Raw genomic sequence first — 70053 nt, forward strand, 5'->3', positions numbered from 1 at the left:
GGTCCCCCCTATCCCGGTTTCCCCAATCCCGTTCCCCCCCCGTCCCGGTGACCCCGGTGCTGCTCCAGCCCCGTTTTTCCCGGGAGATGCTCCAGTCCCGGTCCCCCCTATCCCGGTCGGTCCCCCCCAGTCCCGGTTTCTCTATCCCGGTTACTCCCGGAGATCTTCCTATCCCGATTTCCCCCATATCCCGGTCCCTCCCCTATCCCGGTTTCCCCTATCCTGTTCCCCCCCAGTCCCGGTAACCCCCGGAGCTGCTCCACCCCCATTTTTCCCGGATGATGCTCCAATCCTGGTTTCTCCTATCCCGGTTTCCCCCATATCCCAGTTTCCCCTATCCCGGTCCCCCCTATCCCGGTCCCCCCCAATCCCGGTCCCTCCCATCCCGGTCCCCCCTATCCCGTATTCCCACCGCTGTTCCAGCCCCGTTTCTCCCGGAGAGCGCCCCATCCCCGCCCCCCGCCCCTCTCCCAGTTTCCCCTATCCCGGTATTCCCGGCTCTGCTCCAGCCCCGTTTCTCCCGGGAGATGCTCCAATCCCAGTTCCCCCTATCCTGGTCCCTCCCGGTTTCCCTTATCCCGGCCCCCCCTATCCCGGTATTCCCGGCTCTGCTCCAGCCCCGTTTTTCCCGGGAGATGCTCCAGTCCCAGTTTCCCCTATCCCGGTCCCCCCTATCCCGGTTTCCCCCATCCCGGTCCCCCCTATCCCGGTATTCCCGGCCATGCTCCAGCCCCGTTTCTCCCGGAGCTCGCCCCATCCCCGCCCCCTGCCCCTCTCCCGGTTTCCCCTATCCCGGTCCCCCCTATCCCGGTTTCCCCTATCCCAGTTCCCCCTATCCCGGTCCCCCCTATCCTGGTCCCTCCCCGTTTCCCTTATCTCGGCCCCCCCTATCCCGGTATTCCCGGCTCTGCTCCAGCCCCGTTTTTCCCGGGAGATGCTCCAGTCCCAGTTTCCCCTATCCCGGTCCCCCCTCTCCCGGTTTCCCCTATCCCAGTTCCCCCTATCCCGGTCCCCCCTATCCCGGTCCCTCCCGGTTTCCCCTATCCCGGTTTCCCCCATCCCGGTCCCCCCTATCCCGGTATTCCCGGCGCTGCTCCAGCCCCGTTTCTCCCGGAGCTCGCCCCATCCCCGCCCCCTGCCCCTCTCCCGGTTTCCCCTCTCCCGGTTTCTCCTATCCCTGTTCCCCCTATCCCGGTCCCTCCCGGTTTCCCTTATCCCGGTCCCCCCTATCCCGGTATTCCCGGCGCTGCTCCAGCCCCGTTTCTCCCGGAGCTCGCCCCATCCCCGCCCCTGTCCCGGTTTCCCGGGGCGGGCCCGGTGGGCGGGGGCGGCCCCGGTGGGCGGGGAGGGCGCTCGGGGGGCCCGGCCCGGGCGGGCCCCGCTCGCAGCCCCGGCCCGCACCCATGGGCGCCGGACGGAGCGAAATCCCGGGAAGAGGCCCCGGGAAGATCGGGAAATCCCGGGAAGAGGCGCCGGGAAGCTCGGGAATTCCCGAGGGTGAGCGGGGACGGGAACCGGGGTGGGGGAGCCCCCGAGCCCCGGGCGTGGGCGGGGAGGGAGAGGCTCCGGTTCTCCCGGGAATGTTCCAGTCCCGAATTCCTGTGTCCCGGTTCTCCCGGGAATGTTCCTGTTCCGGTTCTCCCAGGAATGCTCCAGTCCCGAATTCCTGTGTCCCGGTTCTCCCGGGAATGTTCCAGTCCCGAATTTCCGTGTCCCGGGTCTCCCGGGGATGCTCCAGTCCCGGTTCTCCCTGTCCCGGTTCTCCCGGGGATGCTCCAGTCCCGGTTCTCCCTGTCCTGGTTCTCCCGGAGATGCTCCAGTCCCGAATTCCCGTGTCCCGGTTCTCCCGGGGATGCTCCAGTCCCGAATTCCCGTGTCCCGGTTCTCCCGGGAATGTTCCAGTCCCGAATTCCTGTGTCCTGGTTCTCCCGGGGATGCTCCAGTCCCGGTTCTCCCTGTCCTGGTTCTCCCGGAGATGCTCCAGTCCCGAATTCCCGTGTCCCGGTTCTCCCGGGGATGCTCCAGTCCCGAATTCCCGTGTCCCGGTTCTCCCGGGAATGTTCCAGTCCCGAATTCCTGTGTCCTGGTTCTCCCGGGGATGCTCCAGTCCCGGTTCTCCCTGTCCTGGTTCTCCCGGGGATGCTCCAGTCCCGAATTCCCGTGTCCCGGTTCTTGCAGGGATGGTCCAGTCCCGGTGCCCCTGGTTCCTGTCCCGGCTCTCCCTGTCCCGGCTCTCATTCCAGTTTTCCCTATCCCGGTTCCCATCCCAGCTCTCCCAATCCAAGATCTCCCTGTCCCGGTTCCCATCCCAGCTCTCTGTGTCCTGGTTTCCTGGGGGAAATTCCCACCCCAAATCCCTGTGGGATATTCCTGCCCCAGCAGATGCTCCTGTCCCGGTGCCCCAGCAGAATTCCTGGCAGGAATTTTTCCATATCCCGGTTTCCCTGCGATGCTCCTGCCCCTCTTCCCCCCATCCTCGTTCCTGCAGGGGATTTGAGACCCCTCTGGAATTCAGGGATGGAGAGAATCCAGGGATTCTCTGGGAATTCCAGCCAACATCCCACAATCCCCAAATCCCGACCCTCTGGCAGTGGGAGCCGTTCCCTGCCCCGGCATTCCAGCCCCTTTTCCCAAATCCCTCTCCAGCTCTCCTGGACTGGATCCAGCCCCATCCCAGCTCCTCTCCAGGAAGGAATTTTGGGAATTCCCTGGGAACTGGGGACTCCAGGCAGGGTCTCCCTTCCCTTTTCCATCCCCGAATTCCATAAAAACCCCTCGGGATGGATCCTGAGCGTCCTCGATCCCAGAATCCCGGGATGCTTTGGGATGGGATCCATGGACCTCCAATCCCATCCCAGGGACACTTCCCACCATCCCAGGGTGATCCCAATCCACCCTTGAGCACTGCTGGGGATCCAGAGATTCCCTGGGAATTCCAGCCCGGCCGGGAATTCCTTCCCAAGATCCCACCCCAATCCCCCCTTGCCCACTGGGAATTCCATTCCCTGCCTCCTGCCCCTCCAGCCCTTTCCCAAATCCCGGCTCTCCTGGAGCGCCTGGAGGCTCGGGAAGGGGCTCCAAGGATTCCCTGGATCCTCCCTGGATCATTCCCAGCTCTCCCAGCCCTGGGATCAGCTCCAGGGTCCTGCTGGTTTCAGGATCCCGGAGCTGCAGGCAGGATCTGACCTGCTCTGTGCCGGTGCCGGAGCCCAGCAGGATCCACCAGGACCGGGATCCACCAGGACCGGATCCTCCTGGGCTGGGATCCATTCCCGTTTTCCCGCAGGATGGAGAGCAGGGCCCTGTATCTCCGCACCTTCTCGGAGCGGGACAGCGGATCCGGCCCGGAGGAGCCCTGCGAGGGGAGGAGCCTGTCCAAGCTGAACCTCTGCGAGCACGGTGAGCACGGATCCGCCCCGGGATCCGCCCCGGGATCCGCCCCGGGATCCGCCCCGGGATCCAGCCTGGGATCTGCCCTGGGATCCGCCCCGGGATCCGCCCTGGGATCCAGCCCGGGATCCAGCCCGGGATCCAGCCCGGGATCCAGCCCGGGATCCAGCCCGGGATCCGCCCCGGGATCTGGCCTGGGATCTGCCCTGGGATCCACCCTGGGATCTGCCTTGGGATCTGCCCCGGGATCCGCCCCGGGATCCAGCCCGGGATCCGCCTTGGGGTCCGCCTCAGGATCTGCCCTGGGATCTGCCTTGGGATCCACCCTGGGATGCAGGGATGCAGCTTGGGATCTGCCTTAGGATCCAGTTCAGGCTCAACCTTGGGATCTGCCTCTGGATCCACCTCTGGATCCCAGGCTGCTCCAAGCCCTGTCCAACCTTTCCTCGGGATCCACCTCCGGATCCTCCTCTGGATCCACCTCCCGGATCCTCCTCTGGATCCTCCTCCGGATCTTCCTCTGGATCCTCTTCCACATCCTCTGGATCCACCTCTGGATCCCAGGCTGCTCCAAGCCCTGTCCAACCTTTCCTCAGGATCCACCTCCCGGATCCTCCTCTGGATCCACCTCCCGGATCCTCTTCCACATCCTCTGGATTCACCTCTGGATCCACCTCTGAATCTGCCTCCAGATCCTTCTCGAAATCCTCCTCCAGATCCTTTTCTGGATCCTCCTCCGGATCCTCTGGATCCTCCTCCAGATCCTCCTCCAGATCCTCCTCCGGATCCGCCTCCACAGCCGGGATTTCTCTGGAATTAGCTCCGGAAGTGGCTGCACGCGGGCAGAGCTCGGTTCCAGCCGGGATCCGCTGCCCTGGGAAAGGAATCCCTGGAGCAGCACCCGGACGTGTCCTGGGGAGCCCACGGGGTTTTCCAGGGATTCCGTGGCTCCCTCATCCCGGGGAATGTCCAAGGAAAGGTTGGACAGGGCTTGGAGCAGCCTGGGATGGTGGGAAGTGTCCCTGGGATGGGATTGGAGGTCCATGGATCCCATCCCAAAGCATCCCGGGATTCTGGGATCGAGGATGCTCAGGATCCATCCTGAGGGGTTTTTATGGAATTCGGGGATGGGAAAGGGAAGGGAGACCCTGCCTGGAGTCCCCAATTCCCAGGGAATTCCCAAAATTCCTTCCCGCAGAGGAGCCGGGATGGGGCTGGATCCAGTTGCAGGCTGGGAGAGGCGGGAATGTGCAGCTGGATCAGGGCAGGATCCAGGGAATGCCGGGAGCCTTTTCCAGAGGGAAAGGAGAGCCGGGATTTGGGAAAGGGCTGGAGGGGCAGGAGGCAGGGAATGGAATTCCCAGTGGGCAAGGGGAGCTCGGGGTGGGACGTTGGGAAGGAATTCCCAGCCGTGCTGGAATTCCCAGAGAATCCCTGGATCTCTGGGAATGTCCAAGGAAAGGCAGGATGGGAGGGAAGAGCCGGAGCCCCCCGGCACCGACCCCAGCATTCCCAGCAAATCCCGTGCCCTGGGCCAGGCTGGAGGCGCCTCCCGGGCTTTGGGGTTTTTGTGGAGCCCCATGGAATTCCCAGGGCTCATCCCAAGGCTGACCCTCCCATTCCCACGGGAGCGGCCTCTGGAGCGGGATTTCTGGGAAGGGGCAGCAGCAAAGTCACCCCTGAGGGCGGGATTCCGCCCGAATTCATGGAAAACTCCCGGAGGATCCATGGGGAGAGGGATCCAAACCCTTCCCCGGCCCGGGAACAGCATCCCCGGGCCTTTCCCGGCGTTTCGAGGATCCCAAATCCCGGAATCCCGGTTGTTTTCCTCCTCCCTCTCCCTGGAGCCTGGGCAGGGGCAGGAAACGCTCGCTTTTCCTTGGATCCCGGCCCTCTCCAGGGCAGACCCTCCCGGCCGCGCTTCCAAGCGCCGGGAATTGGGAATGGGCGGATCGGGACCGCCGCCAGCGCCTCCCGGAGCCGCTGGAAGCGCGAAATGCCAGGGAAACATCGGGAATTCCGGGCTGGGAGCGGGGCCCGGGATCCAGGCGGAGCATCCCGGATCCCCTCGGGATCGCGCCCCCCATCCCGGAGATCCTTCCCGAGCTCCCGAAGTTTCGGGATCCGCCCACCGTAACCCTTTCCCGGCTGGAGGCTTTTCCCTGCATCCCTGTTTTCCCCGGGATGGGCACACGGGAAAGCTTGGGAAGGACGAGGGCGCCGCGGGAAAGGGTCCCGGGAATGCTGGAATCTCCGTGGGTTCCATCCCTGGAATTCCAAGGAGCAGCGGGATCCCGTGGGATGGGGCAAGATCCCACCTGGACAGTGCCTGGCAGGGATGGGCCAGGCTGGGATGGGAATTCCCATGGGATTAGATTCCCAAATCCCGGCAGGGATGGGCTGGGATAGAGCTGGGAATTCCCACGGGATAAGATCCCAAATCCCAGCAGGGATGGGATGGGAATTCCCATGGGATGAGATTCCCAAATCCCAGCAGGGATGGGCCAGGCTGGAGCTGGGAATCCTCATGGGATGAGATCCCAAATCCCAGCAGGGATGGGCTGGGATGGAGCTGGGAATTCCCACGGGATAAGATCCCAAATCCCAGCAGGGATGGGATGGGAATTCCCATGGGATGAGATCCCAAATCCCAGCAGGGATGGGCCAGGCTGGGATGGGAATTCCTATGGGATGAGACCCAAATCCCAGCAGGGATGGGCCAGGCTGGGATGGGAATTCCCATGGGATGAGATTCCCAAATCCTGGCAGGGATGCTCCAGGCTGGATCCGGCCACGGATCAGGCTTGGATTTGAGATTCCCCCTCTCCTGCGGGATGAGGGGCTCGGGATTGGAGCCTGGGAGATCCAAGGAGCCCCAAACACCGGGAATGAGGCACCCACGGCTCCCGGTGGGAATTCTGGGCTTTGCCTCCATCTTCTGCCAGTGTCTCCCTGGGGAAACAGGGATCTGGGAAAGGGCGAATCCGGGCGGAGCTGCCCAAGCTGGAATGTGAGTGCTGGGAAAAGCTGCTCCCAGAAATCCCGGCATTCCCGCCAGGATCCATCAGGGAATGGTTTGGGTGGGAAGGGACTTCCAGGCTCATCCCATTCCATGGGCAGGGACAAATTTCCCTATCCCAGGCTGCTCCAAGCCCACCCTGCCTTTCCTTGGACATTCCCAGGGATCCAGGGATTCTCTGGGAATTCCAGCCCAGCCGGGAATTCCTTCCCAAGGTCCCACCCCGAGCCCCCCTTGCCCACTGGGAATTCCATTCCCTGCCTCCCGCCCCTCCAGCCCTTTCCCAAATCCCGGCTCTCTTTTCCCTCTGGAAAAGGCTCCCGACATTCCCTGGATCCTCCCCTGATCCAGCTGCACATTCCCGGCTCTCTCAGCCTGGCATTGGATCCAGCCCCATCCCGGCTTCTCTCTGGGAAGGAATTTCGGGAATTCCCTGGGAACTGGGGATTCCAGTCAGGGTCTCCCTTCCCTTTTCCATCCCCCAATTCCATAAAAACCCCTCGGGATGGATCCTGAGCATCCTCGATCCCAGAATCCCGGAATGCTTTGGGATGGGATCCACGGACCTTCAATCCCATCCCATCCCATCCCATCCCATCCCATCCCATCCCATCCCATCCCATCCCATCCCATCCCATCCCATCCCATCCCATCCCATCCCATCCCATCCCATCCCATCCCATCCCATCCCATCCCATCCCATCCCATCCCATCCCATCCCATCCCATCCCATCCCATCCCATCCCATCCCATCCCATCCCATCCCATCCCATCCCATCCCATCCCATCCCATCCCATCCCAGCCTTTCCTTGGACACTCCTGAGGATGGAGCCCCTCCTGCCCCTGCCTGGGACGATTCCCGGCCATTCCTGCAGCATTCCAAGGCCTCTCCTGAGCCTCCTCCCGCTCTCTCCCGCAGATCCCGGCCGCAGGATGAGGATCCCGGGATGCTGCGCCCGGATCCCGCCGGGCTCCGTGGCGGCGCTGAAATATTCCGTGGCCGGGCTTTACCTCCTGGTGCTGCTGCTCCTGGTGGGAATCTTCATCCTGGCAGGTGAGGCTCCTCCCGGAATCCCAGCCCGGGAATTCCGTCCAGGGGAGGGGAAGGTTGGGATTTCCGGCAGAAATCCCGGGAGCCCCGAGCTCCTTGGGATGGGGAGCTCGAGGCCGTTCTGGAATGTCGGGAGCAGAGCAGGTTGGATCCCTGGGATTCCGGCAGGGTTTGAGGATCAGGTGCTGGGAATGCCGAGGCTCGGAGCCGGAATCATTCCCGGCTGGGTTTTCCCGGGATAAGGAGGGCGGGATGTGGGCAGGGCATTATCCTGGCACATTCCAGGGCTCCTGCCTCCCCTTCCCTGAATTTTGTCAGGGGTGGCCAAGCCTCCTTGGGAATGCCTGGAATTCCCACCCATCCCTTGGGAATTGCCCAGTTCATCCCAGCACATTCCGTGGGATCCCTGCTTGTTTCCCCCTTGCCCTCCTGGAAGAAATTTGGGAAATTCCTGGTTTAACCCTGAGTCCTGGGATCTCCCTCGTTCCCACCCCTCCTTCCCGGAGTTTTTTCCATGGAAAAAGGGATGTGAACCCCTCCCCCTTTTTCCATCCCCAAATCCCCCCCGCTGCTCTCCAAGGGCTGGGAAAGGCCGGAGAAGATTTTGCTGGAATTCCGAGGCCTCTCCCGCTGTGCATTTTTGGGATGTTGTTGTTGGCCGGCGCATCCCGGACCGAGGGATCCGGGACGAGCCCCGCTCCAGGAACAACAACAACAACCTCTGGCACTGGGAATCGCTGAATTCCCACCTCCCGGAGCGGCGGGGCTGGCGGGATTCCAGGAAAACCGCAGGAAAACCGCAGGAAAACCGCAGGAAAACCACCCCGCCCCCCGGGTTGTCACCCGGGAATCTTGGAAAAGGGAAGCAAAAGAAAAACAGGGAATTGGAAATCAGGGAATTCAGGGAAATGCTCTCCGTGGTCGTGGCTCTCTGGAGGTTTGGGATTTTTTGGGATCCAAGCCTCTGGATGTGGGCACAGCCAAGTCCCGGAATTTTGAGCCGGGGATGCGCAGAGGGTTCATCCCAGCTGGAAAACCGCCAGCATGGAATGGTGCGGGATACAGGGATCACATCTGGGAAATGCAGGGAGGGCGCCTCAGCTCTGGGTGCTGGTCCTTGGAAAACAGGGAATGCCAGAGGATTTCCCACGGAAAATCCCTTCCCGGGCTCCTGGAGACAGGCCCAGGGCTGGGAATTTCCCTCCTCTCCCACCTGAGGGGAAGGGCCATGGAAAGACGCACGGAATTCCGGGATGGTTCCGGCGGGAAGGGACGTGGAAGGGTCTCTGATTCCACAGGGACGCTTCCCGCCATTCCAGGTTGCTCCGAGCCCCGTCCGACCTGTCCCGGAATGTTTTGGGGCGGGAATTGTTTGGGATCCAGCTGGGGCACGTGACCTTCCATGGAAAAGAGGGTGGGAGAAGGGTCAGTGCCGAAAAATCCCAGGAGCAGCGGGAATGGGATATTTTCCTTCCCGGAGCCGGGGTTTTCCACACGGAATTCCGGCAGTTTGGTGGCCCCTGGGAATTCACATTCCCTAAATCCCTGTCCCTGCTCCTCCCAACCCACTAAGACGCCTCTGAGCCCGCAGCTGGGACTCTGATCTCCAACTTTTTCATGGAATCATGGAACAGCCGAGGTCGGAAAACGCCTTGGACCCCTCGAGCCCGACCATTCCCCTTATCCGTGTTCCTGATTTAAATCCCTGCGGGAATGGGGGTTCCACCCCTGCGCAGCCTCTTCCATGAGGGAATCGCTCCTAATTCCAACCTGAACTTTCCCTGGAAAACTTGAGGCTGTTCCTTCCTGCCATTCACAAACAACAATAAAATCCCAAACATCCCGATGCTTTTCCCAAGGAATGGTTTTCCCTGCGGTTTTCCGTCCTTCCCATGGGATCTGTTCCCTCAGATCCCTCCCAGGGGTGCCGGGGCCAAACTGGGATGAGCAGAGGAGCTGGGAGAAGAATCCCGGCTGGAATTCCAGGACAAATGGTGGGATTCATGAGCAGGGATGGCAAAGATGCCTGGGAGAACCGGATTCCAGCTCGGACAGGGCTTGGAGCAGCCTGGGATAACGGGAGGTGTCGGGGCTGGAATGGGACGGGACTGAAGATCCCTTCCCACCCAAACCATTCCAGGATCCTCAGGAGCTGCTGGGACGGCTCCAGGCTGGAATTCTGTTCCTTGGCAGGCAAATCCCATGGGATGTAGCTCCGAGGGATTTGAGGAAAACCCTGAGCTCCAGGGAATCCTTGGAGCCGCTTCCCGAGCCTCCAGGGGCTCCAGGAGAGCCGGGATTTGGGAAAGGGCTGGAGGGGTGGGGGGTAGGGAATGGAATTCCCAGTGGGAAAGGGGAGCTCGGGGTGGGATCTTGGGAAAGAATTCCTGGCTGGGCTGGAATTCCCTGGGCTGGAATTCCCAGAGAATTCCTGGATCCCCGGCAGTGCCCAAGGGTGGATTGGGATCACCCTGGGATGGTGGGAAGTGTCCCTGGGATGGGATTGGAGGTCCATGGATCCCATCCCAAAGCATTCCGGGATTCTGGGATCGAGGATGCTCAGGATCCATCCCGAGGGGTTTTTCTCCAACCTCCTTCCCCCAGCCTCGGATTCCAGCAGGGGCTGGTGGAGGGAAAACCCTTTGGAGTGGGAATTTCACCTCTGGAGAACGGAGGAGGAACTGGGAATGGGAGGGGGACGGAACCGGGGATGGAACTGGGAACAGAACTGGGAACGGAACCAGGAACGGAACCGGAGTCGGAACCAAGGATGGAACTGGGAACAGAGACGGGAATGAAACTGGGAATGGAACTGGGGATGGAACTGGGAACAGACCCGGGGATGGAGCCGGGGACAGAACTGGGAACGGAACTGGGGATGGAGCCGGGAATGGAACCGGGGATGGAACCAAGGATGAAACCGGGAATGGAACTGGGGATGGAACCAGGAATGGAACCGGGAACAGAACCAGGCATGGAACCGGGGACAGAACCGGGAAGGCCCTTGGGACCACCCCCTCTCCAAGGGCTCTCCCTGACCCCCCTCTCCCTCTCCTCACCCTCCATCCCAGCCTCCCGCCCCCGGCCGTCTCCCGAGGATCTGCAGGCGCTGCTGGGGGACCTCCACCGGCTCAACGAGACCTTCCGGGACCTGCAGCTGCGTCTGCCGCTCCCCGCGCCGCAGGGCGAGCTCCTGGAGCACCTCTGGAGCCTGCAGGACCTGCTGCACAACCACTCGGACTCGCTGCTGCTGCTGCGGGCGTCGCTGCGCGGGCTGCAGGGGCTCCTGCGCGCGCTGCAGGGCCAGGCCGGGCAGACGGAGCGCGCCGTGTCGCGACTCCGCGAGTCGCTGTCGCAGCAGGGCGAGGCGGCGCAGCTGGAGCTGTCGCGGCTCTGGGTGGAGGCCAACGGCAGCCGGCTGCTCCTGGAGCACCACCAGCGCCTGCTGGGCCGCCTGGGCGGGCGGCTGGAGGCGCTGGGCGAGCAGGCGGCGGCGCTGGGCGGCGCGCTGGGCGCGGTGAACCGCAGCCTGTCCTACGACGTGCGGCTGCACCACGCGCGGCTGCGGGACCTGCAGGCCCTCGTGGGCAACGCCAGCGCCGACGCCCGGCGGGCGCGGCAGGAGAGGGCGGACACGGAGAGGGAGCTGAGGATGGAGATGGCCCTGCTCAACAACGTCACCGAGGAGCTGCGGCTCCGGGATTGGGAGCACGCGGCGGCGCTCCGGAACGTCTCCGTGATCCGCGGTGAGAACGGGGATGGGGAAAGGGGGGACGGGGTGATCGTGGGGGCTGTGGGTGGTGAATCCATCGGGAATTGGGATGACCAAGTGGGATGTGGCTGTGGTGGTCAATCCATGGGGAATGGGAGCGGGATGTGACTGTGGTGGTCAATCCATGGGAATTGGAGCGGGATGTGCCTGTGGTGGTCACTCCATGGGAATTGGAGCGGGATGTGCCTGTGGTGGTCACTCCATATGGAATTGGAGTGGGATGTGCCTGTGGTGGTCACTCCGTATGGAATTGGAGCGGGATGTGCCTGTGGTGGTCACTCCATGGGAATTGGAGCGGGATGTGCCTGTGGTGGTCACTCCATGGGAATTGGAGCGGGATGTGCCTGTGGTGGTCACTCCGTATGGAATTGGAGCGGGATGTGCCTGTGGTGGTCACTCCGTATGGAATTGGAGCGGGATGTGCCTGTGGTGGTCACTCCATGGGAATTGGAGCGGGATGTGCCTGTGGTGGTCAATCCATGGGAATTGGAGCGGGATGTGCCTGTGGTGGTCACTCCGTATGGAATTGGAGCGGGATGTGCCTGTGGTGGTCACTCCGTATGGAATTGGAGCGGGATGTGCCTGTGGTGGTCAATCCATGGGAATTGTAGCGGGATGTGCCTGTGGTGGTCACGCCAATGGGAATTGGAGCGGGATGTGCCTGTGGTGGTCACTCCATGGGAATTGGAGCGGGATGTGCCTGTGGTGGTCACTCCGTATGGAATTGGAGCGGGATGTGCCTGTGGTGGTCACTCCATGGGAATTGGAGCGGGATGTGCCTGTGGTGGTCACTCCGTCGGGAATTGGAGCGGGATGTGCCTGTGGTGGTCACTCCGTATGGAATTGGAGCGGGATGTGCCTGTGGTGGTCACTCCATGGGGAATTGGAGCCGGATGTGCCTGTGGTGGTCACTCCGTATGGAATTGGAGCGGGATGTGCCTGTGGTGGTCACTCCGTATGGAATTGGAGCGGGATGTGCCTGTGGTGGTCAATCCATGGGGAATTGGAGCGGGATGTGCCTGTGGTGGTCAATCCATGGGGAATTGGAGCGGGATGTGCCTGTGGTGGTCACTCCATGGGAATTGGAGCGGGATGTGCCTGTGGTGGTCACTCCGTTGGGAATTGGAGCGGGATGTGCCTGTGGTGGTCACTCCGTATGGAATTGGAGCGGGATGTGCCTGTGGTGGTCACTCCGTATGGAATTGGAGCGGGATGTGCCTGTGGTGGTCACTCCGTATGGAATTGGAGCGGGATGTGCCTGTGGTGGTCACTCCATGGGGAATTGGAGCGGGATGTGCCTGTGGTGGTCACTCCGTCAGGAACTGGAGCGGGATGTGCCTGTGGTGGTCAATCCATGGGAATTGGAGCAGGATGTGCCTGTGGTGGTCACTCTGACGGGAATTGGAGCGGGATGTGCCTGTGGTGGTCAATCCATGGGGAATTGGAGCGGGATGTGCCTGTGGTGGTCAATCCATGGGGAATTGGAGCAGCTCCCATCCCATGTCCTGTTTCCCACCTGCGGAAACCCCGTGGGCTGCGGCTCCTTCCTGGTGCTTACAGCTGGAATTCCAGCTGGAAGTTGGAATTCATTCCAGCTGGAGATCTGGAGTTCACTCCCTGGGACCTGGAGTTCATTCCCTGGGATCTGGGATCCATTCCCAGGGTCTGGAGGTAATTTCCAGGGTTTGGGGTTCATTCCCAGGGTCTGGAGTCCATTCCCAGGGTCCAGGGCTCATTCCCAGGGCCTGGAGTTCATCCTGATGGTCTGGAGTCTGTTCCCAGGTTCTGGAGTCTGTTCCCAGGGTCTGGAGTCCATTTCAGGGCTCTGGAATTTTTTGGCTGGAATTCCAGCCGGTGCCCAGGCCCTCGTTCCCCTTTCCCTGCTGCCGAGCCGGAGGGGACGGACGTGGCTGATCCCCAGGATCTCCGTCCCCCCGGAATCCCGGGGGCTCCTTCCCCCCATCCCGGGGGATGCTGGGGCTCCCTATCCCTGTTTTTGGGGTGCTGGGATCACCCTGCCCCGGCTGCTCTGGCTTTTCCCCATTTCCCGCTCCTCGGATCCCGCTTTTCCCTCCCCATCCCGGGGGTGACACCACCCTGGGCTGAGGCTGCCGAGGGCGGGATCCGCCGGCCCTGGAACGGCGTTATCCCAAAAAACCAAACCCTTCCCAAGGGCCGGCACCGGACTCATCGGCCCTGACGCATTCCTGGCATCCCGAACTTCCCTCTCCTCCCATCCCGGGGATGATTCCCGGGGCCGTGTGCCCAGCTGGATTCATCCCAGCTCCAGATGTCCTCGGGTGAGCCCCGCGTGTTCCCGGCCGGATTTGGCCGAGCCATTCCCTGCCTGCCTGGGAGGGGGGGCCTTTTCCTTCTCCCCAAATCCTCGGTGATCCCAAGGCCTCTGGATCCTGGATTTGGGCAAGCTTGGGAATGTGCCCGGACTCCTCCCCGGCATCCAGGGATCGCTCCGAGCACCTCCCGTGGCTCGGGAAGGACGAGGTGGGGGAGTTTTGGATCTTGGGAGTCTCCACGAGGGAGAATTCCTGGGATGGCCCGCCCGGATCCCAGCAGGTCCCACAGCCGACAGGAGGGTCCCATCCACTGGGAAATGCCTGATCCTGCTGGGATTGGCAGCAGGAATGGGATCTCCTGGGAGCCTCGGGGTGGGAATGGCCAGGAATGCTCGGGAGCCTCTCCTGGCCGCCCTTCCCAGTTTTCCTGTGGCCCAGCTGTGTCCTGTGTCCTGTCCCAGGAGCTGCTCCTGGAATGGGACCATCCCCGGGAGGATTCCGGAAAACCCACGGCTGCCCCGTCCCTGGAAGTGTCCATTCCCAGGGATCTGGGATCCATTCCCAGGATCTGGAGTTAATTCCCTGTGTTTGGGGTCCATCTCACGGGCCTGGAGTTCATTCCCAGGCTCTGGAGTTCATTCCCAGGATTTAGGGTCTATTCCCTGGGATCTGGAGCTCATTCCCTGGGATCTGGAGTTCATTCCCAGGATCTCTGATCCATCCCCAGGGTCTGGAGTTCATTCCCAGGGTTTGGGGTCCATTCCCAGGGTCTGGGGCTCATTCCCAGGGCCTGGAGTTCATCCTGAGGGTCTGGAGTCTGTTCCCAGGTTCTGGAGTCTGTTCCCAGGGTCTTGAGTCCATTTCAGGGGTCTGGAACTTTTTCCCAGGGTCTGGAGTCCATTCCCAGATCCGGGGTCCATCCCCAGGATCCAGGCTCCATTTCCAGGATCTGGGCTCCATTCCAGGATCCAGGCTCTATTCCAGGATCCGGGCTCCATTCCCAGGTCTAGGATCCATTTCCAGGATCCAGGCTCCATTCCCAGGTCTAGGATCCATTCCCAGGATCCAGGCTCCATTCCCAGGTCTAGGATCCATTCCCAGGATCCAGGCTCCATTCCCAGGATCGGAGCCCATCCCTCCATCCCTCCCTCAGCCCCGGAGCTGTTCATTCCCTGGGGAAGAGCCAGCCAGGCCCAGGAATTCCGTATTTCCCACCGCCCTTTCCTATCCCCAAATCCCGGCCTTGACATGTTGGGATCCCACTCCGGATCCCAGTCCAGATCCCACTCTGGATCCCACTCCAGATCCCACTCTGGATCCCACTCCAGATTCCAGCCCAGATCCCACTCTGGATCCCGCTCCGGATTCCAGTCTAGATCCCACTCTGGATCCTGCTCCGGATTCCAGTCTAGATCCCACTCTGGATCCTGTTCCTGATTCCAGTCCAGATTCCACTCTGGATCTCGCTCCAGATTCCAGTCCAGATCCCAGTCCACATCCCACTCTGGGCCCCGCTCCAGATTCCAGTCCAGATCCCACTCTGGATCCCACCCCAGATCCCACTCTGGAACCCAGTCCGGACCCCAGTCCAGATCCCACTCCAGATCCCGCTCCAGATCTCGCTCCAGATCCTGCTCCAGATCCTGCTCCAGATCCCGCTCCAGATCCTGCCCCAGATCCCGCTCCAGATCCTGCTCTGGCTCCTACAGACCATTCCCAGATCCCACTTCCTGATCCATTAAAGCCACTGCACATCCCTGCTCTTCCTGATCCTTCTCCATGGATCTCAGCTTCCCAACTTCCCGGCTTTCAGGATTTCCAGGAAAACAGTTCCAAATCCTCCCCCTGGATGGGCGGGAATGACCCTTCCCGGCCTCTCCCTGCCCTCTTCTCTCTTATCCCAGGAATATTTTTTCCCCGTTATTTTTCTCTTTGAATTCCTTCTTCCAATTTTCCTGGCTCCCGATTATTTTCCACTTTTGGGATCTGACCCTTTGCAGGATGAGGGATAAAACCCGGGATTGGGATCTGCTGCTCGTTCCCGGGATTTTACCAAAACCCCGCTGTCAATCCTCCCCTAAAGGATCATCTCCAGAATTCCCAGAGGATCATCCCAGCTGCACAGATGGAAAGTGTCCCCTGGAAGATCCTTAAAATCCTTTCCAACCCCCCAGAATTCCAGGGTTCTACGAACATTCCCAAAACGTGTATTTTCCCTGATTTCTTGCCATGATTTCTTTGGGAATGTCCCAGCTTTTGGCCTAAAGGAAAATTCCCGGAGTCGCTTCCAGGTGAATTTTCCTGGCGCTTGGGGCAGGCTGGTGGAATCCGGTTTGGAATTTAACATCTGGAATTTCTGGAAGTTTAAAACCGCGGAAAGCTGCTCCAGCTTCTCCTTTACCCCGGCGTCGTTCCTTGGATCTCCCACCGCACATTCCCAGATCCGGGATGTGATTCCCGCCCTCCCGCTGTGTTCCAGGGCCGCCGGGACCCAAAGGAGACCGAGGCATGGAAGGGATGGAGGGGGAGCCCGGCCTTCCCGGCCTTCCCGGGCTCCGAGGTAAGGACAACATTCCCGGTGTCCCGAAATCCCCCCAAACCCTGGAACAACCCGGCTGATCCAAAGCCAACCCCCAGGTCCAGGTCCAGATCCAGATCCAGATCCAGGTCCAGATCCAGGACCAGGTCCAGGATCAGGTCCAGATCCAGGTCCAGGTCCATATCCAGGACCAGTTCCAGGATCAGGTCCAGGGCCAGGTCCAGATTCAGGTCCAGGTCAAGGTCCAGATCTCAATCCAAGTCCAGATTCAGATTTGGATCTGGATCCAGGTTCAGGTCCACATCCAGGACCAGTTCCAGGACCTGGTCCGGATCTAGATCCTGATCCAGGTCCAGGTCCATATCCAGGACCAGTTCCAGCACCCGGTCTGGATCCAGGTCCAGATCCATATCCATATCCAGGACCAGTTCCAGGACCTGGTCCGGATCCAGATCCAGATCCAGGTCCAGGTCCATATCCAGGACCAGTTCCAGTTCCAGGACCACGTCCAGGTCCATATCCAGGACCAGATTCAGATTTAGATCTGGATCCAGGTCCAGGTCTATATCTAGGACCAGTTCCAATTCCAGGACCAGTTCCAGGTCCAGGACCAGTTCTAGGTCCAGGACCACATCCAGGTCCAGGTCCAGGTCCAGGTCCAGATTCAGGTCCAGGTCCAGGTCCAGGTCCAGGTCCAGGTCCAGGTCCAGGTCCAGGTCCAGGTCCAGGTCCAGGTCCAGATTCACGTCCAGATGAATCCCTGTTATCCCCTGCTCCAAACCTGCCCCACAGGACCCTGGGTGTCAGGTCCAGACCCAGACCCAGACCCAGACCCAGACCCAGATCCAGATCCAGATCCAGATCCAGATCCAGATCCAGATCCAGACCCAGACCCAGATCCAGACCCAGATCCAGACCCAGATCCAGATCCAGACCCAGATCCAGACCCAGACCCAGATCCAGATCCAGATCCAGATCCAGATCCAGATCCAGATCCAGACCCAGACCCAGATCCAGACCCAGATCCAGACCCAGATCCAGATCCAGACCCAGATCCAGACCCAGACCCAGATCCAGATCCAGATCCAGATCCAGATCCAGATCCAGATCCAGATCCAGATCGAGATCCAGGTCCAGATCCAGATCCAGATCCAGACCCAGACCCAGACCCAGACCCAGATCCAGACCCAGACCCAGACCCAGACCCAGACCCAGACCCAGACCCAGACCCAGACCCAGACCCAGATCCAGACCCAGACCCAGACCCAGACCCAGACCCAGACCCAGACCCAGATCCAGACCCAGACCCAGACCCAGACCCAGATCCAGATCCAGATCCAGACCCAGGTCCAGATCCAGACCCAGACCCAGACCCAGACCCAGACCCAGACCCAGATCCAGATCCAGATCCAGATCCAGATCCAGATCCAGGTCCATCCCTGCTCCAAGGATTCTGAGGCACCGTGACCCTGCTGCGATTGCTTTGGGCTCAATCCCTGGGATTTTGGGATCGCTCCCTCCCCGGCCCAGCGAAGCGAAATCCGATCTCCCTCGTCCAGCCCCTCCAGCTGCCCGTGCTCCTTCTCCCTGCAGCTGGAATTCCTGGCGCTGACGGATTCGTGGCTGCTTCTCCTGGGTGTAACAACCCTCGGAATGACATTGGATCTTTTCCTTGGTTTTCCTTTTTTTTTCCAACCCATTTTGTTCTTGTTCAAACAGAAAAACAAAACAATCCCAGGAGGGCTCACCTTTGGGAAGAGCCACGATTTTTAGGTCTTTTCCTGGAGTTTTTCGGGATGTGGGCACGACCCTTTGGATCTGAGTTCTGAGGAGTATCCCTGGAAAATGCCCTTTTCCATGGAAACCCCACCCTGCTGCCCCACAGAAATCCAGGTGCTGATCTGTCCTCGGGATGGACACGGCAGGGAAAGGTTGGAGATCGGGATAATCCCCGCCGGAGCTGGGGCTGGAATTAATTCCTCCTGGAGGGATTTTTTTCCTCATAAACCCGTGGAAAACTGTGACTGGCTCTGGAAAAGCCTGGGAAGGGTGGGAGCAGCGGGGCCAAGGGAATCCCAGGCTCCCTCCCCACGGGTGGAGGATCCCGGTGGAGCTTCGGGCCCGACCCCGGCTCCAGTCTGGGATGAATCCCTGCCCGACCATCCCGGCAGGATCGGCCCCAGCTCCCACCAGATCCCGTCTCCAGCTCAGGGTCCTGCCCTCCGCCCCGATCCAGGCCTGGATCCAGGTCCAAATCCCAGTTGGGGTCCAGGACTGGATGCAGATCCAGGTCCAGGTCCAGATCCAGGTCCAAGTCGAGATCCAGGTCCAGGTCCAGATCCAGGTCCGGGTCTGGGTCTGGGTCTGGGTCTGGGTCTGGGTCTGGGTCTGGGTCCAGGTCAAGATCCAGATCCATATCCAGGTCCAGATCCAAGTTCAGATCCAAGTCCAGATCCAGGTCCAAGTCCAGATCGAAGTCCAGATCCAGTTCCAGATCCAGGTCCAGGTCCAGGTCCAGGTCCAGTTCCAGGTCCAGATCCAAGTCCAGATGCAGATCCAAGTCCAGTTCCAGGTCCAGATCCAAGTCCAGGTCCAGGTCCAAATCCAGGTCCAGTTTCTGGACCAGGACCCGGTCCAGGCCCAGATCCATGACTGGATCCAGGTCCAGGTCAAGGTCCAGGATGAGGATCAGGACCAGATCCAGTTCCAGGACCAGGATCAGGCCCACAGCCAGATCCAGGTCAAAATCCAGTCCCAGAGCCAGGACCAGGACTAGGAGCAGATCCAGATCCAGGTCCAGGCCCCACATGGATGGAGGTCACCTCCAAGGTTTGGATTCTCCTGGGAAAGAATTCCCAGACTCCAGCCCCAATTCCCATCTCCTGGAGGTCGGGAATGCTCACACCAGGGGCTTCCATCCACCTCCTTCTCCAATAAATATCCCACCCCTGGGACAACACGGATTCAGGAGACCTGGGGCTCATGGGGGGAACATCCCGATTCCTTGGGATGGATCCCGGTTTTCCTTCCTTGACCTCCGCCTGTGACCCCAGCCTAGGGCTGCCCAGGAATTCCTCAGCACCCGGACAAACCCGTCCTGGATCCCAGGGAAGAGCAGGAAAAGGATGGGCCGGGGTCTCCCAGCATTCCCAGACTCGCGGCGCGTCGGGATGTCGGAATTCCGCTGGAATTTTGTGTCCTTGTCCCCATTCCAGGGCTCCCCGGGGAGCGCGGAGCCCCCGGCCCGCGCGGACCAAAGGGGGACCAGGGGGAGCTCGGCCCCCGCGGCGCCGCGGGGACGCGCGGACCCAAAGGTACCCGAGGGCGCGGATCCGCCGGGATCCGGGGGCTCCGGAGATCCCGGGATGAGGGGGGATCCTGAGCGGGGATCCTCTGGCTCGGGATCTGCTCCAGGATCTCCCGGAGGGGCGGGAATCGCGGCGGTGGAGAGGGCAGGGCAGGGAGGGCAGGGATGGATTTGGGATTTTGTGCTCCCATCCCATGGATCTGTGATGGGTTTGGGATTTTGTGCTCCCATCCCATGGATCTGTGATGGGTTTGGGATTTTGTGCTCCCATCCCATGGATCTGTGCTCCCACGCCTGGCTCCGGCAGGGATTTGGGAATAATTTGGCGGATTCCTGGGGCATTCCTGGCTCGCTGCATCTTTCCCATCTTCCCACACTTGGGAAAACTGCGGGAGAAGGAGGTCAGGATTTAGCGGGACACTTCGGACAGAAAATTCCCAGCTCCAACCAAAACCGGGATCAACAATCCCAAAAAACGCCCTTTGTGCCTCAAAATTCCCTCTGGGCAAGCAGGAAGGGAAAACAGGCCGGGAAGAGCTGGGATTGTAGGGAATGGAAACCTGGGATTGGGACTGGGATTGGGATTGGGATTGGGATTGGGATTGGGATTGGGATTAGCCGGGAAGGGACCCGAAAGGGCCTGGAATTCCCTGCCCTTCCACACCCTCCTCTATCCCAGGCTGCTCCAGGAGGCTGGAAAACCCCTGGATGCACCCCGGGGACATCGGGGTTTTCTCACTGGCCCAGAACTTCTTAAATCCAGGAAATTATCCCAAAAAATCCCCGGCAGGTTGGGATTCGCCAGCCCGATGATGGATTTGCCTGGTGGGGAATCACGGAATTGCTGAGGCTGGAAAAACTCTCCAAGTCCAGCCCGGATCCGCGCCCCCGAGTGCCACATCCCCACGGATTTCAACCCCTCGGGAATGGGGGCTCCATTGCCGGACTGAGGGCTTTTCCAGCCTCAGCAATTCCATGAATTCCTCAAAGCCGTTCCCAGATCCCGTCCCCATCCCAGGGATCCGTCGTGTCCCACACGGGTGGGGGTCACTCCCGGGGTTCCGATGTGTCGCCCCAAAAATCCATCCCCATTTCCCTCCCCCCGGAGACCGGGAATGTCGGATTCCAGCCCTTTTCCAATGAAAATCCAGCCCCTCTGGCAGCACTCGGGCAGTTTATGGGATTCTCTGGAATTTACGGGAAACAGGCCTGGATCCGGGCCCGGATCCAAAGCCGGGCTTTGCCTTAAATCCCGGATTTCTGCCAGACTTGTCCTACCCTTCTCCAAGGACTTCCTTTGGAGCTCAGGAGCCCCCAGTTCCCTGGGAATTGCATCCCGGGAATCCCGGGATGGGGGTCTGGGGTGTGCTGGAGCCTCCTCACGGAAAATTCCAGGTTGAAGCCTCTCCCAGAGGTTCAGACTCCCGAGCCCTTTCCCTCGTTGGCATTTTCCCATTTTCAGAGGGTTTTCCCTCAAAATGGCCCCAATGGAGGATTTTTTTTTCCCCTCATTTCCAAATGGGAAAAGTTATCCTGGGAAGCGAGGACAGGTCCTGCCACTTTTCCAGGGAAAAGGTCGTGCAGGGAATGCCCCCAGGAGGAAACAGCAGGAAAAATCCGAGGTGGGGGTGGGAATTTAGGGATGATTTCGGGCTGGGGGGTAAAGAGAAGATTCCTTCCGGAAGATCCGGGTTGAATTTTTGGGAATGTTCCTGGAGGCAGAACCCGATTCCACCTGGGATCCATGGGGATCGGTGGATTCCCCCAGGGGCTTTTCCCAAGATTTTGGGATCCATCAATCCCTGCAGATCCATGGGAAGAGCTGAGGGTCTCTGTCGGCGCGTCCAGGCCTAAATTTTGTGCACGATCCCAAAAAAAAAGATGGGAAAACGGCTGGGAATGCTTGGATGGTGGCTGGGGGAAGGCACCAGGCAGGACGGACTGGGAGAGGCTTCTCCCGAATTCCTGGGCTCTGGGATCCCAAATTCTCCAGGCCCTCAGGGAATTCGATCCCATTTTTGTGATGTTCCCAAAACAAACCCCGACCCCTCGGGAGCTGAAGTCACCCAGTTATTCCCACCAGGAAATTCCTGGGAAGAGAGGAGGGTTGGGAAAAGGGGGAGAGGAGGAGGCAGAGGATCCCAGGGAAGCTGTGGCTGCCCCTGGATCCCCGGGAATGTCCCAGGAAAGGCTGGAGCACCCTCGGGATGGCGGGAAGTGTCGGAGCTGGGATAGGACAGGATTGAAGGTCCCTTCCCACCCGGACCATCCCGGGATTCCCGGATCGTCGCTGCTCTCGGAGTGGGGATGGAAACTGGGACAAACTGGGGATTTGGGAATCCTCATCCACGATCCCAGGGTGATCCAGCCTTGCCTTGGACACTGCCAGGGATCCAGGGATTCTCTGGGAATTCCAGCCCAGATGGGAATTCCTTCCCAAGGTCCCACCCCGAGCTCCCCTTGCCCACTGGGAATTCCATTCCCTGCCTCCCGCCCCTCCAGCCCTTTCCCAAATCCCGGCTCTCCTTTCCCTCTGGAAAAGGCTCCCGGCATTGCCTGGATCCTCCCCTGATCCAGCTGCACATTCCCGGCTCTCCCAGCCTGGCATTGGATCCAGCCCCATCCCGGCTCCTCTGCGGGAAGGAATTTTGGGAATTCCCTGGGAAATGGGGACTCCAGGCGGGGTCTCCCTTCCCTTTTCCATCCCCCAATTCCATAAAAACCCCTCGGGATGGATCCTGAGCGTCCCTGATCCCAGAATCCCGGGATGCTTTGGGATGGGATCCATGGACCTCCAATCCCATCCCAGGGACACTTCCCACCATCCCAGGGTGATCCCAATCCACCCTTGGGCACTCCCAGGGATTCTCTGGGAATTCCAGCCTGGCTGGGAATTCCTTCCCAAGGTCCCACCCCGAGCTCCCCTTTCTCACTGGGAATTCCATTCCCTGCCTCCTGTTTTCCCAAATCCCGGCTCTCCTGGAGCCCCTTGAGACTCAGGAAGCTGCTCCCAGTATTCCCTGGATCCTCCCCTGATCCAGCTGCACATTCCCAGCTCTCCCAGCCCTGGATCAGCTCCGTGTCCTCCTCTGGAATTTCTCCCTCTGGAGTCAGGATTCCAGGGCTGGAGCAGCTCTGCTGGTGGGGCCTCACCTGAGCGGGACAATTCCCCTTTTCCCGCTTTTCCTGAACATTGCGATCATCCCAGCACAAGGCCATTCCCAAATGGATCATTCCAGCCTCCCACCCTGTTCCATGGACAAACCCATCAAACTGGGAATCGTCACTTCCCAATCCCGGATGGGAGGAGCAGGGGCTACTCCCGCATCCCGACCCCATCCCAAGGCCGGAGCCGCATCCCTGGCCCCATTCCCGGCATTCCCATCTGGATCCCATCAGCTCCCGGCCGCCTTCCCTCATCCCACGCAGCTCCCCCGGAGCCTCCCGGGGAAAGGGCCGGAATTTCCTGCCCGGCTCTGTTTTTTGGGATTGTTTTTCCTCATCCCGGATTTCGGAGCCGCTCCGGGCGCTGTTTGTTGTTCCTGGAGGCCGGAGCATCCCTTGGGATCGGGCCAGGCTCAGCCAAGCCAGGATCAGCAAATCCCAGCCCCCGGCACCGCTCAGGACCGGGAAAACCTGGGAATGAGGGAGGACGAGGCTGCGGGAGAGCCAAGGAATGACCGAGCTCATTAGTGAGGTCATTAACGAGATCCTGAACCGTGACCGGGACATGGAATCATTCCCGGGATAGCAAAAGGGCGGGAATGTTTATCCAGCTGCTCCCCAGCCCCTGGCATCGCCCTTCTCCAGGGATCCGAGGATTTGGGATTTGGGGAGCCACATCCCCGACCCCCAAACGAGGCGGTTTTAGCCCCAAATGGGGATTTCCCCCCCAAATCGGGAATTTCATCCCAAAATCCAAGGTTTTGTTGCTTTTCATGGGATCTGCAGTCGGGAATTCCAGGAGCACCAGGCCTTCGTCCTCCCTCTGGACGCGTTCCCGAGGGATTTTTGGGATCCGGGATGGGAAATTCCCGGGATTCCGGCTCTTTCTCTCCCCAGGTGACCGCGGCCCCAAGGGGGACAAGGGGGACCGAGGCGCTGCCGCCGGCACCGGTGAGCTCCCGCCGGATCCGCGGTGATCCGGCACGGATTGAGGGGATTTTTGGGAATTAGGAGCCGGGGGGGGGCAGGAAATTCCTGATCCAAAGAGGAAAAACATCCCGGGGTTTTCCTGCCTGGATGAGGAGGGGCTGGGGCAGGTGGGAAGTGGAGGGAAAGGACTGGGAATGGGAAAGGACCCGGAATGGGAAAAGATTGGGAAAGGACCCAAATTGGGAAAGGACCGGGAAGGGGAAAGGACTGGGAATAGAAAAGGACTGGGAAGGGGAAAGGACCGGGAATGGGAAAGGACTGGACAGGGGAAAGGACCGGGAATGGGAAAGGACTGGGAATGGGAAAGGACCAGGAACGGCAGATGGAAGATGCCGGGAATGCCGGTGGTGTCCCCCAGGCTCGCTGCCATCCCAGGGACATCCCTGCCTGGGGACACTCCCCCTGGAATTCCAGGGATTTCACTCCTTGGGGACATCCCAGCTTGGGGACAACCTCTGTTGGACATTCCCGCCCTCTGCTGGACATTCCCAATCTCCGCTGGACATTCCCAACCTCTGCTGGACATTCCCGCCCTCTGCTGGACATTCCCAACTTCTGCTGGACATTCCCGTCCTCTGCTGGACATTCCCAACTTCTGCTGGACATTCCCAAACTCTGCTGGACATTCCCATCCTCTGCTGGACATTTCCAACCTCTGCTGGACATTCCCAAACTCCGCTGGACATTCCCAACCTCTGCTGGATATTCCCGCCCTCTGCTGGACATTCCCAAATTCTGCTGGACATTCCCAAACTCTGCTGGACATTCCCACCCCCTGCTGGACATTCCCGCCCTCTGCTGGACATTCCCAATCTCCGCTGGACATTCCCAACTTCTGCTGGACATTTCCGCCCTCTGCTGGACATTCCCAACCTCTGCTGGACATTCCCACCCCCTGCTGGACATTCCCACCTTCTGCTGGACATTCCCAAATTCTGATGGACATTCCCAAACTCTGCTGGACATTCCCACCTTCTGCTGGACATTCCCAAACTCTGCTGGACATTCCCAAATTCTGTTGGACATTCCCGTCCTCTGCTGGACATTCCCACCCAGGGCTGGACATTCCCAAATTCTGATGGACATTCCCAAATTCTGATGGACATTCCCACCCACGGCTGGACATTCCCAGCCCGGAATGTCCCGGGTCCCCTGGAGACGCCTCCCTGGGTGCTCCTTCCCTACGGAAAAGCCACGGGAGATGCTCCAAGGCGGGCCAGGAGCGTTCCTGGGAGATGGCGCTGGGGATGACGTCATCATCCCGTGGGAATGCCGCCATGGATGGCACCATGGATGATGTCATCACCCCTGGGGATGTCACCATGGATGACATCACCGTGGATGATGTCACCACAGATGATGTCACCATGGCTGATGTCACCATCCCTTTAGATGTCACCATCCTGGAGTTGTCACCATGGATGATGTCACCATGGATGATGTCACCACTGACGATATCACCATGGATGATGTCACCATTGTTGACGTCACCGTCCCTTTGAGATGTCACCATCCCTGGGGTTGACACCACGGATGACATCACCATGGATGATGTCACCATTGATGATGTCACCATGGATGAGGTCACCACTCCTTTCAGATATCACCATCCCTGGCATTGTCACCATGGATGATGTCACCATGGATGATGTCACAGGTTATGTCACCGTGGATGATGTCCCCATGGATGATGTCACCATTGATGACATCACCACCCCTTTGAGATGTAACCATGGATGACGTCACCATGGATGATGTCATTATTGGTGATGTCACAATCCCTGCAATTGTCACTATGGATGACATCACCATGGATGACGTCACCATCCCTTAGAGCTGTCACCATCCATGCAGTTGTCACCGTGGATGACGTCACCATTGATGACATCATTGTCCCTTTGAGATGTCACCATCTGTGGAGCTGTCACCATGGACAATGTCACCACAGATGACGCCCCCATGGATGACATCACCATTGATGACGTCACCACAGGTGCCGCCCCCGTGGATGACATCACCATTGATGACATCACCATCCCTTTGAGATGTCACCATCCTGGAGCTGTTACCATGGATGATGTCACCATTGATGATGTCACCATCCCTTTGAGATGTCACCGTCCCTGGGGTTGTCACATGGATGACGTCCCCATGTTTGATGTCACCATGGATGACATCCCCATGGCTGATGTCACCATGGATGACATCACCATGGATGATGTCACTATGGATGACATCACCATGGATGATGTCACCATGGATGATGTCACCATGGATGATGTCACTATGGATGTGGTCACCATGGATGATGTCACCATGGATGATGCCCCCATCACTGATGCCCCCATCAATGATGTCACCCCATGGATGACGTCACAGTGGATGACATCACTGTGGATGACGTCATCACAGGTGCTGCCCCTATGGATGACGCCACCATGAATGATGTCACCACAAATGATGTCACCATGGATGACATCACCACAAATGATGTCACCATGGATGACATCACCATGGATGATGTCACCATGGATGATGTCACTATGGATGATGTCACTATGGATGACATCACCATGGATGACATCACCATGGATGATGTCACCATGGATGATGTCACTATGGATGACATCACCATGGATGACATCACCATGGATGATGTCACTATGGATGATGTCACCATGGATGATGTCACCATGGATGATGCCCCCATCAATGATGCCCCCATCAATGATGTCACCCCATGGATGACGTCACAGTGGATGACATCACAGTGGATGACATCACTGTGGATGACGTCACCACGGGTGCTGCCCCCATGGATGACGCCACCACGGATGATGTCCCCGTGGATGATGTCCCCACGGATGATGCCCCCACGGATGACGTCACCATGAATGATGTCACCATGAATGATGCCCCCATGGATGACGCCACCGTGGATGACGTCCCCACGGGTGCCGCCCCCGGTGACGTCCCCGCGGTGGCGCTGTCCCCGCAGCGCCGGCGGAGGGCGCGGTGCGGCTGGTGAACGGCTCCGGCGCGCACGAGGGGCGCCTGGAGATCTTCCACGAGCGCCGCTGGGGCTCCGTCTGCGACGACGGCTGGGACGGCCGCGACGGCGACGTGGCGTGCCGCATGCTGGGCTACCCCGGCGCCGCCGACGTCTTCCGCATGGCGCGCTTCGGACAAGGTGGGAGAGGGGCCCCGGGGTGGGGAACGGACACGGGATTGGGAATGGAAAAGGTGGGATTGGGAACGGGCAGGGTGGGATTGGGAATGGGATTGGGAACGGGCAGGGTGGGATTGGGAACGGGCAGGGTGGGAGAGACACGGGATTGGGAATGGGATTGGGAATGGGATTGGGAATGGGATTTGGAATGGGATTGGGAATGGGATTGGGAATGGGATCGGGAATGGGATTGGGAATGGGAATGGGATTGGGAATGGGCAGGGTGGGATTGGGAATGGGCAGGGTGGGAGAGAAACGGGATTGGGAATGGGATTGGGAACGGGCAGGGTGGGATTGGGAATGGGATTGGGAACGGGCAGGGTGGGAGAGACCCGGGATTGGGAATGGGATTGGGAATGGGATTGGGAATGGGCAGGGTGGGATTTGGAATGGGATTGGGAATGGCCAAGGTGGAATTGGGAATGGGCACAGTGGGACAGTCCATGGGATTGGGAATGGGATTGGGAATGGGATTGGGAATGGGATCGGGAATGGGATTGGGAATGGGAATGGGATTGGGAACGGGCAGGGTGGGATTGGGAACGGGCAGGGTGGGAGAGAAACGGGACTGGGAATGGCCAAAGTAGGATTGGGAATGGGCAGGGTGGGATTGGGAATGAAATTGGGAATGGCCAAGGTGGGATTGGGAATGGGCAGGGTGGGAGAGCCCTGGATTTGGGAATGGGCAGGATGGGATTGGGAATGGGCAGGGTGGGAGAGACACAGGATTTGGGAATGGACAAGGTGGGACAGCCCATGGGATTGGGAATGGCCAAGGTGGGATTGGGAATGGGTGGGACAGGCAGGGTGGGATTAGGAACAGGCAGGGTGGGACAGACATGGGATTGGGAATGGCCAGAGTGGGATTGGGAATGGGCAGGGTGGGATTGGGAATGGCCAAGGTGGGAAAGGAGCTGTGGGATTGGGATTGGCCAAGGTGGGACAGAAACAGGATTGGGAACAGGCAGGGTGGGATTGGGAATGGGATTGGGAATGGGCAAGGCAGGATTGGGAATGGGTAAAGTGGGACAACCACGGGACTGGGAATGGCCAAGGTGGGAGAGCCACAGGATTTGGGAATGGGTAGGGTGGGATTGGGAATGGGCAGGGTGGGAATGGGAATGGCCAAGTGGGACAGCCCTGGATTTGGGAATGGGCAGGGTGGGACAGCCCTGGATTTGGGAATGGGCAGGGTGGGACAGCCCTGGATTTGGGAATGGCCAAGTGGGACAGCCCCGGATTTGGGAATGGCCGCCATCCGGAGGGTGCCGGGGAATGGGGACATCCCTGACCCCGCCAGAGCTCCGGGAGTGTTCGGAAAACCTTCCCTGGGGCAGGGGGGGATTTTGGGGGATCGGGTTCGGATCGGTGATCCCGGGGGATCCCTTCCCAGCCTGGGAATTCCGGGATTCCTTTGAACTCCTCGGGTTCGCCTCTCGGCGCTCCCAGCCCAGCTCCCGCCTCCAGGGTCTCTCCGGGGCCGGGTGGGTCCATGGCGATTCCAGACCCCCGGAATTCCCGGAATTCCCATGATTCCCGTGTCCGCAGGCTCCGGGAAGATCTGGATGGACGACGTGTCCTGCACGGGCAGCGAGGAGTCCCTGGAGCTCTGCAGCTTCTCGGGCTGGGGCCGCACCAACTGCGGCCACGCCGAGGACGCCGGCGTGCGGTGCCGGACGGACTGACCCCAGAGAGACCCCAAAGGGGGACCCCAAACCCACCCCAAAGAGACCAGGACTGACCCCAGAGAGACCCCAAAGGGGGACCCCAAAGAGGGAAACCCCAAATCCACCCCAAAGAGACCAGGACTGACCCCAGAGAGACCCCAAAGGGGGACCCCAAATCCTCCCCAAAGAGACCAGGACTGACCCCAGAGAGACCCCGGAAAGGGGAACCCCAAATCCATCCCGAACAGGGAAACCCCAAAACCGCCCCAAAGAGACCAGGACTGACCCCAGAGAGACCCCAAAGGGGGACCCCAAATCCACCCCAAAGAGACCAGGACTGACCCCAGAGAGACCCCAAAGGGGAACCCCAAATCCGCCCCAAAGAAACCAGGACTGACCCCAGAGAGACCCCAAAGGGGGACCCCAAAGAGACCAGGACTGACCCCAGAGAGACCCCAAAGGGGGACCCCAAATCCACCCCAAAGAGACCAGGACTGACCCCAGAGAGACCCCAAAGGGGGACCCCAAATCCACCCAGAACAGGGAAACCCCAAATCCTTCCAGAACAGGGAAACCCCAAATCCATCCCGAACAGGGAAACCCCAAACCCGCCCCAAAGAAACCAGGACTGACCCCAGAGAGACCCCGAAAGGGGAACCCCAAACCCGCCCCAAAGGGGGAACCCCAAATCCATCCTGAACAGGGGAACCCCAAATCCATCCTGAAAGGGGAAACCCCAAACCCGCCCCAAAGTGGGAAACCCCAAACCCATCCCGAACAGGGAAACCCCAAATCCGCCCCAGACCAGGACTGACCCCAAAGAGACCCCGAAAGGGGAACCCCAAAGAGACCCCGAAAGGGGAAACCCCAAATCCATCCCGAACAGGGAAACCCCAAATCTGCCCCAAAGGGGGAACCCCAAATCCATCCCGAACGGGGAAACCCCAAATCCATCCTGAACGGAGGAACCCCAAACCCACCCCAAAGAGACCAGGACTGACCCCAGAGAGACCCTGGAAGGGAAACCCCAAACCCACCCCAAAGGGGGAACCCCAAACCCACCCCAAAGGGGGAACCCCAAACCCATCCCGAACAGGGAAACCCCAAATCCGCCCCAGACCAGGACTGACCCCAAAGAGACCCCGAAAGGGGAAACCCCAAATCCGCCCCAAGAGACCAGGACTGACCCGAAACCCGCCCCGAAAGGGGGAACCCCAAATCCATCCCAAAGGGGAAACCCCCAAATTCATCCCAAGGGGGCTGGGGATGACCCCAAATCCTTCCCAAAGAGACCAGGGGGAAAGCCCCAAACCCATCCCAAAGGGGGAAACCCCAAATCCATCCCAAAGCAACCAGGAAAAACCCCAAACCCAGCCCACAGAGACCAGGGATGACCCTAAACCCACCTGGAAAGGGGAACCCCAAATCCTTCCAGAACAGGGAAACCTCAAATCCATCCCGAACAGGGAAACCCCAACCCCACCCCAAAGAGACCAGGACTGACCCCAGAGAGACCCCGAACAGGGGAACCCCAAATCCACCCCAAAGAGACCAGGACTGACCCCAAAGAGACCCCGGAAAGGGGAACCCCAAATCCATCCTGAACGGGGGAACCCCAAACCCATCCCAAACAGGGAAACCCCAAATCCGCCCCAGACCAGGATTGACCCCAAACCTGCCCCAAAGGGGGAACCCCAAATCCATCCAGAAGAGGGAAACTCCAAATCCATCCTGAACGGGGAAACCCCAAATCCGTCCCCCAAAAAACAGGACTGACCCCAAACCCACCCCAAAGGGGGAACCCCAAATCCACCCTGAAAGGGGAAACCCCAAATCCACCCCAAAGAGACCAGGACTGACCCCAAATCCATCCCAAAGGGGGACCCCAAATCCACCCCAAAGGGAAACCCCAAACTCATCCCAAAGGGGCCAAGGGGAAAATCCCAAACCCATCCCAAAGCAGCCGGGGCGATTGGCCCCAAACCCATCCCAAAGGGGCCCCAAAGGATGACCCCAAATCCATCCCAAAGGAATCAGGGAAAACCCCAAATCCATCCCAAAGGAATCAGGGAAAACCCCAAATCCATCCCAAAGGGAAACCCCAAACTCACCCCAAAGAGACCGGGAGGATGATCCTAAAGCCATCCCAAAGGGAAACCCCAAACCCATCCCAAAAGGGAAACCCCAAACCCATCCCAAAAGGGAAACCCCAAACCCATCCCCAGGATCCCGGCCGGGATTGGGATTATTCCCGGAGAAATAAAGGATTTGGTTCTTCCTGGGCGGGGCAGGGAGCGACGGCGTTTGTGGGGTTTTATAGGGTTTGTGGGATTTTGGGGGGATTTATGGGGTTTATGGGGTTTCAAGGAGTTTATGGGGGTTTATGGGGTTTGTGGGGTTTATGGGAGTTTATGGGGTTTTGGAGGTTATGGGGTTTATGGGGTTTATGGGGTTTTCAGGGTTATGGGATTCATGGAGTTTATGGGGTTTGTGGGGTTTGTGGGGGTTTTATGGGTTCTGTGGGGCTTGTGGAATTTTCTAGGGTTTATGGGGTTTATGGGGTTTCATGGGGTTTGGGGGTTTCGGGGGTTTATGGGTTTTGGGGGGTTTCTGGGTTTCTGGGGGGTTTTGGGGTTTTGGGGGGTTCTGAGGGGTTTTGGGGGTTTCCGGGCTCTATGGGGTTTCTGGGGTTTTATGGAGTTTATCGGGTTTATGGGGTTTTATGGAATTTTATGGGCATTTATGAGATTTATGACGTTTTTGGGGTTTATGGAGTTTTGGGGGTTTATAGGATTTATGGGGTTCGTGTGAGTTTATGGGGTTTATCGGGTTTATGGGGTTTGGGGGGTTTATGGGAGTTTATAGGTTTTATGGGGTTTTACGGGGTTTATAGGGGGATTTGGGGTTTTGGGGGGGTTTATGGGGTCTGGCGGTCTCGAAGGGTGATGGGGTTTATGGAGTCTGGGCTGTCAAGGACCAGTCGGGGTTTATGGGGTTGCAGGGATGGGGGTTTAGGGTGATTTATGGGTTTTGGGGCGATTTATGGGTTTTGGGGTGATTTATGGGTTTTGGGGTGATTTATGGGGTTCCACGGACCCCACACCCCCCCCCCCCCACATTGCTGCCGCCCCTCCCATCCTCCCTAAGCCCCTCCCAGCCCCACAGAGCCCCCAGGGCGCCCCAAATCCCAAATCCCAAATCCCCCCTTGAATTTGGGGCCGCCCCAAACCCCCCCGGACTCCCCAGGCCACGCCCACTCCGCGCCGGCCACGCCCCCACGCTGGGCACGCCGCTGACGTCACGCACCCACGTTTGGCCACGCCCCCTAGGTTTAACCACGCCCCTCCTCTGGCCACGCCCCCGCAGTCGTTTTTCATTGGCCACGCCCCTCGAAGGGGCGGGGCCTGCCTGAGAGCGCGCGCGGGATTCGAACGCGATAACGGCCGGAAAAGGCGGGAAAAGGATCCGGGAATTCCCGGGATCGGCACCGGGAGCGGGGAAAGGATCCCGGAGCTCCCCGGGATCGGCACCGGGAGCGGGGAAAGGATCCCGGAGTTCCCCGGGATCGGCACCGGGAGCGGGGAAAGGATCCCGGAGTTCCCCGGGATCGGCACCGGGAGCGGGGAAAGGACCCCGGAGTTCCCCGGGATCGGCACCGGGAGCGGGGAAAGGATCCCGGAGTTCCCCGGGATCGGCACCGGGAGCGGGGAAAGGATCCCGGAGTTCCCCGGGATCGGCACCGGGAGCGGGGAAAGGATCCCGGAGTTCCCCGGGATCGGCACCGGGAGCGGGGAAAGGATCCCGGAGTTCCCCGGCGCCCACCGACAGCGAAGCAGAACCGAGGTGAGAGCGGGGGGCTCTTCCCGGGAACCGCCCGGCGCTGGGAATTCCCGCCCAAACACTGGGATCCCCCCCAGTCCGAAATCCGGGATCCCCCCAACCTCGGATCCCCCCTCCCAGGGCTGGGATCCTCCCCCAGCCCGCAATTCCCGCTCCGCAATTCCCAAATCAGGGATTCCTCCCCCGCAAGCTGGGCCACCCCAATTCCCCGATCCGGGATCCCCCTGAATTCCCAGATTTGGGATTTCCTCCCCGCTCCCAGCCCCAGTCTGGGATCCCCTGGGATCCGCTCCGTCCTCCAGTTCGGGACCCCTCCGATCCGGAACCCCCCAGTTCCCAAATTCGGGACCCCCAATTCCCAAATTCGGGATTTCCCCATTTCCCAAATCCTGGACTTCCCCAATTCTCAAATCTGAGACCCCCTCAATTCCCAAATCACGGGACCTCCCAATTCCCAAGTCCAGGATTTGTGCAATTCCCAAATCCAGGATCACCCCAGTTCCCAAACCCTGCACTTCCCCGGTTCCCAAGTCCAGGATTTCCTCAATTCCCAAATCATGGGACCCCCAATTCCCAAATGTGGGACCTCCCCAATTTCCAAACCCTAGATTTCCCCAATTCCCAAATCCAGGATCCCCCCCAATTCCCAATCCTGCACTTCTCCAATTCCCAAATCTAGGACCCCTCAATTCCCAAATCCTGGACTTCCCCAATTCCCAAATCACAGGACCTCCCCAATTTCTGAATCCAGGACTCCCCAGTTCCCAAATCCGGGCTCCCCCCAATTCCCAAACCCTGCACTTCCCCAGTTCTCAAACCCCGGGCTTCCCCAGTTCCCAAATCCAGGACTCTCCAGTTCCCAAATCTGGGATTTCCCCAGTTCCCAAGTCTAGGACTCCCCAATTTCCAAATCCATGATTTCCTCAATTCCCAAATCCAGGATTCCCCCTATTCGCAAATCCAGAACTTCCTCAATCCCCGTCCCTGGTGCCCCACAGGACCGGGATCAGATCGGGATCGGGATCAGATCGGGATCGGGATCAGATCGGGATCGGGATCGGGATCAGGATCGGATCAGGACCGGCTCCATGGATTCCTTCCAGTCCCCGCCGCCCCGGGCCCGCAGGGACAAGGGTGAGGAGCCGCGGGATCGCCCCGGGACATTCCCACCAGGAATCGGGACATTCCCACCAGGAACCGCAGGAAATCCCAGCGGCTTTTCCAGGGAAACGCCCTCGGCCCATCCCGGAACCCCGGGATGGGAACAGCCCCGGGAGCGTCCCCGGGATCAGTCCCAGGGGCTGCTCCCAGCCCGTCCGGCCTTTCCCGGGAGAATTCCGCAGATTCCCTGAAAAATCTGCCGGCCCCCCTTCCTCCTCCTCCTCCTCCTCCTCCTCCCAGTTTTATCCCTGAGCACATCTGGGTGGAAAATCCCTGGGATTGGCTGGGAGCAGCTTCTCAGCCCTGGGTTTGATCCCTGTTCCCATCCCAGTTTTCCATCCCAGTTTCCCACCCCTCTTCCCATCCCTGTTTTCCCATCCTTGTTCCCATCCCTTTTTCCATCTGTTTCCAATCCCAGATTCTCATCCCTGATTTCCATCCCTTTTTCCATCCCCATTTCTCATCCTTAATTCCCATCTCTGTTTTCCATCCCAGTTTCCCATCCCTGATTTCTCTCTGTTTCCCATCCCCATTTCCCATCCCAGTTTCCCATCCCAGTTTTCCATCCCTTCTTCCATCCCAGTTTACCATCCCTCATTTCCATCCCAGTTTACCATCCCTCATTTCCATCCCAGTTTTCCATCCCTGATTTCCCATCCATTTTCCATCTCTGTTTCCCATCTCTGTTTCCCATCCCTGATTCCCATCCCTTTTTCCATCTGTTTCCCATCCATTTCCATCTCTGTTTTCCATCCCAGGTTCCCATCCCAGTTTCCATCCCTATTTTCCATTCCAGTTTCCCACCCCTCTTCCCATCCCTGTTTTCCCATCCCAGTTTCCCATCCCTGTTCCCATCCCAGCTCCTTGTTCTTCCCGACATTCCTCTCTGGAATTGGGCGTGGGATCCGCGGGAGCTCCGTTTTTTAGGGAACAAACCCACCCAGGGAACGGAGCTGGAATTCCGGGAAACCCTGGGAGGGTTGGAAGGAGCTTTCCCAAAAATCCAGGAATGGGATCAGAACAGGGGCTGGGAATCCCGGGATGCTTTGGGAGGAGCTCCAAGGCCGGGAATTCCGACCCTTCCCAGATCCGCATCCCCGAAATCCCCAGGGATTCCAATCCCACCAGGATTCCAGGGGGAGGCTCTGGGGCTGGAGAACCTTTCCAGGCAGGAATTGTTCCCAAGATCCCGCTGAGCTTTCCCTGGAAGTTGGTGGCCGTTCCCCCCACCCCGCCCGTGATTCCCGCCGGGATCTTCCCGGGGATCACCGGAATTCTCCCGGCAGATCCCGTGTCCGTCACCATCCCGGCCTCTCCCTTCATGCAGAAGTTGGGATTCGGCACCGGCGTCAGCGTCTACCTGATGAAAAGGTCGGGAATTGTTATCCTGGGAAATCCCGGGAAAAGGGGGTGGGAGAGGAGCCCTGGGCTTGGGATGATCCCGCTTTTCCTCCTGTGGGTTTGCAGAGCCGGGAAGGAGCGCGGTGATTCGGGATAACGCTGCCCTGGCTGGAATTCCGGGATTTGGGCTCTGTTATTTTGGGATATCCCTTTCCCAGCTGGAATTCCGGGATTTGGGCTCCATTCTGGAGAACTGTGGGATTTGGGCTCTGTTATTTTGGGAAAACCCCATTGGTTTTTCCTTGGATGGAATTCAGGGATTTGGGGCCATTCCAGGGATAAACTCTGGCTGGAATTCAGGGGTTTGGGCTCTGTTCCTGGGAATTCTGGGATTTGAGCTGTGTTATTTTGGGATATCCCTTTCCCAGCTTGAATTCTGGGATCTGGGCTCTGTTATTTTGGGATATCCCTTTCCCAGCTGGAATTCTGGGATTTTGGCTCCATAATTTTGGGATATCCCTTTCCCAGGGGTTTGGGCTCCGTTCCAAGCCCAGCTCTCTCTGGAAACGGGAATGGATAAAAATTTCCCTTTCCATGGAAATTCCCGGGGGAATTTGGAGCCTCCCCTGGCGCGTTCCTTTGGGATCCCATTCCCGATTCCCTCCGGAATTCCCCCGACCCTGGGGGCCGTTCTGTGGAGCATTCCCAGCTCTCCCCGGCATTCCCGGGCTCTCCCGGCTCTCCCCGGCATTCCTGGCTCTCCCCAGCATTTCCGGGCATTCCCAGCTCTCCCGGAGTTCCCGGTTCTCCCTGAATTCCCGGTTCTCCTGGCTCTCCCGGCATTCCCGGTTCTCCTGGCTCTCCTGGGCATTCCCAGCTCTCCTGACTCTCCCGGGTGTTCCTGGCTCTCCCGGCATTCCCAGCTCGCATTCCCGGCTCTCCTGGGCGTTCCCGGCTCTCCCCAGCATTCTCAGCTCTCCCCGGCATTCCCAGGCATTCCCAGCTCTCCCGGGAGTTCCTGCTTCTCCCTGCATTCCCAGTTCTCCTGGCTCTCCCCGCATTCCCAGCTCTCCCGACTCTCCCGGGTGTTCCTGGCTCTCCCGGCATTCCCATTTCGCATTCCCGGCTCTCCCGGCATTCCCAGCTCTCCTGGGCTCTCCCGTTATTCCCATCATTCCCGCTGTTCCAGGTCCCCGCGGGGGCTGCCGCGCTCGCCGTGGGCGGTGAAGAAAATCAACACCGGCTGCTCCCGGAGCCAGCGCGGGCTCTTCCAGAGGCGGCTGCGCCAGGAGGCGCAAACGCTGCGGAACCTGCAGCACCCCAACATCGTCGGTGAGGGAACAACGGGAATAACGGGAATGGGATCCATGGGAACGGGGCACAAACGCTGCGGAACCTGCAGCACCCCAACATCGTCGGTGAGGGAACAACGGGAATAACGGGAATAACGGGAATGGGATCCATGGGAACGGGGCGGGATCTGCGGGAATGGGGCGCAAACGCTGCGGAACCTGCAGCACCCCAACATCGTCGGTGAGGGAACAACGGGAATAACGGGAATAACGGGAATAACGGGAATGGGATCCATGGGAACGAGGCACAAACGCTGCGGAACCTGCAGCACCCCAACATCGTCGGTGAGGGAACAACGGGAATAACGGGAATGGGGCAGGAATAATGGGAATGGGATCCACGGGAATGGGGCGCAAACGCTGCGGGACCTGCAGCACCCCAACATCGTCGGTGAGGGAACAACGGGAATAACGGGAATAACGGGAATGGGATCCGCGGGAATGGGGCGCAAACGCTGCGGAACCTGCAGCACCCCAACATCGTCGGTAATGGCGGGAATAACGGGAATAACGGGAATGGGGGGATCCATGGGAATGGGGCGCAAACGCTGCGGAACCTGCAGCACCCCAACATCATCAGTGAGGGAACGGGGCGGGAATAACGGGAATGGGATCCATGGGAACGGGGCGGGATCTGCGGGAATGGGGCGCAAACGCTGCAGAACCTGCAGCACCCCAACGTCGTCGGTAACGGCGGGAATAACGGGAATAATGGGAATGGGATCCATGGGAACGGGGCGGGATCTGGGGGAATGGGGCGCAAACGCTGCGGAACCTGCGGCACCCCAACATCGTCAGTAATGGCGGGAATAACGGGAATAACGGGAATGGGGGGATCCATGGGAATGGGGTGCAAACGCTGCGGAACCTGCAGCACCCCAACATCGTCAGTGAGGGAACGGGGCGGGAATAACGGGAATGGGATCCATGGGAATGGGGTGCAAACGCTGCGGAACCTGCAGCACCCCAACATCGTCAGTGAGGGAACGGGGCGGGAATAACGGGAATGGGATCCATGGGAATGGGGCGCAAACGCTGCGGAACCTGCAGCACCCCAACATCGTTGGTAACGGCGGGAATAACGGGAACAGAGTGGGAACGGTGGGAATGGGGCGGGATCCGCGGGAATGGGATCCATGGGAACGCGGCGGGATCCGCGGGAATGGGGTGCAAACGCTGCGGAACCTGCGGCACCCCAACATCGTCGGTAATGGCGGGAATAACAGGAATAATGGGAATGGGGGGATCCATGGGAATGGGGCGCAAATGCTGCGGAACCTGCAGCACTCCAACATCGTCGGTAATGGCGGGAATAACGGGAATGGGGCGGGAATAACGGGAATGGGATCCACGGGAATGGGGCGCAAACGCTGCGCAACCTGCAGCACCCCAACATCGTCGGTAATGGCGGGAATAACGGGAATAACGGGAATAACGGGAATGGGATCCACGGGAATGGGGCGCAAACGCTGCGGAACCTGCAGCACCCCAACATCGTCGGTAATGGCGGGAATAACGGGAATAACGGGAATGGGGGGATCCATGGGAATGGGGTGCAAACGCTGCGGAACCTGCAGCACCCCAACATCGTCGGTGAGGGAACAACGGGAATAACGGGAATAACGGGAATGGGATCCATGGGAACGGGGCGCAAACGCTGCGGAACCTGCAGCACCCCAACATCGTCGGTGAGGGAACAACGGGAATAACGGGAATAACGGGAATAACGGGAATGGGATCCATGGGAACGGGGCACAAACGCTGCGGAACCTGCAGCACCCCAACATCGTCGGTAACGGCGGGAATAACGGGAATGGGGGGATCCACGGGAATGGGGCGCAAACGCTGCGGAACCTGCAGCACCCCAACATCGTCGGTGACGGCGGGAATAACGGGAATAACGGGAATGGGATCCATGGGAATGGGGCGCAAACGCTGCGCAACCTGCAGCACCCCAACATCGTCGGTGAGGGAACAACGGGAATAACGGGAATAACGGGAATGGGATCCACGGGAACGGGGCACAAACGCTGCGGAACCTGCAGCACCCCAACATCGTCGGTAATGGCGGGAATAACGGGAATAACGGGAATGGGATCCATGGGAATGGGGCGGGATCTGCGGGAATGGGGCACAAACGCTGCGGAACCTGCAGCACCCCAACATCGTCGGTGAGGGAACAACGGGAATAACGGGAATAACGGGAATGGGATCCACGGGAACGGGGCACAAACGCTGCGGAACCTGCAGCACCCCAACATCGTCAGTGAGGGAACAACGGGAATAACGGGAATAACGGGAATAACGGGAATAACGGGAATGGGATCCATGGGAACGGGGCACAAACGCTGCGGAACCTGCGGCACCCCAACATCGTCGGTAACGGCGGGAATAACGGGAATAACGGGAATGGGATCCATGGGAACAGGGCGCAAACGCTGCGGAACCTGCAGCACCCCAACATCATCGGTGAGGGAATAATGGGAATAACGGGAATGGGGGGATCCATGGGAATGGGGCGGGATCTGCGGGAATGGGGCACAAACGCTGCGGAACCTGCAGCACCCCAACATCGTCGGTGAGGGAATAACAGGAATAACGGGAATGGGATCCATGGGAATGGGGCACAAACGCTGCGGAACCTGCAGCACCCCAACATCATCGGTGAGGGAATAACGGGAATGGGGCGGGATCCATGGAAATGGGGGGTGGGATCCATGGGAATGGCAGGATTGGATCCGTGGGAATGGGGGGATTGGATCCGGGGTAATGGGGCAGGATCCATGGGAATGGCAGGGCAGGATCAGATCTGTGGGAATAGCGGGGTTGGATCCATTGGAATGGGAGGATTGGATCCGTGGGAATGGGGGTGGGATCCATGGGAATGGGATTCCCACGGATCCCATTCCCACAGATCCATTCCCATGATCCCATGGATCCCCCAGATCCCGTTCCCGCTCCCACAGCCCCATTCCCACGGCTCCCACAGATCCCATTCCCATGGATCTCCTGGCCCCGTTCCCATGGATCCCACGGCTCCCACAGATCCATTCCCGTTCCCATGGCCCCGTTCCCACAGATCCATTCCCATCCCCATGAATCCCATGGATTCCATTCCCATTCCCACGGATCCCATTCCCACAGACCCATTCCCATGGATCCCACAGATCCCATTCCCACTCATCTATTCCCACGGCCTCATTCCTGTTCCCATGAATCCCATTCCCAAGGATCCCATCCTCATCTCCTGTTCCCATTCCCATCCCATTCCCACAGATCCCATTCTCATGGATCCATTCCCATTCTCATGGATCCATTCCCATGGATCCCACAATCCCATTCCCATGTGTCCATTCTCATTCCCACAGATCCCATTTCCATTCATCCCATTCCCATGAATCCCATTCCCATGGATCCCGGTCCTATTTCCATTCATCCCATCCCCTGTTCCCATTCCCACGGATCCCATTCCCACAAATCCCATGGACCCCCATTCCCACAGATCCCCTAGATCCCATTCCCACTGATCCTGTTTCCATGAATCCCATGGATCCATTCCTACGGATCCCTTGGATCCCATTCCCATGAATCCCATGGACCCCCATTCCCACAGATCCCCTAGATCCCATTCCCACTGATCCCGTTTCCATGAATCCCATGGATCCATCCCTACGGATCCCTTGGATCCCATTCCCATGAATCCCATGGATCCATTCCCATTCCCACAGATCCATTCCCACGGATCCCATTCCCACAAATCCCATGGATCCCATTCCCACGGATCCCTGGATCCCGTTCCAGGGTACCGGGCGCTGACGGAGGCGGCTGACGGGAGCCTGTGCCTGGCCATGGAATTCGGGGGGGAGAAATCCCTGCACGAGCTGATCGAGGAGCGCCGGGAGCAGGGATTGGGAATGTTCCCCGCCCCCACCATCCTCAGCGTGGCGCGGAGCGTGGCCAGCGGCCTCCAGGTACCGGGAAAATCCGGGAAAATTCCAGGAATAACAGGGAAAAGGGGGAGCCGGGGCGGCTTCACAGCTGCTGAAGGGGTGTGGAAACGACTGGGAGGGATCTTGGGAAGGAATTCCCGGCTGGGCTGGAATTCCCAGAGAATCCCTGGATCCCCGGCAGTGCCCAAGGGTGGATTGGGATCACCCTGGGATGGTGGGAAGTGTCCCTGGGATGGGATTGGAGGTCCGTGGATCCCATCCCAAAGCATTCCGGGATTCTGGGACTGAGGACGCTCAGGATCCATCCCGAGGGGTTTTTATGGAATTCGGGGATGGAAAAGGGAAGGGAGACCCTGCCTGGAGTCCCCAATTCCCAGGGAATTCCCAAAATTCCTTCCCGGAGAGGAGCCAGGATGGGGCTGGATCCAACCCCAGGTTGGGAGAGCCGGGAATGTGCAGCTGGATCAGGGGAGGATCCAGGGAATGCCGGGAGCCTTTTCCAGAGGGAAAGGAGAGCCGGGATTTGGGAAAGGGCTGGAGGGGCGGGAGGCAGGGAATGGAATTCCCAGTGGGAAAGGGGGGATTGGGGTGGAATCTTGGGAAGGAATTCCCAGAGAACCCAAGGAACAGAGCCGGATCTGCTGGGATCAGAACCCATCGACTCCCGCGGAGCAGATCCGGGGTTTCCCCCGATCCCGCGGTCTCTTCCCGCTGTTTTCCCGGGATTCCCGCAGTACCTGCACGAGGAGCAGCGGCTGCTCCACGGTGACATCAAATCCCCCAACGTGGTCGTGCGCGGCGCCTTCGCCGCCGTCAAGATCTGCGACGTCGGCGTCTCCCTGCCCCTGGACCAGGACCTGAAGGGTGAGGCGGGATTCCCGGGAATGCCGCCGCTCCGGAATTCCCGGGGTTTGGGGGACGCGGGAATGGGGGCGGGAAGAGCCGGGGGTGGTTCCCAGCCAAAGCCCCAGGAATTCCACGGGGTTTGTGGGGAGTGTTCCCATGAGGGAATGTGGGGGTGGATCCGGATTTATTGGGAATGTGGAGCCAGAGGGTGGGAATGGATCTGGTTTTTTGGGAATGTGGAGCCAGAGGGTGGGAATGGATCAGGTTTTTTGGGAATGTGGAGCCAGAGGGTGGGAATGGATCAGGTTTTTTGGGAATGTGGAGGCAGAGGGTGGGAATGGATCAGGTTTTTTGGGAATGTGGAGCCAGAAGGTGGGAATGGATCTGAATTTGTTAGGAATGTGGAGCCGGAGGACCGGCAGGATCTGGGTTTTGGGAATGTAAGGCCAGAGGGTGGGAATGGATCAGGTTTTTTCGGAATGTGGAGCTGCAGGGTGGGAATGGATTTGATTTTTTCAGAATGTAGAGCCAGAGGATGGGAATGGATCCAGATTTATTGGGAATGTGGAGCTGGAGGGTGGGAACGGATCTAGTTTTTTTGGGAATGTGGAGGCACCAGAATCTCCTGCAGGAATGTGGGAATGGATCCATTTTCTTGGGAATGTGGAGTCAGGGGATGGGAACAGATCTGGTTTTATTGGGAATGTGGAGCCAGAGGGCAGGGATGGATCAGGTTTTATTGGGAATGTGGAGCCAGAGGGTGGGAATGGATCTGGGTTTTGGGAATCTGGAGCCAGAGGGTGGGAATGGATCCGGTTTTTTGGGAATCTGGAGCCTGAGGGTTGGAATGGATCCAGTTTTTTGGGAATCTGGAGCCAGAATATGGTATGGGTCAGGTTTTATTGGGAATTTGGAGCCAGAGGGCAGGGATGGATCCGGATTTTTGAGAATCTGGAGCCAGAAGATGGGGATGGATCTGGTTTTTGGGAATGTGAGGCCAGAGGGTGGGAATGGATCAGGTTTTTTCGGAATGTGGAGCTGCAGGGTGGGAATGGATTTGATTTTTTCGGAATGTAGAGCCAGAGGATGGGAATGGATCCAGATTTATTGGGAATGCGGAGCTGGAGGGTGGGAACAGATCTGGATTTTTGGGAATGTGGAGGCACCGGAATCTCCTGGGGGAGTGTGGGAATGGATCAGTTTTCCCGGGAATCTGGAGCCAGGGCATGGGAACAGATCTGTTTTTATTGGGAATGTGGGGTCAGAGGGAAGGGATGGATCAGGTTTTTTGGGAATGTGGAGGCAGAGGGTGGAAACGGATCCAGTTTCTTGGAAATTTTGGAGCTGGAGGCTCTGGAATCTCCTGGAGGATCCACAGGGCTCTGGAATTCCTCTGGGAATGGAAATCCAGAGGGAAGGCTCTGGAATTCCACCAGGGATCTGCAGGGCTTGGGAATCCACCCAGGAGCAGGAATTTCTCTGGGAAAGGGGTGCAGGAATCCCTGTGGGAATGCGGCTTTTCCTGGGATCCCATTCCGGAATCCAATTCCTGATCCAGGATCTGATTCCTGATCCAGGATCCCATTCCCAATACCAGATCCCATTCCCAATCCTGGATCCCATTCCCCATCCTGGATCCCATTCCTGATGTGAGGTCTGGGATCCCATTCTCGTTCTGTCTTCCATTCCTACTCTGGGATATCCCATTCCCGCTCTGGGATCCCATTCCTGCTCCCATTCCCATTCCTGCTCCCATTCCTGTTCACATTGCAGTGAGCGATCCCAATCCAGTTCCCCATCCTGTTCCTGTTGCAGTGGCCGATCCAATTCCATTCCCGTTTGCATTCCCATTCCTGTTCCCATTCCCGTCCTGCTCCCATTGCAGTGAGCGCTCCTGATCCCATTCCCAATCTCATTCCCTTTCCCGTTGCAGTGCCCGATCCCAACCCCATTCCCTTTCCCGATCCCTTTCCTGTTGCAGTGGCCCATCCCTCTCCCATTCCCAATCCCATTCCTGCTCCCGATCCCGATCGCATTTTTGTTCCCTTTCCCATTGCAGTGGCTGATCCCGCTCCCATTCCCATCCCTGCTCCCATTCCCAATTTCATTCTTGCTCCTATCCCCGCTCTCATTCCCTTTCCTGCTGCAGTGGCCATTCCCAATCCCATTCCCATCCCTTTTCCCATTGCCAATCCCATTCCCGCTCCCGTTCCCGATCCTGTTCCCATCCCCATTCCCATTCCTTTCCCTCCACAGTGGCTGCTCCCATTCCCGTTCCCATTCCCAATCCTATCCCCATTCCTGCTCCCATTCCCATCCCCACTCGCATTCCCATCCCCATTCCTGTTTCCTTTTCCTGTTCCCCTTCCCACCCCTTTCCCCCTGCAGTGGCAGATCCCTTTTCCCATTCCTGTGCCCATTCCCTTTTCCCGTTCCCATTCCCATCCCCATTCCCGTTCCCCATTCCCGTTCCCATTCCCCGTTCCCATTCCCCATTCCTGTTCCCATTCCCCGTTCCCATTCCCCATTCCCGTTCCCATTCCCCGTTCCCATTCCCCATTCCCGTTCCCATTCCCGTTCCCATTCCCCATTCCCTGTTCCCATTCCCCATTCCCCATTCCCGTTCCCCGTTCCCCATTCCCGTTCCCATTTCCCATTCCCGTTCCCCGTTCTCCGTTGCCCGTTCCCCATTCCCCATTCCCATCCCGTTCTCCGTTCCCCATTCCCATTTCCCATTCCCCGTTCCCATTCCTGTTCCCTGTTCCCATTCCCGTTCCCATTCCCCATTCCCTGTTCCCATTCCCCTTTCCACCTCCCATTCCCTTTTCCCATTCCCCATTCTCCATTCCCCATTCTCTGTTCCCATTCTCCGTTCCCCATTCCCCGTTCCCCATTCCCCATTCCTGTTCCCATTCCCCTTTCCACCTCCCATTCCCTTTTCCCATTCCCCATTCCCGTTCCCATTCCCCATTCCCGTTCCCATTCCCCATTCCCGTTCCCATTCCCCATTCCCCATTCCTGTTCCCATTCCCCATTCCCCGTTCCCCGTTCCCGTTCCCATTCCCCATTCCCTGTTCCCATTCCTCATCCCTGTTCCCATTCCCCGTTCTCCGTTCCCATTCCTGTTCCCATTCCCCATTCCCGTTCCCATTCCCCATCCCCATTCCCCATTCCCGTTCCCATTCCCCATTCCCGTTCCCATCCCCATTCCCCATTCCCGTTCCCCATTCCTCATCCCCATTCCCATTCCCCATTCCCCATTCCCTTTTCCCATTCCCCATTCTCCATTCCCATTCCCCGTTCCCGTTCCCATTCCCCATTCCCATTCCCCGTTCCCATTCCCTGTTCCCCGTTCCCCGTTCCCGTTCCCATTCCCCATTCCCTGTTCCCATTCCCCGTTCCCGTTCCCATTCCCCATTCCCCATTCCCCGTTCCCATTCCCCGTTCCTGTTCCCATTCCCCATTCCCTGTTCCCATTCCCCGTCCCCATTCCCCATTCCCGTTCCCCATTCCCCATTCCCATTCCCGTCCCCATTCCCCATTCCCCGTTCCCATTCCCCATTCCCCGTTCCCATTCCCCATTCCCTGTTCCCCATTCCCCATTCCCGTTCCCATTCCCCATTCCCCGTTCCCCATTCCCGTTCCCGTTCCCCATTCCCCATTCCCGTTCCCATCCCCATTCCCCATTCCTCATCCCCATTCCCATCCCCATTCCCCATTTCCCTTTTTCCCATTCCCGTTTTTCCCCGGCAGTGTCGGACCCGTCTCTCCAGTACGTGGGCACGGAGCCGTGGCTGCCCCCGGAGGCGCTGGAGCCGGGCGGGGCCATCTCCGACCGCTCCGACATCTTCGCCTTCGGCCTCACGCTCTGGGAGATGCTGGCGCTGAGCGTGCCCCACATGGCCGAGCCCGGCTCCGACGGTACGGAACAACACCGGGATTTGGGAAAACAGGAGGCAGGGAATGGAATTCCCAGTGGGAAAGGGGAGCTCGGGGTGGGAGCTTGGGAAGGAATTCCCGGCCGGGCTGGAATTCCCAGAGAATCCCTGGATCCCCGGCAGTGCCCAAGGGTGGATTGGGATCACCCTGGGATGGTGGGAAGTGTCCCCGGGATGGGATTGGAGGTCCGTGGATCCCATTCCAAAGCATCCTGGGATTCTGGGATCGAGGACGCTCAGGATCCATCCCGAGGGGTTTTTATGGAATTGGGGGATGGGAAAGGGAAGGGAGACCCTGCCTGGAGTCCCCAATTCCCAGGGAATTCCTGAAATTCCTTCCCGGAGAGGAGCCGGGATGGCGCTGGATCCAATCCAGGAGAGCTGGAGAGGGATTTGGGAAAAGGGGCTGGAATGCCGGGGCAGGGAACAGCTCCCACTGCCAGAGGGTCGGGATTTGGGGACTTTTGGGATTTGGGGATTTTAGGATTTGGGGATTCTGGGATTTTGGGATTCCCAGAGAAGCCGTGGCGGCTCCCTGGGGATGCCCCAGGCCGGGATCGGGGTCTGGCCGGGATTCCCGGTACCCGCCCCCGACGTTCTCACGCTGCCGCCCTTCCAGAGGATCCCGAGGATTCCGAGGATTCCCAGTGCGAGGATTCCGAGGATTCCCGGTGCGAGGATCCCGAGGATTCCCGGAGCGAGGATTCCCAGTCCGAGTATTCCCAGTCGGAGGATTCCTGGGATGAGGCCTCGTACCTGGCGGCGCTGGGCTCGCGGCCGCCGCTGCCGCCCGCGGCGCTGGGCCCGGCGCAGGCCCCGGTGCGGGAGCTGTTCCTGGTGTGCACGGCCCGGGAGCCGCCGGAGCGGCCGTCGGCAGCGCGGATCCTGCAGGCGCTGCCCGAGCCCGAGCCCTGAGCGCCGAATTCCCGGAGCGCGGCGTTCCCAGAGTGCCGAATTCCCGGAGCGCGGCGTTCCCGGAGTGCCGCATTCCCGGAGCCTGGTGTTCCCGGAGTGCCGGAGTGCCGGAGTGCGGCGTTCCCGGAGTGCCGGAGTGCCGGAGCGCGGCGTTCCCGGAGTGCCGCATTCCCGGAGCCCGGCGTTCCCGGAGTGCTGGAGTGCCAGAGCCCGGCGTTCCCGGAGTGCCGCATTCCCGGAGCCCGGCGTTCCCGGAGTGCCAGAGTGCCGGAGCGCGGCGTTCCCAGAGCCCGGCATTCCTGGAGCCCTGAGCGCCGCCCAGCACAGCGTTCCCGGAGTGCCGGATTCCCGGAGCCCGGCGTTCCCGGAGTGCCGCATTCCTGGAGCCTGGCATTCCCGGAGTGCCACATTCCTGGAGCACCGCCTTCCTGGAGCCCAGCATTCCTGGATTCCCGGAGGGCCGGATTCCTGGAGCGCCGCCTTCCTGGAGCCTGGCATTCCCGGAGCTCTGGCATTCCCAGAGCCCAGCGTTCCTGGATTCCCAGAGCCTGGCATTCCTGGAGCCTGGCATTCCCAGAGCGCCACGTTCCCGGAGCCCGGCGTTCCCGGAGTGCCGGAGTGCCGGAGCGCGGCGTTCCCGGAGTGCGGCATTCCCGGAGCCCGGCGTTCCCGGAGTGCCGGAGCGCGGAGTTCCCAGAGCGCCACGTTCCCGGAGTGCCGGATTCCCAGAGCCCAGCATTCCCAGAGCCTGGCATTCCCGGAGCTCTGGCATTCCCAGAGCCCAGCGTTCCTGGATTCCCAGAGCCTGGCATTCCTGGAGCCCGGGATTCCTGGAACCCGGCATTCCCGGAGCCCGGCGTTCCCACATTCCTGGAGCCTGGCATTCCCAGAACTCGGCATTCCCAGAGCCTGCCATCCCCAGATTCCCAGAGCCTGGTGTTCCCAGATTCCTGGAGTTCTGGCATTCCCGGATTCCCAGAGCTCTGGCATTCCTGGAGTGCCGCATTCCTGATTCCCAGAGCCTGGCATTCCCAGAGCCCAGCGTTCCCGGAGCACAGCATTCCCAGATTTCCAGAGCCCTGACATGCCAGGAGTGTGGCATTCCCAGATTCCCGGAGTCCTGGCATTCCTGAATTCCTGAAGCCCTGATATTCCCAGAGTCCTGGCAGTCCTGGAGCCCGGCATTCCCAGATTTCCCAAGCCCTGACATTCCCGTATTTCCAGCGGGACACAGCTCTGGAGGCCGGCATTCCCAGATTTCCAGTGGGATGTGGCTCCAGAGCCCCAAAATTCCCAAATTTCCCCAGCCCTGACATTTCCCAAATTTCCAGAGCCCTGACATTCCCAGATTTCTGGATCCCCAATATTCCCAAATTTATGGATCCCAACTATTCCCAGATTTCTGGATCCCAAACATTCCCGAATTCCCGGATCCCCGACATTCCCGAATTCCCACCGGGCCGCGGCTCCGGAGCCAGGGTTGCTTTGGGAGGAGCCGTTCCCGGTTCCGGTGGATTCTGGGAGTTGTGCCCAGCCCATTCCTGGAATTTTGGGATGGATTTTCCCAAATTTGGGGTCGGATTTTCCCAAATTTTTGGGCGGGAATTTCCCACGTTCCGGTCGGATTTTCCTTCATTTCTTAGCTGAACTTTCCTGATTTTCCAGGCTGGATTTTCCCACCTTTTTTTTAGGTCGGATTTCCCCAAATGTGGGGTTGGATTTTCCCTCCTGGGATTGGGAATTTCCATCGGAATCTCCACCTCTTCCCTTGGAATTCCCTTTGGGTTTTTAATTGGATTTTCCCCTCTTTTCCAGGCGGGATTTTCCAGAGTTCAGGGTTGGATTTTTCCAATTTTTTGGGCTGGAATTCCCTGAGTTTTCCCATCGGATTTTCCCGATTTTTTGGTGGATTTCCCGATTTTTTCCCTCTCCTCGGGGTTGGGATTTTCCCTCTTTTTTAGGTCAGGTTTTCCCAGGTTTTCCAGTTGGATTCTCCCAATTTTTTGGGGTTGGATTTTCCCGCTGGGGTTTGGATTTTCCCAAGTTTTTTGTGGGATTCTCCCATTTTTTGGGCTGGATTTCCCCTGGGTTAGGTCAGATTTTCCCTCCTTTTCCCGCTGGATTTTCCCCTTTTTTTGGGCTGGAATTTCCAAGTTTTCCCATGGGATTTTCCCGACTTTTGGAATGTTCCCAATAAACGGATTTGCTCCTCTCCCTGGGATTGGGTTTCCTTTGGGATTTGGTTTTTCCAGAGGGGCGGGAGCTCGGATGGGACCGGGGCGCTCTGAGGGGGGAAATCCTGGAAAAAATGGAAATTTTCCATAAAACCCTGGAAAATCCTCAAAAAACCCTGGAATATTTCCATAAAACCTTGGAATATTTCCATAAAACCTTGGAATATCCTCAAAACCCTGGAATATTTTCATAAATCCTTGGAATATCCTCAAAAAAACCCCAGAAAATTTCCATAAAACCCTGGAATGCTTCCATAAAACCCCGGAACATTTCCATAAATCTTCGGAATATCCTGAAAAAAACACGGAATGTTTCCATAAATCCTTGGAATATCCTGAAAAATCCCTGGAATATTTCCATAAATCCTTGAAATATTTCCATAAAACTTTGGAATATCCTCAAAAAAATGGAATATTTCCATAAAACCTTTGGAATATTTCCATAAACCCTGGAATATTTCCATAAATCTTTGGAATATCTGGAAAAAAAACTGGAATAGTTCCATAAATCCCTGGAATATTTCCATAAATCTTTCCAATATCCTGAAAAAAACCCAGAATATTTCCATAAATCCTTGGAATATCCTCAAAAAAACCCGGAAAATTTCCATAAATCCCAGGAATATTTCCATAAGTCTTTGGAATATTCCGAAAAAACCCGGAATATTCTCAAAAAACCCTGGAATATTTCCATAAAACCTTCGAATATCCTGAAAAAAACCCTGGAATATTTCCAAAAAATCCCAGAACATTTCCAAAAAATCCTTGGAATATCCTCAAAAACCCTGGAATAGTTCCATAAATCCTTGGAATATCCTAAAAAAATCCATAATAATTCTATAAACCCCTGGAATATTGTCAGAAACCTTGGAATATCCTCAGAAAACCCTGGAATATCATCATGAATTCCAGGAATACGATCACAAAACCTTGGAATCTCATCAGAAAACCTGGAAACATTCCCAGAAATCACAGAAAACCTGGGAATATTGTCATAAATTTATGGAATATTGTCACAAATTTACAGAACATTCAGAAAATTATCAGAAATCAGAAAACCTTGGAATATTTCCACAAAACCTCGGAATATCGTCATAAATTTATGGAAAATCAACAGAAAACCTTGGGATTTTCCCACCAAACTTCGGAATATTGTAACAAATTTCGGGAATGTCATCAGAAAACCTTGGAATATTTCTATCAAACCTCAGAATATTCTAATAAATTTACAGAACGTCATCAGAAATCCTTGGAATTTCCCCACGAAACCCTTGGAATTTCCTGCCTGGGAGGGCCCCAGGGGGCTCCAGGTGCAAATCCCGTGGGAAAAACCCCGGGAAGGAATTCCCAGCACAATTCCAAGGGAAAGGGGAAAAGCCAAGGGCTGGTGAGGAACCCCTGAGCCAAGGAGCCGAGATCCCGAAAAACAGCCGGGAAAAGCACAGAATTCCAGAGGGATCCTGGACTGGAATTCCAGAGGGATCCTGGACTGGGATTCCAGAGGGATCCTGGACTGGGATTCCAGAGGGATCCTGGACTGGAATTCCAGGGGAATCCTGGACTGGAATCCCAAAAAATCCTGCCTGGGGAAACCAAGGAATTCCGGGGGAATCCCAGCAGAATTCCTGGATTTCCAGTGGAACGCAGCAACTGCACAGGCAGTGAGCGGGGAGCGATTCCTGAGGGAGATTCCCAACAGAGCAGAGCGGTCCCAAGGGAATGAGGGAAAGATTCCCAAGGGAATGAGGGATTGAGGGAAGGAAGGATTCCCAAGGGATGGGATTTAGGGAAAGATTCCCAAGGAGAAGGATTCCCTCGGGAATGAAGGATTCCCTCAGGAAGGGAAGGGATGAAGGATTCCCAAGGGCAGATTCCAGCAGGGTTCAGAATTCCCGTGGGATCTCAGCAGGACCCCCTGGATGGATCCCGGCCCTTCCAGCACCTCGGGAAACCCGGCCGGGCCTGGGGACACCGAGGATCCCGATCCCAAGGATCCCAGTCCCGATGATCCCAATCCAAAAGATCCCAATGATTGCAATGTTCCCAATCCCAATGGTTCCAATAATCCCACTGATCTTGATAATCCCAATGGTCCCAATCCCAAAGATCCCGATGATCCCGATCCCAATGACCAAATCTTGATAACCCCGATCCCAATCCCGATCATGACAATCCCAATCCCGGTGCTGATGATTCCAATCCCGATCGTGATGATCAAATCTTGATGATCCCAATCCCAATGAGCTTGATCCCGCAGATCCCAATCCTGATGATTCCAATCCTGACCCCAATCCCAATGATCCCGCTGACCCCAATCCCAACCCCGCTGATCCTGATCCCGATGATCCCGATCCCGATGATTCCAATCCCGATCTCGATTCTGATCATGATGGCCCCAATCCCAGTCCTGATGATTCCAATCCCAATCAAATCTCAATGATCCTGATTATTCAAATCCCAATCCCGATGATCCCAATCCCAATGATCCCAATCCCACTCCCAATGATCCCAATCCCAATGATCCCAATCCCAATGATCATCTCGATCATCTCGACGATCCCAATCCCGATCTCGATCCTGATGATCTCGATCATGATGACCCCAATCCCAGTTCTGATGATCCCAATCCCAATCATCAAATCTCGATGATCCCGATGATCCCAATGATCCCGACCACGATGACCCCAATCCCAGTCCTGATGATCCCAATCCCAATGATCCCAATCCCATTCCCAATGATCCCAATCCCGATGATCCCAATCCCAATGATCCCAATCCCAGTCCCGATGATCCCAATCCCAGGCCTGATGATCCCAATCCCAATGATCCCACCTTTAATCTCGATGATCCCAACTCTGATCATCAAATCCTGATGATCCCAATCCCATCCCGATGATTCCAATCCCCATCCCAATCCCAATGATCAAATCTCGATCCTGATGATCCCAATCCTGATGATCCTGATCCCGATGATCATATCTTGATGATCCCAATCCCAATGATCCTGATCCAAATGATCCCAATCCCGATGATCCTGATCCCGATGATCAAATCTCGATCATCCTGACGATTCCAATCCCAATCCCAGTCCTGACGGTTCCAATCCCGATCCTGCTGATCCCAGCAATCCCGATTACAATAATCCCAATCCTGATGATCCCTATGATCCCCATGATCCCAACCCCCCGATCCCAATCCTGATCCCGATGATCAAATCTTGATCATCCCGATGATTCCAATCCCAATCCCAGTCCTGACGGTTCCAATCTTGATCTTGCTGATCCCAATGATCCCGATCCCAATGATCCCGATCCCTATGATCCCTATGATCCCGACCCCCTGATCCCAATCCCGATCCTGATGATCAAATCTCGATCATCCTGATGATCCCAATCCCATCCCGATGATTCCAATCCCCATCCCAATCCCAATGATCAAATCTTGATCCTGATGATCCCAATCCCGATGATCCCGATCCCAATGATCATATCTTGATGATCCCAATGGTCCCAAATCCTGATGATCCCGATGATCCCAATCCCGATGATCCTGATCCAAATGATCCCAATCCTGATGATCCTGATCCCGATGATCAAATCTCGATCATCCTGACGATTCCAATCCCAATCCCAGTCCTGACGGTTCCAATCTCAATCCTGCTGATCCCCATGATCCCCATGATCCCAACCCCCCGATCCCAATCCCGATCCTGATGATCAAATCTTGATCATCCCGACGAGTCCAATCCCAATCCCAGTCCTGACGGTTCCAATCTTGATCTTGCTGATCCCAATGATCCCGATCACAATTATCCCGATCCCTATGATCCCTATGATCCTGACCCCCTGATCCCAATCCTGATCCTGATGATCAAATCTCGATCATCCCAGTGATCCCAATCCCAGTCCTGACGGTTCCAATCTTGATCTTGCTGATCCCAATGATCCCGACCCCCTGATCCCAATCCTGATCCCGATGATCAAATCTTGATCATCCCGACGATTCCAATCCCAATCCCAGTCCTGACGGTTCCAATCCCGATCCCGGTGATCCCGATGATCCCAATGACCCTGATCCCGGTGATCCCGGTGATCCTGATGATCACAATGACAATCCCGGTGCTCCCGGTGTTGATCCTGATGATCCCAATGACCCTGATCCCGGTGATCCCGATGATCCCAATGACCCTGATCCCGCTGATCCCGGTGATCCCGGTGCCGCTCCCGATGATCACAATGACCCCGATCCCGGTGTTCCCGGTGTTCCCGGTGTTCCCGGTGTTCCCGGCGGTGTTCCCGGTGCTCCGGCGGGCTCGGGCAGGCCGCTGTAGACCAGGAAGTCGCTGCGGCCGCAGAACCGCGCGGCCAGAGCGCGCCCGTCCGCCGTGGGGCCCGAGAACGCCACGTCCTGCGGGCTCAGCACCGCTCCGAACAGGAATGTGTGCCTGGAACAACGGGAAAAACGGGAATTCAGTCCCAGATCCCGGGAATTCAAACCCACGTCCTGCGGGCTCAGCACCGCCCCGAACAGGAATGTGTGCCTGGAACAGAGGGAAAACGGGAAAACGGGAATTCAATCCCAAATCCTGCAGGCTCAGCACCGCCCCGAACAGGAATGTGTGCCTGGAACAGCGGGAAAAACGGGAAAATGGGAATTCAATCCCAAATCCTGCGGGCTCAGCACAGCGCCAAACTGGAACGTGTGCCTGGAACAGAGGGAAAAACGGGAAAATGGGATCCAAATCCCGGGAATTCAATCCCACGTCCTGCGGGCTCAGCACCGCCCCGAACACAAACGTGTGCCTGGAACGGAGGGAAAACGGGAAAACGGGAATTCAATCCCAAATCCTGTGGGCTCAGCACCGCCCCGAACAGGAATGTGTGCCTGGAACAGAGGGAAAAATGGGAAAATGGGATCCAAATCCCGGGAATTCAGTCCCAAATCCCAGGAATTCAAACCCATGTCCTGCGGGCTCAGCTCCGCCCCAAACACGAACGTGTGCCTGGAACAATGGGGAAAAACGGGAAAATGGGAATTCAGTCCCAAATCCCAGGAATTCAAACCCACGTCCTGCGGGCTCAGCACCGCCCCGAACACAAACGTGTGCCTGGAACGGAGGGAAAACGGGAAAACGGGATCCAAATCCCGGGAATTCCATCCCAAATCCCGGGAATTCCATCCCAAATCCCGGGAATTCCATCCCAAATCCTGGGAATTCAATCCCAGATCCTGGGGGCTCAGCACCGCCCCAAACATGAATGTGTGCCTGGAATGGAGGGAAAAATGGGAAAATGGGAATTCAATCCCAGATTCCGGGAATTCAATCCCAAATCCTGGGGGCTCAGCACCGCCCCGAACACAAACGTGTGCCTGGAACAGGGGGAAAAATGGGAAAATGGGATCAGATCCCAAATCCTGGGAATTCAATCCCAAATCCTGGGGACTCAGCATCGCCCCAAACACGAACGTGTGCCTGGAACGGGGGAAAACGGGAATTCTATCCCAAATCCCGGGAATTCAATCCCAGATCCCGGGAATTTGATCCCAAATCCCGGGAATTCAATCCCAGATCCTGGGAATTCAATCCCAAATCCCAGGAATTCTATCCCAAATCCCGGGAATTCAATCCCAGATCCCGGGAATTCAATCCCAAATCCCAGGAATTCAATCCCAAATCCCGGGAATTCAATTCCAGATCCCAGGAATTTGATCCCAAATCCCGGGAATTCAATCCCAGATCCCGGGAATTCAATCCCAAATCCCAGGAATTCTATCCCAAATCCCGGGAATTCAATCCCAGATCCCGGGAATTCTTTCCCAAATCCTGGGAATTCAGCCCCGCCCTGACACAAAGCTGTGCCTGGAACAGGGAATACGGGATTTATCCCAAATCCCGGGATCAACAAAACCGGGAGTGGGGTTTAGGGAAACCGGGAATGGTTGGGGAGGAGAATTCCCGATTTTTGGCTGGGATTGGGAATTTTTATCGTTGCAATCCGGGATTTCTGAGTTATTATTTGAATTATTATAATTATTATTTATTCTTTATTGTTGCTTATTAATTATATTTCATTTAACTATTTATTATCAATTATTTATTGGTAATAAATCAATATCATTTATATTTATATAAATGTATAAATGTGTATCATTTATAGTTTCTAATTAATTTCCTTGTTTTTATTATTTTTTATTATTTATTATATATTATTTATTATTTATTATATATTTTATTATTTTTATTATTTTTATTATTTGTTTAATATAATTATTCTTTATTATCTTTTCTTTTATTACTATTTAATATTTATCATTTACTGTTTATAATTTGTTATTTATTTTGTTTCACTATTTATTATTTATAATGTATTTAACATTAATATTTATTTATTGATTGATTTTATAATTATTTATTTACTGTTATATTTATTATATATTATATATTGTATATTGTATATTATATATTATATATTATATATTATATATTATATATTTATTATATTTAGTATTCCTTTTATTTCATTTTATTATTTATAATTTCCTATTAATTGTTTGTTATCTTTATTACTTATCAAGTACTATAATTTATTTTGTTTTATTATTTATGGTTTATTGCTCATTATTTAATATTTACTATTTATTATCATTTATTTTCTTTGATTATTTACTGTTTATTTATTGGTTATTGGTTATTCTTTATTATAATGTCTTTTAATTTATAATTTACAATTTATTATTTACTATTTCTTATTTATTAATTATTATTACCCATTATTTATTACCATTTCTATTATTCTTTATTACATTTATTATTAATTATTATTTATTCTATTTTATTATTCATTACTTTAAAACATCCAGGATGGATTTTATAAATAATATAAATAAATTTATATTTATTTGATAAATAATTGTATTTATTTTATAAATACTGTAAATAATTTTATATTTTTTATATTTTATAAGTAAGTTTATTATTTAAGACTTTTAAAAAAGGATGGGTTTAGGTAAAACCTGGAATAATTTCCATAAAAAACTTGGAATATCCTGAAAAAATCATGGAATATTGAAAAAAATCCATGGAATGCCCTCAGAAAATCATGGAATATTGAAAAAAATCCATGGAATGTCCTCAGAAAATCATGGAATATTGAAAAAAATCCATGGAATGCCCTCAGAAAATCATGGAATATTGTAAAAAATCCATGGAATATCCTCAGAAAATCATGGAATATTGGCACAAATCCATGGAATACCCTCAGGAAATCCCGGGATATTTCCATCCCTTCTTTCCCCGTTAATCCAGGCTGGTTTCAGATGAAATCGGGAATTTTTTGAGGGAAAATTGGGAACATTTCCAGCTCAAACTGGGAAATTGAAATTCCGGAAGATCTCCGGTGAAACCCGGAATGGTTCCGTGGGATCCCGGTTTTCCATGTGCTCCCTCTCCCAATCCCAGTTTTCCCAGTTCTCCTGTCCTCAAATCCCAGTTTCCCATGGTTCTCCCTGCCCAATTCCCACTTTTCCCTGCCCAATTCCCAGTTTTCCCCTTCCCCAGTTCCACTTTTCCTTGTCTATCCTTCCCCAAATCCCAATTTTCCCCTCTCCAGATCCCACTTTTCCAGCTTCCACCTCCCCTAATCCCAGTTTTCCTTGCCTATCCCTCCCCAAATCCCAGATTTCCATCTCCATCCTTCCCAATCCCACATTTCCTTGTCTACCCTTCCCCAAATCCCACTTTTCCCCTTTCCAAATTCCACTTTTCCTTGTCTACACCTCCTCAAATCCCAATTTTCTCCTTCCCCAATCCCGTTTTTCCAGCTCCCAACTCCCTGAATCCTGCTTTTCCCTGTCCATCCCTCCCCCAATCCCACTTTTCCATTTCTATCCTTCCCTATCCTTCCCCAAATCCTGATTTCCCCCTCCCCCAATCCCACTTTTCCAGCTGTATCCCTCCCCCAAATCCCACTTTTCCTTGTCTGTCCCTCCCTAAATCCCACTTTTTCCCTTCCCCAATCCCAGATTTCCATCTCTGTCCTTCCCCAATCCCACTTTTCCATCTCTGTCCTTCCCCACATCCCAGATTTCCATCTCTACCCCTCCTCCAATCCCAGATTTCCATCTCTATCCCTCCCCCAATCCCAGATTTCCATCTCTATCCCTCCCCAATCCCAGATTTCCATCTCTATCCCTCCTCCAATCCCAGATTTCCATCTCTATCCCTCCTCCAATCCCAGATTTCCATCTCTATCCCTCCTCCAATCCCAGATTTCCATCTCTATCCCTCCCCCAATCCCAGATTTCCATCTCTACCCCTTCCCCAATCCCAGATTTCCATCTCTACCCCTTCCCCAATCCCAGATTTCCATCTCTATCCCTCCCCCAATCCCAGATTTCCATCTCTACCCCTTCCCCAATCCCAGATTTCCATCTCTATCCCTCCCCCAATCCCAGATTTCCATCTCTATCCCTCCCCCAATCCCAGATTTCCATCTCTATCCCTCCCCCAATCCCAGATTTCCATCTGTATCCCTCCTCCAATCCCAGATTTCCATCTCTATCCCTCCTCCAATCCCAGATTCCCACATTTCCCCAATCCCAGATTTCCATCTCTACCCCTTCCCCAATCCCAGATTTCCATCTCTACCCATTCCCCAATCCCAGATTTCCATCTCTACCCCTCCTCCAATCCCAGATTTCCATCTCTACCCCTTCCCCAATCCCAGATTTCCTTCTCTACCCCTTCCCCAATCCCAGATTTCCATCTGTATCCCTCTCCCAATCCCAGATTTCCATCTGTACCCCTTCCCCAATCCCAGATTTCCATCTCTACCCCTTCACCAATCCCAGATTTCCATCTCTATCCCTCCTCCAATCCCAGATTTCCATCTCTACCCCTTCCCCATTCCCAGATTTCCATCTCTACCCCTTCCCCAATCCCAGATTTCCATCTCTATCCCTCCTCCAATCCCAGATTTCCATCTCTATCCCTTCCCCAATCCCAGATTTCCATCTCTATCCCTCCCCCAATCCCAGATTTCCATCTCTATCCCTCCAATCCCAGATTTCCATCTCTATCCCTCCTCCAATCCCAGATTTCCATCTGTATCCCTCCTCCAATCCCAGATTTCCATCTCTACCCCTTCCCCAATCCCAGATTTCCATCTGTATCCCACCCCAATCCCAGATTTCCATCTCCACCCCTCCCCATTCCCGGCATTCCCGGCATTCCCGGCGTTATTCCCACCTGAGGGTGTCCAGCATCCTGCTGGCGATGCGGCGGCGCCGGCGCGTCCCCAGCACCCAGACCCGGCTGACGCCGACGGCCGCCGGCTCCGGCACCGCCCCGCAGCGCCAGGCGAGGGACGGGGAATCCCGCCGGGAATCCCGCCGGGAATCACACCGGGAATCACCACCGGAACGGGAATCATCCCGGGAATGGGAATCGCCGGAACGGGAATCGTCCCGGGAATGCCGCGGGGCCGGGAGAGGCGCCGGGTCTGGCTCCGGCAGCACCCGGAACGCCTGCGGGAAAACAGGAGGGAAAAGTGGGAATGGGGAATTGGGAATGGGATAATGGGAATGGGAATGGGGAATGGGAATGGGAATGGAAAAGTGGGGATGGGGAATGGGATGGAAAAGTGGGAACGGGAATTGGGATGGAAAAGTGGGAATGGGGAATGGGGATGGGAATGGGGAATGGGAATGGAAAAGTGGGAATGGGGAATTGGGAATTGGAGATAGAAAAGTGGGAATGGGGAATGGGAATGGGGATGGGAATGGAAAAGTGGGGATGGGGAATGGGATGGAAAAGTGGGAATGGGGAATTAGAGATAGAAAAGTGGGAATGGGGAAGTGGAGATAGAAAAGTGGGAATGGGGAATGGGAATGGGGATGGGAATGGGAATGGAAAAGTGGGAATGGGAATGGGGGATGGGAATGAGCAGCACCTGGAATGCCTGTGGGAAATGGGAGGGAAAAGTGGGAATGGGCATGGAAAAGCGGGAATGGGGAGAGTGGGGATGGGGATGAGAATGGGGAATGGGAATGGGATTGGGAATGGGAATGGGGAATGGGAATGGGAATGGGAATGGGGAATGGGGAATGGGGAATGGGGAATGGGGAATGGGGAGTGGGAATGGGGAGTGGGAATGGGGAGTGGGAATTGGAATGGGAATGGGATTGGGGAATGGGAATGGGGAATGGGAATGGGGAATGGGGAATGGGGAATGGGGAATGGGGAATGGGAATGGGGAATGGGGAATGGGAATGGGGAGTGGGAATGGGGAGTGGGAATGGGAATTGGAATGGGAATGGGATTGGGGAATGGGAATGGGGAATGGGAATGGGGAATGGGGAATGGGGATGGGGATGGGGAATGGGAATGGGGAGTGGGAATGGGGAGTGTGGGAATGGGAATGGGAATGGGAATGGGAATGGGGAATGGGGATGGGGATGGGGAATGGGAATGGGGAGTGGGAATGGGGAGTGTGGGAATGGGAATGGGAATGGGATTGGGGAATGGGATTGGGGAATGGGAATGGGATTGGGGAATGGGAATGGGATTGGGGAATGGGAATGGGGAATGGGAATGGGGAATGGGAATGGGGAATGGGAATGGGGATGGGGAATGGGAATGGGAATGGGGAATGGGAATGGGGAATGGGGAATGGGAATGGGGAATGGGGAATGGGAATGGGGAATGGGAATGGGGAATGGGGAATGGGGAATGGGGAATGGGGAATGGGGAGTGGGAATGGGGAGTGGGAATGGGGAGTGGGAATTGGAATGGGAATGGGATTGGGGAATGGGAATGGGGAATGGGAATGGGGAATGGGGAATGGGGAATGGGGAATGGGGATGGGGATGGGGAATGGGAATGGGGAGTGGGAATGGGGAGTGTGGGAATGGGAATGGGAATGGGAATGGGGAATGGGGATGGGGATGGGGAATGGGAATGGGGAGTGGGAATGGGGAGTGTGGGAATGGGAATGGGAATGGGATTGGGGAATGGGAATGGGATTGGGGAATGGGAATGGGATTGGGGAATGGGAATGGGGAATGGGGAATGGGAATGGGGAATGGGGAATGGGAATGGGGAGTGGGAATGGGGAGTGGGAATGGGAATTGGAATGGGAATGGGATTGGGGAATGGGAATGGGGAATGGGAATGGGGAATGGGGAATGGGGATGGGGATGGGGAATGGGAATGGGGAGTGGGAATGGGGAGTGTGGGAATGGGAATGGGAATGGGAATGGGGAATGGGGATGGGGATGGGGAATGGGAATGGGGAGTGGGAATGGGGAGTGTGGGAATGGGAATGGGAATGGGATTGGGGAATGGGAATGGGATTGGGGAATGGGAATGGGAATGGGGAATGGGAATGGGGAATGGGAATGGGGAATGGGAATGGGGAATGGGAATGGGATTGGGGAATGGGAATGGGGAATGGGAATGGGAATGGGGAATGGGAATGGGGAATGGGGAATGGGGAATGGGGAATGGGAATGGGGAATGGGGATGGGGAATGGGAATGGGGATGGGGAATGGGAATGGGAATGGGGAATGGGAATGGGGAATGGGGAATGGGAATGGGGAATGGGGAATGGGAATGGGGAATGGGAATGGGGAATGGGGAATGGGAATGGGGAATGGGAATGGGGAATGGGGAATGGGGAATGGGGAATGGGAATGGGGAATGGGGATGGGGAATGGGAATGGGGATGGGGAATGGGAATGGGAATGGGGAATGGGAATGGGGAATGGGGAATGGGAATGGGGAATGGGGAATGGGAATGGGGAATGGGAATGGGGAATGGGGAATGGGGAATGGGAATGGGGAATGCGAATGGGAATGGGATTGGGGAATGGGGATGGGCCCAGGGACTGGGGCGGATCCCGGCCCTGGGGCTCCGCCCATTGGGACACCCACAGCAATTCCGGGATTCTCCGGGAATTCCAGCCCAGCCCAGCCCAGGCCGCCTTGTCCCGGGAATTCCCGACATTCCTGGAATTCCCAACATTCCCGACATTCCAGGCACTGCCCCATCCCCGCACTCCCGGAGCTTTCCCAACCCCAGGGGAACATTCCCGGCCCTGCTGCCCCTGATCCGTCACTGACCAATCACCGATCAATCACTAATCAATCCCTAATCAATCGCTAATTAACCGTTAATTACTGACCTGCCTGACGGGCTGTGCGGCCACAACGAATAATCGATCGCTAATTAATCACTAATTAATCACTAATCAATCCCTAATCAATCGCTAATTAACTGTTAATTACAGACCTGCCTGACAGGCTGTGCGGCCACAACGAATAATCGATCGCTAATTAATCACTGATCAATCCCTAATCAATCGCTAATTAACTGTTAATTACAGACCTGCCTGAAAGGCTGTGCGGCCACAATGAGTGATTGATCACTGATTAATCACTGATCAATCCCTAATCAATCACTAATGAGGTAATTACCACTAATTACTGGCCTGCCCCACAAGGTGAGGCAGCCCCCAGCAGAAGAGATAAACACATCACTAATGAGGCACTAATGAGTCACTAATGAGGCACTGATGAGGCACTGATGAGGCACTGACCCCTGGTGGGTTAATCACTGTTAATTAGCGTTAATTAGCGTTAATTACCTGTGTGAGGGGCTGTGCGGTGAGGCAGCCCAGCACCCATTTCCCAGTCCCTATGAACAGGTAGACCAATCACTGACCAGTCACTAATGAGGCACTAATGAGGCACTGACCAGTCACTAATGAGGCACTGATGAGGCACTGACCCCTGGTGGGTTAATCACCATTAATTAGCGTTAATTAGCGTTAATTACCTGTGTGAGGGGCTGTGCGGTGAGGCAGCCCAGCACCCATTTCCCAGTCCCTATGAACAGGCAGACCAATCACTGACCAGTCACTAATGAGGCACTAATGAGGCACTGATGAGGCACTGACCCCTGGTGGGTTAATCACTGTTAATTAGCGTTAATTAGCGTTAATTACCTGTGTGAGGGGCTGTGCTGTGAGGCAGCCCAGCACCCATTTCCCAGTCCCTATGAACAGGTAGACCAATCACTGACCAGTCACTAATGAGGCACTAATGAGGCACTGACCCCTGGTGGGTTAATCACTGTTAATTAGCGTTAATTAGCGTTAATTACCTGTGTGAGGGGCTGTGCTGTGAGGCAGCCCAGCACCCATTTCCCAGTCCCTATGAACAGGTAGACCAATCACTGAACAGTCACTAATGAGGCACTAATGAGGCACTAATGAGGCACTAATGAGGCACTGACCCCTGGTGGGTTAATCACTGTTAATTAGCGTTAATGAGCGTTAATTACCTGTGTGAGGGGCTGTGCGGTGAGGCAGCCCAGCACCCATTTCCCAGTCCCTATGAACAGGCAGACCAATCACTGACCAGTCACTAATGAGGCACTAATGAGGCACTGACCCCTGGTGGGTTAATCACTGTTAATTAGCGTTAATTAGCGTTAATTACCTGTGTGAGGGGCTGTGCGGTGAGGCAGCCCAGCACCCAGTTCCCAGTCCCTATGAACAGGTAGACGCGGGCGCTGGGCGGGAGCTGCGCCCAGCCCGGGGAGCCGAGCTCGGAATCCACCAGGGCCAGCACCGAGAGAGCCTGGGAAAACAACGGGAATAACGGGAATAGCGGGAATAAAACACGGGAAACACTAACGGGAATAACGGGAATAACGGGAATAACAGGAAACACGGGAAAAACGGGAAACACGGGAAAAACGGGAAACACGGGAATAACGGGAATAACGGGAAAAACGGGAAACACGGGAAACACGGGAGTAACAGGAATAACGGGAATAACGGGAATGGGAAACACGGGAATAACGGGAAACACGGGAAACACGGGAATAACGGGAATAACAGGAATGGGAAACACGGGAACAACGGGAATAACGGGAAACACGGGAATAACGGGAAACACAGGAACAACGGGAATAACAGGAATAACGGGAATAATGGGAATGGGGAACACAGGAAAAACGGGAATAACGGGAGCACAGGAAAAACAGGAATAAAGGGAATAAAGGGACTAACGGGAATGGGAAACATGGGAAACACGGGAATAACGGGAATGGGAAACATGGGGAAAAATGGGAATAATGGGAATGGGGAACACGGGAATAATGGGAAAAATGGGAAACATGGGAATAACGGGAAAAATGGGAATAACGGGAATGGGAATGGGGAATGAGAAACACGGAAATGGGGAATGGGAATGGGGAAAACGGGAATGGGGGGAACGGGAATGGATAACGGGAATGGGAATGGGGAACGGGAATGGGAAAAACGGGAATGGGGAAAACAGGAATGGGGAACAGGAATGGGAATGGGGAATGGGGAAAACAGGAATGGGGAATGGGAATGGGGAATGGGGAAAACAGGAATGGGGAACGGGAATGGGAAAAACGGGAAAAACGGGAAAAACGGGAATGGGGAAATGGGAATGGGGAAAATGAGATAGGAAAAACGGGATAGGAAAAGCGGGATGGGAATGGGAATGAGAGCCCATCGGGATTTGGGACTGGGGTGGGATTGAGGGATCAGATCCTGCTGGAATTTGGGATTTGGGGATGAGATCCCACAGGGATTTGGGGATGAGATATCCCACTGGGATTTAGGGATTGGGGTGGGATTTAGAGATCAGATCCTGTTGGGATTTTGAGATTTGGGGATCAGACTCATTGGGATTTTGGGATCAGATCCCATTGGGATTTAGGCATGAGAACCCATTGGGATTTTGGGATTGGGATTTGGATTTGAGGATCAGCTACCGCTGGAATTTGGGGATTGGGATTTGGGGACAGGATCCAGGTGGGATTTTGGGACTGGGATTTGGGGACGGGATCCCACTGAGATTGGGGATTGGGATTTGGGGCCGGGATCCCGCTGGGATTTGGGGACTGGGGCCGGGATCCTGCTGGGATTTGGGGACTGGGGCCGGGATCCTGCTGGGATTTGGGGACTGGGGCCGGGATCCCGCTGGGATTTGGGGATTTGGGATTGGGATCAGTCCCGGTGTTCCGGTACCTTGCTGACGGCGTATTTGGGGTCCCCGGGCAGGATCAGGACGATTTTCCCGTCCCAGAACTCGCCCACCACGCGCTCCTGCTTCCAGCCCTGCCCAACAGCCGGGATCACCATCCCGCCATTCCCGCCATTCCCGGCTTCCCCTGCCATTCCCATCCCAGCACTCCCCCCGTTCCTGCCATTTCCGTATTCCCGCCATTCCTGCATTCCCAGCTTTCCTCCATTCCTGCATTCCCGCCATTCCCACCATTCCCGCATTCCCTGCCATCCCCCCAGTCTCATTTTTCCTCTATTCCTCTTTCCCCCATTCCCATTTCCTGCCATTCCCGGTTTTCCCGCAATTCCCCCACTCCTGCCACTCCCCCATTCCCGTTTCCCCCCATTTTTCCCCATTCCCAAGGTCCCCCATTCCTGTTTTTCCCCATTCCTGAATTCTCCCATTCCCATTTTCCTCCATTCCCATTTTTCCCCATTCTCTTTTTTCCACCATTGTCATTTTTCCTCCATTCCCGTTTTCCCTGCCATTCCCGCATTTCCCCATTCCCATTTTTCCCGCACTCCCGCCATTCCCCCATTCCCCTTTTCTCTGTCATTCCCGTTCTCCCCCCATTCCCATTTTCCCCCATTCTCGTTGTTTCCCCATTCCCATGTTTTCCCCCCATTCCCATTTTCCCCTCCCCATTCCCGTGTTTCCCTGTCCCATTCCCATGTTTCCCGGTCCCATTCCCATTTTTTCCCTGTCCCCATTCCTGTGTTTTCCCATCCCCATTCCCGGTTTCCCCCGTCCCCACTCCCGTGTTTTCCCCGTCCCCATTCCCGGTTTTCCCCGTCCCCATTCCCGTTTTTTCCCGGTTTTCCCGGTTTTTCCCTCACCGGGTACCGCAGGCCCTCGCGCAGCCTCCGGTGGTGCCGCAGGTGCTGGAGCCGATCCTCGGGAATGGCGGGAGAGAAGAGCATCCCGCAGGAATTGCACTGCCGGGGACCCAGCTCCTGCTGCCCCGCGTCCTGGAAAAAAACCGGGAATAACATCGGGAATGACACCGGGAATGACAGCGGGAATCCCGCAGGAATTGCACTGCTGGGGACCCAGCTCCTGCTGCCCCGCGTCCTGGAAAAAAACCGGGAATAACAACGGGAATAACGGGAATGACAACGGGAATCCCGCAGGATCCGCACTGCCGGGGACCCAGCTCCTGCTGCCCCGCGTCCTGGAAAAAAACCGGGAATAACAACGGGAATAACGGGAATGACAACGGGAATCCCGCAGGATCCGCACTGCCGGGGACCCAGCTCCTGCTGCCCCGCGTCCTGGAAAAAAACCGGGAATAACGGGAATGACACCGGGAATAACGGGAATGACACCGGGAATGACAGCGGGAATCCCGCAGGATCCGCACTGCCGGGCCCCAAGATCCTGCTGCCCCACGTCCTAACGGGAAAAATAACGGGAATAACGGGAATGACATCGGGAATAATGGGAATGACATCGGGAATCCCGCAGGAATTGCACTGCCGGGGACCCAGCTCCTGCTGCCCCGCGTCCTGGAAAAAAAACGGGAATAACATCAGGAATAACATCGGGAATAACAATGGGAATGACAGCAGGAATCCCGCAGGATCCGCACTGCCGGGGACCCAGCTCCTGCTGCCCCGTGTCCTAACGGGAAAAACCGGGAATAACAACGGGAATAACAATGGGAATAACAATGGGAATGACAACGGGAATGACAATGGGAATAACAGGAATGACAACGGGAATGACAACGGGAATAACAATGAGAATAACGGGAATGACAATGGGAATAACAACGGGAATAACCAGGAATAACATCGGGAATAACGGGAATGACACCGGGAATCCCGCAGGATCCGCACTGCCGGGGACCCAGCTCCTGCTGCCCCGCGTCCTAACGGGAAAAACCGGGAATAACAACGGGAATAACGTGAATGACAACGGGAATAACAACGGGAATGACAACGGGAATGACAACAGGAATAACAACAGGAATAACAATGGGAATGACAACAGGAATAACAGTGGGAATAACGGGAATGACAGGAATAACATCGGGAATAACGGGAATGACAGCAGGAATAACAACGGGAATTGTTCTGAGAGTTCTGGGAATGCCAGGAATGCCGGGAATGCCGGAAATTAGTCTGGGAATGAATGTTGGGAATGCTGGGAATGCCGGGAATAACAGGAATTAGTCTGGGAATGAACGTTGGGAATGGCGGGAGCGAGGAGCAGCCTGCAGGCACCGCAGCGCGTCCTACCGGGAATAACGGGAATGGCAGCGGGAATAATGGGAATAACAACGGGAATAACAACGGGAATGACACCGGGAATTATTGTGGGGCTGCTGGGAATGATGGGAATAACAGGAATTCTGGGAATGCCGGGAATAATGGGAATTGAATGCTGGGAATGGCTGGAATAACAGGAACAAAAGGAATTCCTCTGGGAATGCTGGGAATAATGGGGATGAGGGAATTGTGGGAATGGTGGGAGCCTGCCAAACAATGGGAATAACGGGAATGACGGGAATGCCGGGAATGCCATCAACAATCAGAATTTTTGCAGCAATCCCAATTCCCAGAATGCCAAATTCCAAATACCCGGAATTCCAAATTCCCAGTTCCACAATTCCAAATTCCCAGTTCCCGCTGCTGGTTCCCAATTCCCAGAATTCCTACTTCCAAATTCCCTATTCCCAGAATTCCCAATTCCTGCTCCCAGCTGCGAATTCCTGGTCCCAGAACTGCCATTCCCTATTCCCGGAATTCCCAATTCCCCGGATCCCAGAATTCCCGATTCCTAGCCAGGAATTCCCGTTCTGCCCTTCCCAATTTTCCCCCCCTCTCTCCCGGATTCTCCCGGGCTCATTCCCAGGGAATTCCCGGATTTCCCCTCTCCCCATTCCCGAATTCCCGGACCCCCCCGGAGGCTCACAATGATCATCTGATCCTGGGAATGCCGCGAGGATTCCTTGGAATTCCGGGGAGCTTTTCCAGAGGGGCCGAAGGGAGCCGGGAGCTCCTCCAGGGGCCTGGAAACAGCAGGAAAAAAAATGGGAAAAATATGGGAAAAATATGGGAAAAAACGGGAAAAAACATGGGAAAAAATGGAAAAAATGGGAAAAATATGGGGGGAAATATGGGAAAAAATGGGGAAAAAATGGGGAAAATGGAAAAAGGAGGAAAAGGAGGAAAGGTGGGAGAACCTGGAAAAAACTTGGAAAACTTGGAAAAAATAGAGGAAAAAGTGGGAAAAGTGGGAAAACCTGGGAAAATTTGGGGAAAAGGTGGGAAAAACTGGGGAAAACCATGGGAAAAGTGGGGAAAAACTAGGAAAAACTGGGAAAAGGGGGAAACGCAGGAAGAGTGGGAAAAAGCAGGGGGAAAAGTGGGGAAAACTGGGAAAAGGCAGGGAAAAAATGGAAAAGTGGGAAAAAGTGAGGGAAAGCAGGAGAAAAACAGGGAAAATGGGAAAAGTGGGAAAATTTGGGAAAAAAAGGAGGGGAAAATTGAGGAAAAGGGAGGAAAAGTGGGAAAAAAGTTGGGAAATGGGAAAACCTGGAAAAAAGGGAAAAGTGGGAAAAAATAGGGGAAAAGCAGGGGAAAAGCAAAGAAAAACAGGGAAAAAGTGGGAAAAGCAGGGAAGAAAAAGGAAAAGTGGGAAAAACAAAATAAATGGGAAAAGTAGGAAAGGGTGGGAAAAGCAGGGAAAAAAACAGAGAGAAGCAGGAAAAACTGGGAAAAAAACAGGGAAAAATGGGAAAAACAGGGAAAAATGGGAAAAACGGGAAAAGCGGGAAAATTTGGGAAACTGGGAAAAAAAGGAAAAGTGGCAAAAGGTGGGAAAAAAATGGGAAAAGTGGGGAAAGCAGGGAAAACCAGGAAAACTGAGAAAATTGGAAGAAAAATCAGGAAAAACTGGGAAAAAAATTAAGGAAAAAAATGGAAAAAATGGGGAAAGTAGGAAAAGGTTGGAAAAATGGGAAAAGAAGGGGAAAAAGTGAGGAAAAACTGAGAAAAACCAGGGGAAATCCAGGGAAAAATGGGAAAAAACAGGGAAAAAACAGGGACAAACAGGAAAAACTGGGAAATTTGGGGAAAAGTGGAAAAACGGGAAAAAAACAGGGAAAAGTGAAGAAAAGCAGGGGAAAAGTGAGAAAAATGGGAAAACTGGGAAGATTCGGGAAAAGATGGGGAAAAAACCCTGGGGGAAGTGGGAAAAGCAGGGAAAAGGGGGGAAAAGGGGGAAAAAAGTGGGAAAAAAGTGGGAAAAAAGCGGGAAAAAGCGGGAAAAAAGCGGGGGAAAAGTGGGGAAAAGAAGGGAAATCTGAGAAAAAATTCAAAAAACTGGGAGGGAAAAGGAGAAAAAAAGGGGAAAAAAGGGGAAAAAAGGGAAAAGGGGAGAAAAGGGGGAAAACCAGGAGAAGCATGAAAAACCAGGAAAATTTAAGAAAAGCAGGGAAAAGTGGGAAAAACATGGGAAAAGCAGGGAAAAACTGGGAAAATCTGAGAAAAGCAAAGAAAAACAGGGGAAAAGAAAAGGAAAAAAACCAGGAAAAGTGTAAAAAACCAGAAAAAGTGGGAAAAGCAAGGAAAAACCAGGGAGAAGAAGAGGAAAAATGGGGAAAACTGGGAAAAAGTGGGAAAAAACTGGGAAAACTTGGGAAAAGCAGGAGAAAACTGGGAAAAAGTGAGAAAAAACTGGGAAGAACCGGGGGAAAAAAGAGGGAAAGGCAGAGAAAAGCCGTGGAAAAGTGAGAAAAATGGGAAACCTGGGAAAAGCAGGGGAAAAGTGGGAAAGAGTGGGAAAAGAAGGGGGAAAGTGGGAAAAATGGGGAAAAGTGGGAAAAGGCAGAGGAAACCATGGAAAAGGTGGGGAAAGCCAGGAAAATCCAGGGAAAAACTGGGAATGACTTTCCCAGGGAAGGGAAGAGAGGATTCCCGGGCTGAGAATTCCCGGGAAATCTGGAGGGAAAACTCTGGAAGGAGCCAGGATCGGATCCAATTCCCAGAGCTCCCGCTCCCAGAGGAATTCCAGGACTGGGGAATTCCCGGCCCTCAGGATTCCCGGGATTCCCCGCTCCGGAAAAGCAGGAATGGGATCTCACCTCCTCCTGGCGGGAAGGAAAATCGGGAAGAGCCCGGGCGGGTGCGCAGAGCCTGGAAAAATCCCGGAATGACGAAGCTCAGGAAAAGCGGGAAGGAGGGGTCCCGGCCCCGCCCAAATCCCGGGAATTCTCAGCCCTTCCCAGGCCAGAAATTCCCAGGAAATCCAGGACAGAATTCCCGAGGTTTTCCTGACTCACCCGAGCCCTCCTTGTGGCCAGGGGGATCCCGGGGCTCCGGAATTTCGGGGGATTCCTGCGGAGGGAAAAGCGGGAATTCCGGGATCAGAACAGGGCTGGGGGAGTTCCAGGGCTGCTCCAAGGAATTCCTGGGAATTCTGGGTCTGCTGCAGCCCTGGAAAATCTTGGGAATTCGGGAATGGGAAATCCCGGAATTCCGGAAGATCCAGGTCCATCCTGAGGGGTTTTTATGGAATTTGGGGATGGGAAAGGGAAGGGAGCCCCTGCCTGGAATTCCCAGAGAATTCCCGGGATCCCGGAATTCCTTCCCAGAGATTCCCTGGATCCGAGGCGGGAACGCCCCTGGGAATTCCGGGCGCCTTTCCCAAGGACGGACAGGAGCTCTGGGAAGGAATTCCCAAAGAATTCCGAAGGAAAATCCTGAGATTCGGGAGCCTTTGGCTCCAGCAGATCCCAAATTCCTCTGGCTGGGAGGAAAATCGGGGACTGGCTCCAGGAAGGGCAAAATCCTCGGGAAATTCTGGAAGATTTGGGGGGATTTTCCCGGGATTTGGCTCCTGGATCCCAGGAAAAATGAGCTGGAATTCCTGGAATTCCCACGGGAATTTTCCCTTCAGCCAAAAATCCAGGGAGAGCCCTGGGAATGCCGGGAATGCCCAGGAATTCCAAAGGGAAATCCCACAGGAATCCCCCAGGAATCCCCAGGAACTCCAGAAGAAAATCCGAGAGGAATTCCCGTGGGAATTCCCAGGGGATTTCCACAGGAAAATCCCAGAGGAAAATCCCCCAAGAATTCCAACTTTATTCCAGAGGAATCCCCCAGGAATCCCAAGGAAATTCCCAAAGGAAAATCCCAAAGGAATCCCTGGAATTCCCAAGGAAAATCCTGATGGAATTCCAAAGGAATTCCCAAAGGAATCCCTGGAAATTTCCAAAGAAAATCCCACAAGAATCCCCGGAATTCCCACGAACAATCTGTCAGAATTCCAAAGGAAAATCCCGCAGGAATCCCAAAGGAATTCCCAAGAAATCCCCAGAATTCCAAAGGAAAATTCCACAGGAATCCTTGGAATTCCCAAGGCAATTCCAAGGAAAAATCCTGAAGAAAAATCCCACCGGAATTCCAAAGGAATCTCTGGAAATTCCCAAGGAAAACCCCACAAGAATTTCCAAGGAAAACCTCAAAGGAATCTCTGAAAATTCCCAAGGACAATCCATCGGAATTCCCAAGGAAAATCCTGCAAGAATTCCCAAGGACAATCCCAAGGAATCCCAAAGGAATCCCTGGAATTCCCAAGGACAATCCCGCCAGAATTCCCAGGACAGTCCCGTGGAATTCCGGCTGTGCCTCCCTCTGAGCCCTCCCCGAGGCGCCTTTCCGGGAATTCCCAGGGATTCCCAGGAATTCCGGGCACTCACCTGGGCGCTCCCGCTGCTTTTCCCGGGATTTTCCGGCCGTTCCTGGTTCTCCTTCTGCTCCTCCGGGCCCCTTCCCGAGCCCTCCTGGCGCCGCTCCTTTCCCACAATTCCCGAGGGAATTCCCGAGGGATTCCGAATTCCCGAGGGATTCCCGGGGGTCTCCGCCCCGGCCTCTCCGGGGTTTTTCCCGGATTTTTTGTGGGATCTCTTCCGGCTCTGGAAGAAGGCGGAGCCGCGGG

At 56.0% G+C, this 70053-nt stretch overlaps 3 protein-coding genes across 4 annotated transcripts in view; 2 read left to right on the forward strand and 1 right to left on the reverse strand.

Annotated features, from left to right (window-relative positions):
* The first annotated feature begins 1345 nt into the window (after positions 1 to 1345).
* SCARA5 (scavenger receptor class A member 5) lies at positions 1346 to 28453 on the forward strand. Its single transcript, XM_063422871.1, has 9 exons — positions 1346 to 1497; positions 3287 to 3399; positions 7330 to 7464; positions 10533 to 11207; positions 16007 to 16087; positions 19282 to 19380; positions 23436 to 23489; positions 26527 to 26718; positions 28306 to 28453. Exons 2-9 carry the CDS (start codon positions 3288 to 3290, stop codon positions 28440 to 28442), a joined length of 1485 nt encoding a protein of 494 aa, XP_063278941.1. The 5' UTR covers positions 1346 to 1497; position 3287; the 3' UTR covers positions 28443 to 28453.
* A 3410-nt stretch (positions 28454 to 31863) lies between these two features.
* Positions 31864 to 45863, forward strand: PBK (PDZ binding kinase). 2 transcript variants are annotated; one of them, XM_063422893.1, is made up of 8 exons: positions 31864 to 32267; positions 33205 to 33398; positions 34712 to 34796; positions 35956 to 36098; positions 39920 to 40089; positions 40803 to 40932; positions 44668 to 44835; positions 45472 to 45863. In XM_063422893.1, the coding sequence occupies exons 2-8, from the start codon at positions 33353 to 33355 to the stop codon at positions 45765 to 45767; spliced, it is 1038 nt and encodes a 345-aa protein (XP_063278963.1). In that variant the 5' UTR covers positions 31864 to 32267; positions 33205 to 33352; the 3' UTR covers positions 45768 to 45863. The 2 variants fall into 2 exon arrangements, with proteins under 2 accessions (XP_063278963.1, XP_063278955.1); XM_063422885.1 differs by having other exon boundaries at positions 33263 to 33398.
* A 6036-nt stretch (positions 45864 to 51899) lies between these two features.
* ESCO2 (establishment of sister chromatid cohesion N-acetyltransferase 2) overlaps positions 51900 to 70053 on the reverse strand; it is a 24203-nt gene continuing 6049 nt past the window's right edge. The window contains exons 3-11 of the mRNA XM_063422904.1: positions 69815 to 70053; positions 68396 to 68450; positions 68198 to 68249; positions 66025 to 66121; positions 63945 to 64076; positions 63072 to 63161; positions 61504 to 61644; positions 57249 to 57526; positions 51900 to 52445 (exon numbers count right to left, since the gene is read on the reverse strand). The exon at positions 69815 to 70053 is cut by the window's right edge and continues 566 nt beyond it. Coding sequence (XP_063278974.1) covers positions 52232 to 52445; positions 57249 to 57526; positions 61504 to 61644; positions 63072 to 63161; positions 63945 to 64076; positions 66025 to 66121; positions 68198 to 68249; positions 68396 to 68450; positions 69815 to 70053 — 1298 coding nt within the window. The 3' untranslated portion in view covers positions 51900 to 52231. The remainder of the gene's footprint in view (positions 52446 to 57248; positions 57527 to 61503; positions 61645 to 63071; positions 63162 to 63944; positions 64077 to 66024; positions 66122 to 68197; positions 68250 to 68395; positions 68451 to 69814) is intronic.

Source organism: Prinia subflava, chromosome 2, assembly GCF_021018805.1.
Source record: "Prinia subflava isolate CZ2003 ecotype Zambia chromosome 2, Cam_Psub_1.2, whole genome shotgun sequence".
NCBI classification, from domain to species: domain Eukaryota; kingdom Metazoa; phylum Chordata; class Aves; order Passeriformes; family Cisticolidae; genus Prinia; species Prinia subflava.

Bases quoted from the DNA above. Each gene is read 5' to 3' on its own strand.
- PBK (XM_063422893.1), top strand. From the start codon at position 33,353: ATGGATTCCTTCCAGTCCCCGCCGCCCCGGGCCCGCAGGGACAAGG. The intron at 33,399-34,711 runs GTGAGGAGCCGC...TTCTCCCGGCAG, and splicing joins CCGGGCCCGCAGGGACAAGG to ATCCCGTGTCCGTCACCATC. The intron at 44,836-45,471 runs GTACGGAACAAC...CCGCCCTTCCAG, and splicing joins GGCCGAGCCCGGCTCCGACG to AGGATCCCGAGGATTCCGAG.
- SCARA5 (XM_063422871.1), top strand. From the start codon at position 3,288: ATGGAGAGCAGGGCCCTGTATCTCCGCACCTTCTCGGAGCGGGACAGC. The intron at 16,088-19,281 runs GTAAGGACAACA...TCCCCATTCCAG, and splicing joins CGGCCTTCCCGGGCTCCGAG to GGCTCCCCGGGGAGCGCGGA. The intron at 26,719-28,305 runs GTGGGAGAGGGG...CCGTGTCCGCAG, and splicing joins CATGGCGCGCTTCGGACAAG to GCTCCGGGAAGATCTGGATG.